Source organism: Xyrauchen texanus, chromosome 43, assembly GCF_025860055.1.
Source record: "Xyrauchen texanus isolate HMW12.3.18 chromosome 43, RBS_HiC_50CHRs, whole genome shotgun sequence".
Lineage (NCBI taxonomy): Eukaryota > Metazoa > Chordata > Actinopteri > Cypriniformes > Catostomidae > Xyrauchen > Xyrauchen texanus.
This window is the reverse complement of record NC_068318.1, coordinates 32,834,751-32,901,596: the sequence shown is the minus strand read 5'-3', so window position 1 is coordinate 32,901,596 and position 66,846 is coordinate 32,834,751. Positions and strand designations below refer to the sequence as shown.

General features: G+C 40.9%; 2 protein-coding genes and 1 pseudogene across 2 annotated transcripts; 1 reads left to right on the top strand and 2 right to left on the bottom strand.

Moving 5' to 3' along the window:
• Nucleotides 1-6,190: 6,190 nt before the first annotated feature.
• LOC127635580 (dapper homolog 3-like) lies at nt 6,191-23,044 on the bottom strand. The gene is made up of 4 exons (XM_052115713.1): nt 22,688-23,044; nt 13,089-13,203; nt 10,610-10,720; nt 6,191-9,299 (listed from the first exon to the last, which is right to left on the bottom strand). Exons 1-4 carry the CDS (start codon nt 22,877-22,879, stop codon nt 7,987-7,989), a joined length of 1,731 nt encoding a protein of 576 aa, XP_051971673.1. The 5' UTR covers nt 22,880-23,044; the 3' UTR covers nt 6,191-7,986.
• A 7,481-nt stretch (nt 23,045-30,525) lies between these two features.
• Nucleotides 30,526-48,772, bottom strand: LOC127635591 (protein FAM222A-like; annotated as a pseudogene).
• A 5,065-nt stretch (nt 48,773-53,837) lies between these two features.
• Nucleotides 53,838-64,597, top strand: LOC127635571 (ankyrin repeat and LEM domain-containing protein 2). Its single transcript, XM_052115696.1, has 14 exons — nt 53,838-54,079; nt 54,771-54,903; nt 55,453-55,815; nt 58,082-58,249; nt 58,352-58,521; nt 58,795-58,983; nt 59,067-59,189; nt 60,562-60,625; nt 60,711-60,892; nt 60,981-61,087; nt 61,162-61,319; nt 63,260-63,758; nt 63,877-64,008; nt 64,116-64,597. Exons 3-14 carry the CDS (start codon nt 55,464-55,466, stop codon nt 64,276-64,278), a joined length of 2,307 nt encoding a protein of 768 aa, XP_051971656.1. The 5' UTR covers nt 53,838-54,079; nt 54,771-54,903; nt 55,453-55,463; the 3' UTR covers nt 64,279-64,597.
• The last annotated feature ends 2,249 nt before the right edge of the window (nt 64,598-66,846 follow it).

Genomic DNA, 66,846 nt, shown 5'->3' with positions numbered 1-66,846 from the left:
GCACCATGTAAAGGGGGCGCCAGCGGCTCACTAAAGGTGGTGCAATCGGTCTCCTCGATCCCTCCAACATAATTTCTTAACTCAATTAACTCAACTTTTTATTGGGTTGTAAAAAATGATGAGGATGATGTGATGGGCTGACAGAGACCCCATAACAAAGTGGTCAAAAGCAGATTTACAGTGAACAGATACAACGTGATTCAGAACTCGTCTCACACGTGTGTGTCATTATAACATGCATGTAATGGAAGCATTTCATAAATTGCTCTTCTGGTCTGGTTTGTGCAGATATTAAGCTATTTTATGCTGCATCTGAAGCAGTATACTGTACCGCTGAAGGGAGCATTTGCCCAGATTGTTTATCATGTTTAAATGCATAAACATATTTACATCGTCATTACAGGAAGTTCCATTTTTGACTAAATGTCTTCTGTGTTGATTCTTGAGCACAGAGGACAGAAAACAAGACACATGCTTGATTGTCATGACAACAGCAAAGTGTTACAGAGCCACATTAACCCTTAAATGTGACCCGGGACCTCATTCCACCTCTGTACCTGATACATATTGAGGATTGTGTCTCCACCACTTGAGTACTCTTTAATCTGTCTCTTTTGAATAGTGTAGGAAAAAAGAACAATTGAAAAAGCCAAAACTGCAACTATTTGCTTTTTAAACACTTGCTTAACAAAAGTGTATAGCAGGGTCGTTAGTGACCCGAGATGTGCAATAGTGTCACAATATATATCGCCGCTTCCACAAATACTATTTTTATGATTATTTCAGATCACTATAAGTTTACAACCACAAGACAAATGATTACTTTTCATTTCCATTTCCTGTGATGGGGGATTATCAGTACGGCATGTGCGTGCACGTTTACACATGCTATTTCTTCCTCAAGGTGGCGCTGATGTTTCAGTGATTTACGTTTGATGAAGAACCAACATGGAAGTAAACTATAGCAAGTTTATTTACATTTATGCATTTGGCAGACGCTTTTATCCAAAGTGACTTACAGTGCACTTATTACAGGGACAATCCCCCCGGAGCAACCTGGAGTTAACAGTCTTACTCAAGGACACAATGGTGGTGACTGTGGGGATCGAACCAGCAACCTCCTGAGTACCAATGTATTATACAGAGCACTTATTACAGGGACAATCCCCCGGAGCAACCTGGAGTTAAGTGCCTTACTCAAGGACACAATGGTGGTGACTGTGGGGATCAAACCAGCGACCTTCTGATTACCAGTTATGTGCTTTAGCCCCACGCCACCACCATCCCATTCTATCATTTGTTGCGTCATCTCTTAAACAGAAGCGTGTTCTGTCTGGATTTAAATGTGGCACGTGTTGGGGCACAGCTAACCTCTTCTGGAAGCTGGTGCCAGCTGCGGGTGGCATAATAGCTAAACACGGTCTCACCTTGTTTTGAGTGTCAAAATAGCACTTGAGGACACTGTATAATCCACACACACGTTTTCACTCACCTGTGTACATCCAGATTTTCCTGGAGCCATCAGCGCAGGTGTCAGGTGAGCGGTTATCAGGCGGAGCGCCGCGGTTGAAGGAGCATCTATCGTCTATCGGCCCACAGGTCCAGCAGGGGCCCCACATCAAATTCTAAACTGGGGCCCAGAGCAATATACAGTAATAGGGCCCTGAATACTTTGCTACGGCCCGGTCTATAGTGGTGGAGCCGTCAGAGGAGAGCGGAGAGCTGAAGTGGCGTCTACAGACACAAAACTCTATCGATGAGGAGGAAGACCCTTTCCAAGAGCACCGTGACCCCAACAAGCAGGGTGACGTGGACAGGTGAGAATCGTGGTCTTTGCTTCATTCACACGGCACCCAATTCTGATTTGCATTTCATTTAATGATCTTTAGGAACCTTATAAACAAAATAAAGCATTGATTGATTATGTCAGTTTCTGCCTTTATCTCTTGTACAGCTCCTCTCTGCAAGCGTTCATCATCACCTGGCGCAGACTGACTCCTCCCCCTTCACTTACATCATCAAACGCAGCTCCGCCCCATTTCTGAAGCAGAATCACGAGTAACAGTGAAATGGTTCTGTGTCATTATATTGATCACATGTGTGGGCTGAAAACACTCATTGTGCATTGTGATATCAGGGAAACGGAAGATTTCATTGGATAAGTATTAATGGGTGTGACTATTTGAGAAAGTCTGTTGTGTGTCATATCCTGAATATTTTGAGTGTTGTTCCCATAAAGAGAAACATGACACGCTGCTGATCTCATTTGAACACATGCAGATGAAGTCACACAACCGTGACATTTATACAACATAATGTTTGATCTGTAGAAGTCCTTACTAGTCTGTAACTTTAGTGTTCATTATTACTTTATTGTAAAAGTTACATATGCTCTCCGTTTGTGTTTTGAATGTAACAGAGTGATTTCTTACATCTTTCCAACGCAGATGATTTTGCCCAATCAAGATTCATTTTACACACGACACCGATACATTTGTCATTTCACTTGTCAAACTATAAAAAAAAAAGTGACATTATGGAGACATTAACTACGTTTCCATGCAAGGATTATACAGTTATACAGGAAGTTGACGGAGTAAATTAGGTTTAATGCACTGCACAATTTGTAGTGGAGTTTGTTCATTTTGCTGTTAAAATTTAGATAATTTCATTGAATTTTGTCCATTAAAACACGGCTCGATTTTAAATCTCTCTCTGAGCTAATTCCTGTCAAGAAGAACTTTGAAACACACTGAACAGTGTGTGTGTGTGCATCAGAGAAAGAGGAACGCGAGTGTGAGTTAAACAGTCTGATGATGGTGTGTGATGATGTTCTGCTGGAGCTCTAGAGAATCTCATCAGTCTGAATGAGGTCATTCCTGCCGCCATTTCTTCTTTCTCATCTCCGTTGCATCCGTGCAATCACACTGCTCTGCTCTAATGGAAGTCAGATGTGATGCATGAGCAACTAATACACCTCTTTCTCTCTCTTAATTCCCTCGTCTTCCTCTTTCTTTCACAGGAAATGCTTGGGGTTCTTGGCCCTGAAGGTCTCATGCCTCTATAACCACCTCCAGATGGAGAGACACACAACTCTTTCTTTATTTCTCTCTGGATTTGTGAGTTTGGTCTCTGTCTGCACTTCTCGACCAATCCCTGATCTCCTCTCTCTTCCAAAAGCCCAACCTTTATTTCTTTCTCCCGATGAAAAGACTCAAACTAAGAGTTTTCATACCGGCTTTGGCTGGTTTACGCTAGCATTTCTATTGTAGAAAAAGCATGGTCAAACATGTCTGTACTGTGTTACTACAAATACCATAGTATTAAAATTTATGTTTTTACGGCAAATAAAAATAAATAGAATAACTAAATGGTTAAATGCTTACTACAGGTTTACTAGTATGAAACCATGGTTTTAACACAATAGTTTTGTCTGTATTAATACTGTTATCTTAATAAAACCATGGTAAACTTTGTGGTTACTAAGTTTTGCAACAAATAGCATCATTCAGCTACAGTCAGTATTAATGATGCGTTCATGTACTTTCCGAATTACCCAACATCCCACTTCTGAAGTCGTAATTACTAGCAGGTCACATTCAAGCGCTTTGTTTTCTGAAATATGGAGGATGCCAGGTTCATTCATAAAATTGTCTCCATCTTTCCACAGATGTGATTATTAAGTGATTTAATGACAGTAAAATCATGTTAACACACATATTGTTTATGTCTTCTGTTTATACTTTTGAAACAGTGAGTATTTTGCTGGAGTGGTTTAACTCCTATCTCTCAGAAAGGTCCTTCAAGGTAGCCTGGAGAGGGGAGGTATCCAAGCCACATCAGTTACTTACTGGGGTACCGCAGGGCTCAGTGCTTGGGCCACTTCTCTTCTATATACACAACATCACTGGGACCCGTCATTCACTCACATGGTTTCTCTTACCACTGCTACGCTGATGACACACAACTCTACATGTCTATCCAGCCCAACGACACCACAGTGATCACTCGAATCACTGCCTATCTGGCAGACATCTCGGCCTGGATGAAGGAACACCACCTGCAACTCAACCCAGCCAAGATCGAACTCCTCGTCTTTCCAGCCAACCCTGCAGCTCCGTGCAGCATGGTACAACTACAGTATCGCCTTCCAAAACAGTCAGAAATCTAGGAGTAACCATCAATAACAAATCTAATTTCACAGACCACATCTCAAAGACCGCAAGATCATGTAGATTTACACTCTACAACATCAGGAAGTTAAGACCTTTCCTCTCTGAACATGCCACACAACTGCTCGTTCAGTCCCTTGTCATCTCTAGACTGGACTACTGTAACGCTCTCATTGCAGAACTCGCTGCATGTGCTATTAGACCCAGAATGCAGCAGCACGTCTTTAATGAACCAAAGAGAGCACACGTTACACCCCTCCTTGTCTCTCTCCACTGGCTGCCGGTTGATGCACGTATTAATTCAAGGCTCTGATGCTGCACACAGAACAGTCACTGGGTCTGCTCCAGCATACCTAAAAACATTTCTGCAGATCTACACTCCTGCCAGAAGCCTGCGGTCGGCTAATGAGCGTCGCCTTGTTGTACCAACACAAAAGGCACCAAAACACTTTCCCAGAATCTCAGTTCCATCATCTCATGTTGGTGGAATGACCTTCCCAACTCCATCCGTGCAGCGGACTCACTTTCTGTCTTCAAAAAACAGCTAAAAACATATTTTCCATGAGCACTTAACCAGTCACTAAAAAAAATTTAAAACAATTCTTGTTGCACTTAAATCTGTTTTGAATGCTATTCTAATGCTAGTGAAACTTTGTAATACGGCACTTTTCGTACCGCTGTCTCCTTAAGATGATTCGTTCATGTTTTCCTCTTTTGTAAGTCTGCCAAATGAATAAATGTAAAATGCATTTAAATGTTTACAGATTAAACCCCATTGACTTGCATTGGAAGTGTCTCACTGGAACACACATTTGTGCTTTATTAAAGAAAAGGAGGAACGAGTAGAAATACAACACATGCTGCTGATTGAGCTGAACTCATATTGAACCCGGAATATTCCTTTAACATGGACTAACAATGAACAATTGTATGTTTATGAACTTTAACAAAGATTAATAAATGCTGTAAAATATAAATGGTTCATGTTTGTTCATGATACTGAATGCATTATGGAAATTTATTGTTATGTGTTACCATTTACTAATGGCAAAGGAACGCAAGTCGTTCGGTCCGATGGTGGAAAAGCACTTTTAGTGGATCAAATCAGTTCAAGTTTTTCAGGTTAGGCTTGTAAAAAAGCTTGGAAAACTCTTCCTCCATCCAATCTGAGGTCTACTATATGTCCTAAAGTGAGCTGGACAGACGTTTAAACTCTCATAATTCCTGCTATAGGTTACCAATGCACAGCACACAGATCTGTGAATGACTGTTCAACGTTCAGCTGTTGAAATACTTCCATTCTCTTTAGTCACATTCATAGAAACTGAAACGGGTTGATTGTTCAGGTCCAGCTGGAGCTCATTATTATTATTATTGTGTGTGTGTGTAATCTCTGCTGTGAGGCAGGACAGAGCTGAATGCGTTTATGAGCGTGTGCGTTCCTTTAGCTGCAGCTCCACTGCTGACGTGCCAAACAGGAAACGCACGAGTGTTCAGACGGGCAGAAATGCCCACCGCCGCATGACCAACCCTCACACCAACACTTTATTTAGAAATCTCTATACAGAGACTCGTGACTTTTCAAAGACACATGCCTGAAAGGGAGAGTACACACAAATAGAAATTGTCATCATTTACTCACCCTCATGTTGTTCCAAACCTGTAAGACTTTCTTCTGCAGAACACAAAAAGGAGATGTTAGGCAGAATGTTCATGCAGCTCTTTTTCAATATTGTGTTATATCCCGTCTTCTGAAGTCACAATAGTTTAGTGTGAGAAACAAAATATTTCAAGTATTCATTAAAAATGTCCCATGTGCCACAGATGTCATATCTCATTTTGCAACATCTTTTCATGTTCAAAAGAAAGCTTTTTCCATTTCGTGTGAACTATTCTACTTCAAATAATTTCTTTGCCATTGCTCCTTTAATTCAAACATTAACGTTGTCCTGCGTTTGAGCATGAAATCTGTTGACAGCAGACAGAAGCTGATCTCATCAGTGGTTTGCAGATGTGGTTTCAGGTCTTTATTTACAGTTCATAAATACAGACATTTACAGCGGTGACATCATCATACACGCACACAACAATGTTAACAGTGTGTCAGTACGAGTTTAGTGATCAGAGGAGCTGAGCTCAACTGGATGCAACCGGGAAAGTTTAAAGCTCTTGTTTTAGAGCAGTGTTTGATTGACAGGCAAGTGGGCGGTGCTACATTGCTGTGCGGGACACATCAGGACACAAGGCGTTTCTGACCCCTGAATGAAGTGGACAAAAATGATTCTTAAAATCCCAAGATCGACCTTGTACTTTTAAGTTTACTTCGTGATGATTATATGTTGAATAAATTAAGTTAGAGGCTTCCCTAATATTTTGATTATTAAAAGAATGAAATGACTATTCTGGCAATTAATGATTCGCTCTTAACTGACAAATCAGCTTGTGTCCTCAAGTTAAGAGGATGTATTAAATATTAGGGATGCACCTTTAACTTTTAACCCCTCACGCTTTTATTTTGACATTCTGAAGTCTCCGGGACGTCCCGTATGTGTCTGTTTGTGGGTTAGTTCACAGTAGTTTAATTCGCTTCTAATTCAAATTCTGGTCAAATGCTCCTCCAGTGCCGTTCTAAATGTATATTATAAGTGAACCGAACTATTGAGCATCTGAGATGTTGTTCGTGGAGTAGCGCTCAAATATTGCACACCACGTGAAGGCTAAAAATATCAGCGGTGTGTGTGTGTAAACAGAGCAGCGCTATTCACTGACGCTCTGGAGCTGCATTTTATATATTATTATTATTATTATTATTATTATTATTATTATTATTATTATTATTATAATACCGTGTTTTGTGATTCACAGAGCTAAAAATCGCACGTCTTCAAGTGGCTTTGAATAAAATGCACGAGTCATATGAACTCACTTAAATGTGTTTTTATGGTTCTTTCATGTCATTTTTGGAGCTTGACAGTAACGAACATGATTACACGGTATCGGATTTGGATCGGTGCATCCCTAATAAATATGGTCCTAAAAATAAAGAAAAGAGGATGAACGCATCTCTTAAAAATGCAACTAAATTAACTTCACTGAACTACAGGAAAAAACTACAAGTTTAATTTAGTAAAAAAATACACTGTTTTTGTCTTTTTTCCATTTTAAAATATCTAAAAATCCTTAAAACAAGACGAGAATCAACATACAGTATAAAATATTTAGACGTGTTTTCAGAGAATAGGTCTTGAAATTCCATAAATTCTTATAATACCTAAAAATTCTTAAAACGTTAAAACAATAATAATTATAATTGAGAGGCAAAGTGATAGAAAGATATTAAGTCTTTTAAGTAAATTTAGTGGGTTTATGCTTAAAATAAGAAAAAACTCTTTACCAATTAGGTCATAAAATTAATAGTTTTCCGTTTGAATCAAGTTTTCTTTTCTTAAATAATTTGCAACAATTGTAGTTTTTCTTGTTTTAAGCGTAAACGTAATATCTTGCAATTTGCTTCTCAAGTACATTCTTCTTGTTTTAAGAATATTTAGATATTTGTAGTAGATAACAAGAATACGCAGTAAGACAATGATTTTTGCAGCGTACCCAAACGAATCCAAATCAAATCAAGAAATCTGTATCGAGCCATAGTATACAGAGACACCTCTTAATACTAGATGTAAACGGGGTCACAGTGTCGCATGTTGTCTTTGCCCTGGACTGGAAAAAATTCAGTCAATGAATGTGTTTTCGTGATCGCTTTTACCCATCCTTATCGTTTATGTGTGTGTTCATGTGTCCCCTTAAACCCCGTCACTCACACGGTAGTCATGACTTTAAGTGAACCCGTTCGGAATCTCAGAATCTTCTTCTTGAGCGCATGCGAGGCTTTGATCTTGATGAAGGCTTTGGGCTGCAGCGTGCTTCCGGGCGGGTTGGGTGGAGAGGGCGGTGCCAGCTGTGGCGGGAGCTGCTGCGGCCACACTAACCCACCGCTCTCATCGGAGTCAATGGACAGCGAGCTCGAACCGTGCGACTCTGCCTCGCTCAGACTGGACTCGGATTCGCCTGGGACCAGGTGTGTGCAACCCTCCTCCGGCAGACACAGCGGGGCACGCAACGGGTACTCGGCACGGACATGAGGCTTTGAGAGGCAGGGAGGCGGGGCAGGGCGAGATTTACGGGAGCGTCTGATTGGTTGTTCAGCCAGTGGCTCCGCCTCATCTTGACTCAACTCCAATGTGGAGCGCCAGCGCCGGTGGCCCGAGCCGCCTTGCGCACAGCGCGCTCTGGGCTGTGCGTTTCGTCCCACGTTCCGCTCGACCGTGTAATATTTGCGTTCTGTGACTCCTCGCTGTCCCAGCAGGCTGTTTTCTGATTGGGCGCGGTAGGCTTTGCGGCCCGGTTTCTTTTGCACGATCTTCTCCTCCGTGAAGCGGCACTTCTTCGGCACGGCTCTTTGCTTTGTCGGGGCCCTCTCGGGTGAGTACGCGCCGTGGCCGTCTTTAAGGGTGGCGTGCGCCCGGTGCGCTTTTGCTCTGGCTTGAACGCAACAGGGCTGCGGCGGAATATACTGGGCGTTTACCAGCTCGTCAGAGGACGGCGAGTGGGCGTGTTGGTAGCCATGAAAATATTGCGCCAATTCCGCTTCACTGCTGCTGGGATCCAGAGTGCCACATGGAAAATCCAGAGAGGTGGAGAGAATCCCGGTCAGTGCAGACTTGGAATACTGCATGGAATGCTGCTCCTCGTCCAAGCTGTGGGAAGCCCACACGCGTCTCTCGAGACTGGGCGAGGTCTTGTGGCGTTCCGGGCTGTACGGAGGGTCTTTACGACACAGATTGCTCTGCCTGACTACACCTCTGCTCTCGGGTCCCAGACTTGTGCGTGGCTTATTGGGTCTTAGAGGTACTGAGCGCCGTTGGATCAATCCTATGATGTATGATTCCACACGCTGTGCCCATCTATTGTCCTCTGCTGTCCGTTCCTCCACTACACCTTCACTGGGCTGCCACGCCCACAGCTCGTCTTCACCCTCAAGTGGGGGGTATGGTGCAGAGAGAGAACGAGGAATTCCTGCGTGAACACGACCATTCTGGACCATCTCATGATTGCCAACAAATGCATCATCTAGAAATAAAGCCACAACAACGTTTAGATGCTTTCTAATAATGAAAAAAGCTTTATAATACAGTTACATTACACCATCATGACAACAAAGTTGTAATATTGGATTTATTGAATTTACACAGAAAAGGTTAGCAAGCGATTTTATCACACTAAAATACATTTTAACATGCGTAATGTATACGTCTTGTAAATCCATTCACTTCCATTACTTACTCAAACCGTGATTTTATTTTAAATAAACAAGGGATGAGTTGAAATACATTTTTTGTGGTAATCAACATTATGCCACAAATGTTACCAATTGAGCTTCCCAGAACACTTCTTTAAAAAGAGCAGCATCTAGTATGTTGTGTTTTCGGTCGTTGTTCCCTGTACGGGATAGCACTTTTTAACTAGCAACTTCAAACAGCTTTATCAGCTAAGTTTTGCTTAGAGCAGGTATGTCACACTGTCACAGACAGAGAACCCAAAACATTCCTTTAACTAGCTTAAGAAACAGTTCTGTCATTATTTTGATCAAGTTTGTCCTTGTGTTGTTCCGTGGAACACAAAAAAATGTTCACTTTCTTTGCATTATTATTTTCCATGCCATGCAAGTGAATGGAGACAGAGACAACATTCTGCCTAACATCTCCTTTTGTTTTCCACAGAAGAAAGTTATATGGGTTTGGAACAACACAAGGGTGAGTAAATATTGACAGAACCATCATTTTTGAGTGAACTATCCCTTTAAACAGCAAGCTTACCCAGCTTCAACAGAGCGACAGTGCTGGTCAAGCAGCTAGACCACTGACCAGCATATACTAGTCTGGAGCAGCACAGAAATTCATGCTGGTCTAAGTTGGTCTTTCCAGCAGGGAAGATACAACGTGCCCTTATTCATCTGTGTGTGTGTGTGTGTGTGTGTGTGTGTGTGTGTGCAGTTTGACACAGAGGCTCTTTCATTCCTGCAGTATCACAGACGCGTGTATTCACACTGAAGCTTCAAGGTCTCATGACTCCCTCAGAGTGTGCTGTATGTGTGTGTGTGTGTGTGTATGCATGCATGTGTGTGTGTGCAGGACCTACAGGAAAGCCTCTACTTTAACCATTTCACTGCCCTCTAAACCAAAAACACAAGAATACACACACCACACTTAGTTTTCTGTAAAGCTGCTTTGAAACACTGTGTACTGTGAAAAGTGCTATACAAGTACAAATGACTTGAAATATCACTTAACAGTTTCAGCTATTTTTGACTTTTTGAGCAAGTCGGGCAGTTTTACTGAGTTAACTAGACTAGAGTTGGAGCAGATGGGTGGTGTACTTACTAACAGACTTTGGTCTCTCAGTGAGCCGGAGGGTCCTGGGGGAGATCTCACTGAGACCAGAGGAGATGGACAGGCCAACAGGAGACAGACCCTCAGTCTGTTCATACAACCCTGACGACACACACACACACACACACACACACACACACACACACAGTTGAGATTATGTTATTATGAATGCCTGCACAAATATTTGAATGTATAATTGAGATTACAATTACTGCTTGTCAATTATAACGGTCCATGTACTGCAGGTTTGCTCATGTTACGTTAAAATATTCCATTTAATATTCTATTTAATGTATGTTATTGCAGTGACTGAGCATCGTAACCAATCACAGACAAGTCTGTTGTTCGCTGTGTATAATTTATTAAAATGTTGTTTTTTTATGCTTCAAAGAGCAAAATGTGAAGTTGACTATTTAATAATAGCGTTGCCGACAAAGAATACAGCATGAAGACACGAATGTCTATTCTATTAATCAAAATTAATTGCAATATCAATATCAAGTGAAACAATTGACAATCATGGGCGGTGTTAGGGCTGGACTTCTGGGGCTTAAACCCGAAATGTTTTCCGTAAAGCCCCGAATGTTTTTTATCATCTTGTAGTGATGTCAGAAGTACCAGTGGTTCAGTATCGAGTTGATACCAAAGCATTTTATTGTAATATTTTAACATATATACGGTCTTTCTACAGTATCGAGAACACCAAATACAGACTCAATTCAGCACACAGGTGCGGTCTTGTTGGCAGCTGCTTTCCAACTCTCATGTACGTGTGTGCATGCAAGAAGAGCGTTAGTGACCAGCGATCGCAGCTGTGTGTCTGGTCAATATTCCGGTCTTGAGGGAATGCCCAATTCCCAATGTGCTCTAAGTCCTTGGGGCAGTGGAGGATAAAACTCAGTTGCCTCCGCGTCCGAGAACGTCAATCCTTGCATCTTATCATGTGGCTTGTTGAGCACGTTGCCATGGACACATAGCGTGTGTGGAGGCTTCATGCCATCCAACGCGACATCCACGCTCAACTAACCGCGCGCCCCACCGAGAACAAACCATATAACAGCGACCACGAGGAGGTTACCCAATGTGACTCTACCCTCCCTAGCAACCGGCCAATTTGGTTACTTAGGAGACCTGACTGGAGTCACTCAGCACATTCTGAATTCGAACTAGTGAACTCCAGGGGTGGTAGCCAGCATCTTTACCACTGAGCTACCCCCAAATTCAAAACTGCATTTATTGCTTGAAGGACACTGCTGCAGGAAGGGATGCCACTCGAAAGCTCGTTCAAAACGAAAGTGAGAAAAATATATATTTTCTCTAAAGACCCTTCCACAAGATTGTTAGCAAAGGGTACATTCACACAGTAATGCCATGTTTCCTTCAGTGTACCCACTTCAAGGGCTCTGAGTATAGGGCATAGGGAGGATCAATTGCGATTGGCATCTGCCCCTGATCTGGTATAGCAGGCACCCTTAAAAGGCACATCCACTAATTTTCTTTAGTACACCCGTGATTTACAGAGAAATCTCATAATAACACATTATTACTGTTATTGTGAGATTATTACGAGATTTTAATTTTATTTAACTATTTAAATCTAATTATTAAAATGTATTCCGTTATCCTGTTTATTACAAGACTACCTGCCAAAGAAAGAAATAAAAGGACATGAAACATTAAACGGAGTTGAAATTATTTTATTAGCGTACTAATCGCACGCAGAGTAAAATGTTACAAGTAGAAAAGTTGACTCGCAACACCTGGATGACCAATGAAAAATCACTTTATCTCTGGATGTGAGGTCATTATCGAAAAACATTAGGCTGGCCAATCAGAACAGAGTATTCCAGAGCGCTGTGTATTAAAGGAATATTCCATGTTCAAGTTAAGTCGACAGCATTTGTGGCATATATTGATAACCACAAAAATATATTTTGGCTCGTTCCTCCTTTTCTTTAATAAAGCACAAATGTGTGTTCCAGTGAGACACTTCCAATGCAAGTCAATGGGGGCAATTTTTGGAGGATTTAAAAAGGCAGAAATCTGAAGCTTATAATTTAATAAAAGCACTTACATTAATTCTTCTGTTAAAACTTGTGGATTATTTCAGCTGTAAAGTAGTAAATTGTCTCTATCTTCACACAGGTGTGGTTATTAAGTGATTTAATGACAGTAAAATCGTGTTAACACACATATTGTTTATGTCTTGTGTCTATACTTGTGAAACAGTATTTTAATGTTTACAGATTAAACCCCATTGACTTGCATTGGAAGTGTCTCACTGGAACACACATTTGTGCTTTTATTAAAGAGTCCAAATGCATTGTTGTGCTGATCAACATCATGACTCAAACGCTGTCGATTCAGCTTAACTCGTATTGAACCCGGAATATTCCTTTAATGTTGGTAATATTTGGGGAAGGGCAGTGTGGTTGAGAAATAAAGGTTTCATTTGTACTTCATGCCATACCTGAGCTGGATGGAATGTCTGCCCCGTCTGTAGGGGGCACCACTGAGCTGTTTTCTGAATCCACCCTCAATTCTCCAACCTGATGACGTAAAATGTTCAGAGTCCACGAGGTGTCCTGCAAACACAGACATCAACACGTTTATAAAGACATGTTTATGTTCACAAATTATTGTTTAAGCAATTTTAAGCAAGTAAACATATGATTAGACACAAATGCAATATTAAGTTAACTTCAACCAAATAAACAACACTCATGCATGTGGAAAGCATACATCCCTCGAGCCGCCACAGTCCACGCTATGACTGATTTCATCATTAAAAATAGATTTATCAATTGCCAATCAAATGTGTGTGAATTGTGAGGTATCCATTTAGTTGAGTATTTACGGTAGTTCCCTGTATTGCTGAATCACAGCACAGTTAGAGAGGGAAATAAACATGACAAATGACTGAAATAAAAAACTACGAATGTAGCATATATCTCTTATTTATAATGCATCTCTGGTGGATAAGACGCTGAACCGTTACTAGTTGACACTACAAATCATCAATAAAATAATCATCATTACATTTACAGCTGTTGCAATTAAATAATCATGAAAAGAGTCAAATACAGCATTCACTTCAGTGTCACCTGCAATGCCGATTTTTCACACATGCAGTAAGAGGACTTAAGCATTTTCATACGTTTCAGTGTGGAACAGCAACATTTGGAAAATGCTTGAAAACGCCAGTGTGGATGGAAACGTCGTTTTCAATTGTTGTTAAATTCGTCTGCAGCCAAACAGAGTTTAACTCCCACATCAGAGAGAGACGATGTGAGCTTTATATTAACACTCACAGTAATGTCTGTCTGCTCAGTGTATTCTCATGCTTTCATTATTTAAAGGCATTTTGGGATGCTCGAGTCATGTGTTGATGTTCATATTAAAGAAGTGGACATTATGAGTGTGTAGAGAAATAATCTCTGCTTGTGTTTATAAAACTCCGTTGTGAATGTAGAATGAGTTTCTGGGAATCAGGAGAACTGAATGTCCCGCATGTAACGTCATATAACAATCTATAGTATGAAAATGCTCCAAAATGATATTTTACATTGATATTGGAAGTTAAAAACAAAAGTTTATTTTGTTTTCAGTGGCACTTCATTTTAATGGTCTGTCAGCACAAAAGTGACCCAGAGTTTGTTTCTCTGTGAGCACATGTGAACTTGAGAATTAACACACTGAACGTCTTTGCGATAAAATAATTACAACTAAACTATGCTTTTATATTATTGTTATTCATGGGCCGCGTGAGAGTGGCATTGGTAGACAGAATAGAGGCGGTTTATGAATGCTGGAACAATCAGTCATGCAAGAAAAATGCCAAGTACACACATGCGCACACATTTAGCGGTCTATATGAGAGCATGCCATAGACTTTGATTTTTATTTTTTTATATAAAGCTAATTATTATGTCTTCATATACCGGGTTCAATACAAGTTTATCTCAGTCGACAGCATTTGTGTCATGGTTCATTAGCATAAATATTTATTTCGATTCGTCCCACTTTTTCTTTAATAAAAGCACAAATGTGTGTTCCAGCGAGACACTTACAAAAACCCGCCAAAACTTTTACCCCATTGACTTGCATTGTAAGTGAACACACATTTGTGCTTTTATTAAAGAAAAGGAGGAACGAGTTGAAATACATTTTTGTGGTAATCAACATGACACAAATTCTGTCGACTGACTTTAACTTATTTTGAACACAGAATATAACTTTAATTTAACCCAAACCATAAAACCACTACAAGCCACTTGCAATTTTAGACAAAAAAACAAAAAAAAAAACAAAAAAAAACGTATTTGATGTACACACCACCAGTCAACAGCAGTTAATGTGTGAGTAATTAGACTTTCTATTGTGTTGTCTTGACTGGCTGCACACAAAAACAAATATACAGCGCTGACAGTGTACTCCGATTGACTCTTATGAACCAATTTTTTGAGTCAAAGACACATAAACATTCATTTTGAATTATTGTTATTAAATTAACATCTGACTTACTGATGACGTGTAAGTAATATACACTCGCAAAAGAGTTTTATTCTAATAAGTGCTATTATATAATGTTTAAATATATGTGCAATATGACATTATTCAAATGTGTTAAATTATATTTGGTTTAGGAACAATCATAAGGGGGTGTTTGGGTGCTTCACTGCTGTAAAAAGACAATTGTGTAGGAAACACTAGTGGGTGTGTGTTAGCTGATGAGCTCTTGAGGCTCCAAATAAAATCAAGCTCTAATCCTGTTAGTTTAACCTAATGAAGTACAAACTCATCGTCATGGAAACACAGTGATGGGCTCACGAGATTCAATCAATCGGTCAATATTATTGATATTTACAGCTTTACACAAGCACGCACACACACACGCACACACACTTATCTTGTGCAGCTGAATTTGTGCTCACATGCAAAATATCAGGAATGTCATTGTGCTGGCTGAGATACAGTAACTCGTCAAAATCAAAGAATGAGAGTTTATGAAACACTAAAGTGTTTGATGAAGATTCAACAGCTGTCATCAGTCCTAAAACCCTCTCAAAATTAAACTAATAACATGATTTTTCCTGGTATTTAAAGTAAACAATGTCATGTGGTGTAACTTTCTACAGACAGTAAAAAAAGTAATAAATGTTTGCATGAGTAGTGCAGAAAAATATTTTATTATATTAGGACTGTCGATTTAATGCGTTAATAACGTGTGATAAATTTTGCAAAAAAATAACGTGTTGAAAAAATTACGAAATTCTTGAGGAATGCAAGCTTGTAGTACCACCGGTTTACTCCAGGGGGCAGTCAGTGACACTTCAGCTGTGTGAGCAACACACAGTTACAGTGAACAAAACATTAACAACTCTTCAGCAGAACAACACAAACGTGTGTTACGTTCTTGCGTTCAAAACACTTGAAGGAGCGCAAATGCGATCGAAGGGATCTCAAGATGTGTTTAAAGATTGAGTGTTAAACTATATTTAACTCGACACAGTACAATCACAACCCAGCCCCGCCCTCCGCCCTGCCACATTGCAATTAATTCATCGGGACACCATGTAATTAATTAGATAAAAAAAAAGTAATCGATTGACAACCCTAATATATATATTTGAATCAAACATAATCAAAGAAATTAATAATATTTATTTAAAAAAAACAATTTGAGAAAACTTTTTTTTCTGTAAAGTATTCAATGTACTTGATGGTTACACCACATGACATTTTTTAAGTTATTAAAAAAAGAAAATAATTTAAAGTTGTATATAAAATAAAAAATGCATGAAACAAAATTAGACACAAAGATCACGATTCTAAGAATGTTATAAACTACATTTTTAAAAGATTTCTTATTTTTTAAATCTGGGATTGATTATCAATGACCCAAAACACAGTTTGCCTGAGCAATGTCAGACAAAAACATTATTGTTTTGATTTTCACTATCCTTTAATGTTGACATTGTTGTTCAACATTCCGCTCATTATCGAAAAATCAATCCCGACTATCGGACTGCAGATCACAATCACGTATTCCAGAGAGTCGTGAAATAAATATTGATAATGAAATTGTGGTTTGCTTCTGTTTTTCTACAGTTCAAATGTTCTTGATTGTGTCTTTATATTTCAGTACATAAAAGACTAATTTAGTGTAAAACACATTCAAATATGGCTTATCTACAGCCATATCACCCTGCAGCTCTTGCCTGGTTGCGCACTAAAGCCGAGCAGGGTTGAGGCTGGCCAGGACCTCCAGGGGAAATCCAAGGTTGCTGCTGGAAGTGGTATTAGGGAGGCCAGTAGGGGGTGCTCACCCCACAGTCTGTGTGGGTCCTAATGGCCCAGTATAGTGACGGGGACGTTAAACCGAGGTCCTGTCTCTTCTGTGGTCATTAAAAATCCCAGTGCACTTCTCGTAAAGAGTAGGGGTGTAACCACAGTGTCCTGACCAAATTACCCCCATTGGCCCCTATCTATCATGGCCTCCTAATAATCCCCATCCCTGAATTGGCTACATCACTCTACTCTCTCCTCTCCACCAATAGCTGGTGTGTGGTGGGCGTTCTGGAGCACTATGGCTGCCGTCGCATCATCCAGGTGGATTCTGCACACTGGTGGTGGTTGAGGAGATGTGAGTGCCTAGAAAAGTGCTATATAAAATATAAAGAATTATAATTATTATATTAAAAGGAAGACACAACGGCAAATCACAGAGTGAGCTTCAGGAAACTCTGTGAATAACTGACAAGAACAAAAGGTTAAATTGCACACACACTGTTTGAAAAGTGCAATTATTATTTCACCGATTCACTGGATCTGTTGGGCTGCAGGAGGAGAGAGAGCCTGTTATTACAGCAGCGTGAAGAACCGACCAATCAGAGCCCTCTGCTGCACCCCCCACTGAGAGACCACCATCACTACACACACATATACACTTGTGTTTACACAACACAAACAGCCGTCAAACAGACACACTCAATCTGTCTCTGACATACTCACAGCCCAATACCACACACACACACACACACACACGCACACACACACACACACACACACACACACACGCACGCACGCACACACGTGCGCTTTGATTATCATTTTCAATTATAATATTCATTACTGTAACGTAGTCATGTTTTTAAAAAGCAGAACCAAGGTTATACTATTATGTATACATTTTTTACATAATGAGAATATCTTATATTGATGGAAAGAATTATGATAAAGTAAAAGCACATATTTGTTCAAAAACTTGTGTAAACGGGTCTGTGTATCTCAGCGAGTATTAACGCTGACTATCACCGCTGGAGTCCTGAGTTTGAATCCAGGGTGTGCTGAGTGACTCCAGTCAGGTCTCCTTAGCAACCAAATTGGCCCGGTTGCTAGGGAGGGTAGAGTCACATGGGATAACCTCCTCGTGGTCGCTATAATGTGGTTCTCTCTCTCGGTGGGGCGTGTGGCGAGTTGTGCGTGGATGCCTCCACACGCGCTCTACGTCTCCACGGTAACGCATCCAACAAGTCACGTGACAAGATGTGTGGATTGACGGTCTCGGGTGCGGAGGCAGATTGGGGAGAAAAAGGGAAGACAAAAAAGCTTGTGTAACGACATGCTTTGGTTAATTTATGTTCATATTTTTGTTAAATAATTTCTTTCATTGTTACATCTGTTACATGTGCAGCCAAAAATAATGTTCACAACGGTACTGTGGATTGGTGATTTGAATATAGAAGTTTTAAAATTACTTTTGTCATTATATATATAGTCACATGACCTGCTCTTAAGGAGGCAATTCCCTCAACAATGATGATATGAGGGCAGTGTGTGTGAAGTATTGCACAGCTGTTGTGTTGTGTCAGATTGCTGTCAACACTGTGATGCCAGGAATAAACACTGACAGTGTTGTGCTAAGGCTAAACTAAAGCCCAGAGCTTTATTTTTTTTTAGTTTACTTTATTATTCATTTTTATTATTGAAGGAGAACAAACATATAAACATCTTTGAGATCGGTCATTTCTATGAAAGCTCATATATGTAATATAATGATTTGGCAATACAAAAATGTACTTTTGTCATGCCAATAAAGCAACTTTATGCATTCGAATTTGAGAGAGTGAGTGAGAGAGTGAGTGAGTGAGTGAGAGATAAAGTGAATGGGTGAGTGAGTGTGAGAGAGTGACTGAATGAGTGAGAGAGTGAGTGAGTGTGTGAGAGAGTGAGTGAATGAATGTGAATGAGTGCGAGTATGAGTGTGAGAGAGATAGAGTAAATGAGTGAGAGTGTGAGAGATAAAGTGAGTGTGTGAGGGATAGAGTGAGTGTGAGTGAGTGAGTGAGAGAGAGAGTGATTGAGTGAGTGATTGAGTGAGTGAGTGAGAGAGTGAGTGAGGGATAGTGTGAGTGAGTGAGTGAGTGAGAGAGAGAGTGAGTGAGTGAGAGCGTGAGTGTGAGAGAGTGAGTGAGTGTGTGAGAGAGTGAGTGAGTGTGTGAGAGAGTGAGTGAGTGTGTGAGTGAGTGTGAGTGTGTGAGAGAGTGAGTGAGTGTGTGAGAGAGTGAGTGAGTGTGTGAGAGAGTGAGTGAGTGTGTGAGAGAGTGAGTGAGTGTGTGAGAGAGTGAGTGAGTGTGTGAGTGAGTGAGTGACTGAGTGTGAGGGATAGTGTGAGTGTGTGAGAGAGTGAGTGAGTGAGTGATTGATTAAGTGAGAAGGGCTGGGTATCGGCAAAGAAAATTTGATAACGATACCTTGACTTCGATACCGGTTCCTAAACGATTTTTTTTTTTAGACTTTGGTCAAAATAAAATACAAAAAAAAAACTCGGTTGGATGCTAGGTGGTACTATGGGGTAATTTTCTGTAAACATGTTTAGGGTTAAGCTTACATAATAAAGAAAGACACCTTGATTTCAAACTTTTAACTTTCTTTTTTATTTATTTTAACTAAAAGTTCAAATGAAACTGGAAAAAAATAAAGTGCATTTCAAATGTGTCGTTCAACTGTTTTGTTTTACAACAGTTGTGAACGTCTCTCTGGCAAAGAAGCTTCATCCGTGCGTTCAGGTATTTCCTTACCCAGGAAAATATATGTGTGTGAATACATTCGTTTAGTTCCCTCCTTCACGAGATATATATATCCAATTACATCAGAAACCTCAGGACTGATGGATCAGTGAATATTCTCGCTTTAGTGATTTTACATTGAAAATTAAATAATTTATTTTAAAAAAGGAAAAACTTAAATCAAATACATTTCTAAATTCAAATTGCACTCCAAACGAAACGAAAAATCAAATAAATAATAAAGTGATACAATGATATATATCTATACACACGTATCCACCTTTCCATTTACCGTCAGACGAGAATCCGTCTAAACATGCAGGCGGAAAATTACTTACACAAATGAAGACATAAAATAAATAATAAATAATCATTATAATGATGATAATAATCACTGAAATATAAATCATGGTAGGAGGTGTTTTTGTATTATTGTACAGGCTGCAGAGTTGCGTTCACAATAAACTGTTCTGTGGAAATAAAGTGAACTCAAAGCAGCTCCTGAACTGAGAGGTCAGAGGTCATTTGCAGCACTCATAAATAATACAAATGGGAAGTCAGAAACAAAGTATGCGATCTTTAGTTGATGTTTTTAGCATGTTCCACGAGACTGCACGCCTCTGTACCAGCGCATCATACAGGCACATATATACGGCTTTTCTGTCATCTGAACTTAATAATATAATAAAGAGTGTTTCTTCAAACGCGTGTCTTTGAGTCTACGGGCAAATTATTTGTAATATTAATTTGATAATAATAATTTAATAAATTAATGGGAAAACGAGCATCATTGATCCAGAGATCATCGTCTGTCGGCTCAACCCGATTGTGTATTTCTCTCTATACATTAACACAATGTTCTGAAAGTCTCTTGATGTTTTTCCCGACACATTCAGAATCATTACTGCTTATCCCGGTTGCTGCGGCTCGCTTCGTGCGTGTGCTTGTATTATTTATATTTTAAAGTCTCATTATTACGGTTTAGTATTTCTCTGTACTTCTCGATTGTTTAGAGGCAATTCTGTCGATGCTTAAAATGTATTGAGCTCGATACCCAGCCCTAGGTGTGAGTGAGAACGAGAGAGTGTGTGAGTGAGGGAGAGTGAGAGAGATAGTGTGAGTGAGTGAGTGAGAGATAGTGTGAGTGAGTGAGGGAGAGTGAGTGAGTGAGAGATAGTGTGAGTGAGTGAGGGAGAGTGAGAGCGAGAGAGTGAGTGAGTGAGGGAGAGTGAGAGAGATAGTGTGAGTGAGTGAGTGAGTGAGGGAGAGTGAGTGAGTGAGAGTGAGAGAGTGTGTGAGTGAGGGAGAGTGAGATAGTGTGTGAGTGAGGGAGAGTGAGATAGTGTGAGTGAGTGAGTGAGAGATAGTGTGAGTGAGTGAGGGAGAGTGAGTGAGTGAGAGATAGTGTGAGTGAGTGAGAGATAGTGTGAGTGAGTGAGAGATAGTGTGAGTGAGTGAGTGAGAGATAGTGTGAGTGAGTGAGTGAGAGATAGTGTGAGTGAGCGAGTGAGAGATAGTGTGAGTGAGTGAGGGAGAGTGAGTGAGTGAGAGATAGTGTGAGTGAGTGAGGGAGAGTGAGAGCGAGAGAGTGTGTGAGTGAGGGAGAATGAGAGAGATAGTGTGAGTGAGTGAGTGAGAGAGATAGTGTGAGTGAGTGAGGGAGAGTGAGTGAGTGAGAGATAGTGTGAGTGAGTGAGGGAGAGTGAGTGATAATGAGTGAGTGAGAACATGAGTAAGTGAGGGAGAGCAAGTGTGTGAGTGAGAGAGTGTGTGAGATAGTGTGAGTGAGTGAGGGAGAGTGATAGTGTGAGTGAGGGAGTGTGAGTGATAATGAGTGAGTGAGAACAAAAGTAAGTGAGGGAGAGCAAGTGTGTGAGTGAGAGAGTGTGTGAGAGAGAGATAGTGTGAGTGAGTGACAGTGATAGTGTGAGTGAGGAGAGTGAGAGATAGTGTGAGTGAGTGAGATAGAGTGAGATAGTGTGAGTGAGGGAGAGTGAGATAGTGTGAGTGATTGAGGGAGAGTGAGTGACAGTAATAATGAGTGAGTGAGAACATGAGTAAGTGAGGGAGAGCAAGTGTGTGAGTGAGGGAGAGCGTGAGTGAGTGAGTGTGTGTGTGTGTGAAAGCATGAATGAGAGGACTTTTTATACAAAATTTGAAATACTTTGCCCTAACTTCATAAAATTAGACAAAAAAAAACACAATTTCAAAATTTTTTTAGGTGAAAAAAAAGAGATTGTATCATACTAGCAGCAAGATACATTGATGCTTGTCACAAAAAGAGTCCACGACTAATCAGTGATTTTCTCACTCACACACACACACACACACACACACACACACACACACACACACACACACACACACACACACACACACACACACACACACACACACACACACACACACACACACGACGGTCAGCTGACCATAAACCTTCTCTCTCTCTGTCGCACCACCACTGCAGTCGGCCTTTATCCCTCTCAGAGGCATAATTAGACTGATAAGGGACCAGGTGTGTAAAATCACGACCCGGCCCTCCACCCTGACACATTTAGCAATTTGTCTTTTAAGTTTGTTTTAGTGGTTAATTAGTGTATTCAATTAAATTGCACTCAATTACAAAAAATGTCAGTTGAGTCCAAAAGGCAGTTAGCTGACAGAAATAACATCCAGATCCTGACACCAAGGCCTAATATACTGATACAGAAATATTTACATATAATCGGAAAATTCCAAAATACCATATTAAAAATACCCAAAATCTAAAAGGTGTGCATTATTGCTGACACCTAGATTAACACTTTGGAGTTGGTTTTGTGACTGCAGGTGATATGCTTCTGATATGAATACTGTTGAATTTAGAAATGTATACAATGTCGTAACTTTAGAGACGGTCCCTAAATTTGCGACTATTTCTGAATATCGAACATCCAAAGTCAAACCAACTTTATGGCAGTCCGGCACAAAACGAGACAGATTATAGAAACTTTCTCACCGGGTTCGAGTCGTCCTGCGCAGTCTGGATCGGACCGTGTGGTTCTGGTTCGGGGGCGTGCAGCGTGAGCGCGCTTATGATCCGTGTCTCGTGCCGCTGCTTGAGCATCTCGAGCTCACAGATTCCCGCCACATGGAGCTCGAGCCGTTGCTTCTGTCTGCCGCGCTCCGCCACCGACAACAAACGGAACATTATTATTCACCGATCCTTTAACGCACACACCCCGAAAGAGGAAGAACTCCACCACACTTAACTCTAGACTTCATAGACAGTAGTTCTTAATAGTAAAATAAATGTGTAATCCATGATAAAGTCCAGTTAGTTTGAGAGACGCGGAGTTCACTGCTGCTCTCCTCTCGTCTCGTCCTCACGAGCTGCTACTGGACTCAGCTGTCAAGAGCTCATTAGCATATCCTGCCTTATCCGTTTTTCATTGGTTACAGGTTTCCTTTGTAAATTAATATTTATAATATACCCGCCCCTCGAGATGCAGATAAACCGGATTCAAAATATAAAGTTTCGTATAATTTATTTAATACTTTTATTTTTTATTTGGCTTTTTTTTCTCTTGACTGAAAATTTGCTTTGAAGAGAATAATGGCCAGAGATTGAAATCTCATATATCAAATGAACGAAGATTATGAAAGAATGTTCAAATGAAACCGGATTAAACTTTCTGTTGATCAAGGAAATGATCTTAGAGCGCCATCTAGTGACTTTTCATCCTTCTGCAGCATTTACGTCAGTTTATGTGATATTATATGATATGACTACATTATATTACATTATATGATTTTATAATATATTATATTTTTATTGCATTATATATAATATGATATTGTTATAGTATATTATTACGTTATATGATATGATATTACCTTGTATTATATTATATAATATTATTGTAATATTATATTATATTATGTATTATTATATTATATTAAATTATTATAAAAATATTATACATTATATTATTACATTATATTACTTGATATTATTATATTATATATAATATGATATTTTAGTATTATAGTTTTATATTATATATTATATTATTACCTTATATTATATGATATTATTATATGATATTTTATTATTATATTATTATAGTTTTATATTATATATTATATTATTACCTTATAATATATGATATTATTCTATTATTACATTATATGATATTAATATATGATATTACATTTCATTATATTATTATGTTATATCATTACATTATTTAATAATTCAATTATTATTATATGATATAATGTTTTGGGGCATTTGGATAAATATTATTCTAGCTGTATGTTAGTAATCATTACCTCAAAGTAGTTCACATTGGCACAGTGAGATGCAGAGTGACATTTAGTTTATAGCAATACATATTAATAAAGAAACATTTCCAAAGAAAATAATCCAGTCATGATGAATAAAACATATGCATTAAATTCACGGAACATTGCACATTGAATAAATAAAGTATCTTGAATGATTGCAATGAGGATGCAGCTCTTTAAATGAATCTTGTGCTTTGATTGTTCAGATGCATGTAGTGATTCACTTCACAAACACCAGAGGGAGCTCGTGCACAATAACACTTTCAGTTTAGACTGCTGATCATCTGCTATACATCTCCATACAGTCTTTATTACTCTAATTCAAGTTTTATTCTATTTGTGAGCAAGTACAATGTGACTGTAGGGTTTGTGGCACTATTCTTTGGGACAGTATGTGTTGTGAAAAGAGCTATACATATTAATATTAAATGCAACTTTATATTGCATAAAGTAATTGAAATAAACTGATTTAAACAGAGAGTGGATATTTAAGTGCATCAGATGCACAAACATTAAAGGAATATTCCGGGTTCAATGCGAGTTCAGCTCAATCGACAGTTGACAATTGGACTCGTTCCTCCTTTTCTTTAATAAAGCACAAATGTGTGTTCCAGTGAGACACTTCCAATGCAAGTCAATGGGGTTTAATCTGTAAACATTAAAATACTGTTTCACAAGTATAGACACAAGACATAAACAATATGTGTGTTAACATGATTTTACTGTCATTAAATCACTTAATAACCACATCTGTGTGAAGATAGAGACAATTTACTACTTTGTTGCCATGGCGACATAATGCCGTAAACCCTGTAATCGAGTAAAAAGTTTGTTTTATAGAAGAATTAATGTAAGTGCTTTTATTAAATTATAAGATTCACATTTCTGCCTTAAAACCTCCAAAAATTGCCCCCATTGACTTCCATTATAAGAGTCTCACTGGAACACACATTTGTGCTTTTATAAAGAAAAGGAGGAACGAGTCGAAAGTAATTTTGGTGCTAATCAACATTATGACACAAACGCTGTCGAAAGAGATTAACTTGAATTTAACCCAAAATGTTCCTTTAATTTCCCCACATATTTCCATAAATATCCATCTAATTAATCATCTATCCTCTAAGGAGTTTAAAAATAAAGTAATTTAAAAAGTGTGATTGGCTGTTTAAACCCACCATAAGAGACACAGAATGGCATTTTTTCAGAATTTGCATGTTGTTTCTTATTTTTCAGTTCAGTGGCATACTTTAGCCATTCAATGATTATATATATATATACACACACACACACTGTATAAATACTGATATATAAATATATCAACATGACTCAATAAATGATGCATGTTTGAAAGTTGATTTAAATGTTTAAAAGTCATATGTTTTGCTGAATCTCTTCCAGTTAAAGCTACTAAACCTGCATACCTTCACTGAATCATAAGAACGCTCGGTTTAAGTTTGTGGTGGCAGCGTAGTGGGCTAAAGCACATAACTGGTAATCAGAAGGTTGCTGGTTTGATCCCCACAGTCACCACCATTGTGTCCTTGAGTAAGACACTTAACTCCAGGTTGCTCTGGGGGGATTGTCCCTGTAATAAGTGCTCTGTATAATACATTGGTACTCAGAAGGTTGCTGGTTTGATCCCCACAGTCACCACCATTGTGTCCTTGAGTAAGACACTTAACTCCAGGTTGCTCCGGGGGGATTGTCCCTGTAATAAGTGCACTGTATAATACATTGGTACTCAGAAGGTTGCTGGTTTGATCCCCACAGTCACCACCATTGTGTCCTTGAGTAAGACACTTAACTCCAGGTTGCTCCGGGGGGATTGTCCCTGTAATAAGTGCTCTGTAAGTCACTTTGGATAAAATAATCTGCCAAATGCATTAATGTAAATATAAATGTATTACAATCTTTAGAGAAACTCTGAAGTTGCATTAATGCTGCTGGATTAGATTGAGTCGCACACAGGTGCTGTTGTACAGTGATGGTTGGTCTATTCCACAGTAACATACATTCAAATTATAATATTCCAACATGTCTAATAGGACTGTAAATATTTCCCACCCAACTCTGAAGGATCCTTGCATATTCCCATTTCCATATATATGAGTCGAAGACTCGTGCTATTACAGCATTTGATTGACTTGTATGTGAAAGTAAATAATAAACAGAAACACCCCGTCCCAATCTGAAAACAGTAACACGGCAGTGCTCTGTATGAGGCCTGCAGCAGGACACACTTATTGTGATTATAACTGCTGAACAAACAGGTAGAAAGCATGAATTTTTAAAGTCCTTCATGCACGGCCTCCAGAGAGACGGTTCAATCGGCAGAACTCTGTGTCTCTTTGAGTTTGCCCTTGCACAGCAGATAAGAGCGCTGAGAGGATGTGTGTGAGCTCAGGTCACACTGAAAGCTCATTATCTACGGCCCCGGGGCCAAAGGAGGAACAGATATACCACGACATCCTCACTGGGGTCACCCTACAGCCTACAACTCGCACACTGATAAGTGCACACTAGATGCCTTCATGGACTGGAAGAAAATTCCAGAAAGCCATCAGGAATTTGAAAAGCTAATGATGACTTCGGATTTAAAGAGACTCCACAACTGTTGGAAAGGCCCATCTGAGAATCAGATCTATTTATTTGGCTTTATTTTCATTATGCAAAATATACACGCTTTGTGAGATTCACCCATTTATTTATAGGACTTTGTGTCTTTTAAGGTTTCATTCTGTATTTTAAAATGCACATCTTCATGTGGTGTGTCAGTGAGGTCCCATTAATCACTTCAGAAATAAAATGACAAATGAGCAGAAATAGAAAACATTGCTGAATTATGTTTATTTGACAATCTTATTGGTGGAAATTCAGTCACACGTGGTAAATATTCATGAAGCTCATCTGGCCACATTATAATTGCACTTTAAAACGTTGAGCCCGTAGTGTGTCATTTCACTCATAAATGCTTCAATGTGTGACACTTTCTCAAATATATCATTAAAATAATGAAACCTCTTCATTTACAGATCTCAAATATCCAGCACAAGATCTGATATTGGATTCATTCAAATATCAATAAATACATACAAACAAAATGAATGAAATCTATAAAATCCTGAAATAGTGTTATATTGTGTCACGTCTGTTAATCAATAACATGTATTGATGGAGCGCACTGGATCTGTGCCATGAATCAAAGCATTAACACGACTCCATACACAAACCAGATCCGCTTCAGTACATAAAATCAAGTTAATCACAGTCAAAATTACAGAATTCATTATGATGTGGAGGCCAGAATTTGGATAAAACAAACAAACAAACAAACAAACAAACATTATGGTCACAAAAAGGAAAAAGTTTAGAATAAGGATTTTTTATAAATAATTTTCATCATTGCAGCAACAAACATAACAGTTAAATATTACTTGTTTTCCTTTTAAATTATTTGTTCCTAAAACCAAACATGCAAAAAAAAACTGGCTCGCACGCACGCACTCACACGCACTATCACGCACTCACACGCGCACACTCACGCGCACGCTCACACGCACTCACGCGCACACATATGAGGTGTGATTTGTGCACTTTTGCAAACTAAGCAATCATCGTGTCGATCGTCACGTACATTGCCGTGACCAATGACGTGTGATAACCTACGCGTGGATTAATACTTAGGCAAATATCTATTATCTTTACTATTGTAAATTTTTAATTTGGGATGTAATCATAACACACACGTTTTCATGTTTTTTTGTGGGTTGTACAACAGTGTAGACACTATTAGTAATCAGTATAATTAGTATATTTATATGTACGCAAGATTTATAGTAGAACTGCAAAAACTGTTATCTTAAGGCTGCCAGTTAGAAAAAGGTAAATCAATTAATTCAAATTTGCAGTTGATATTTGACAGATTTTACTGCAGCCTACAGCAATTTTATAAAACTATACATTTAGTAAGGCTAACACTTACCAAAATTGTTCTATTACTTCTTTTCAACTAAAAAATTTAAAAGTATACTTTCAGTCTACATTTTATATACTTCTCAAAAATATACTTTATGTACCTCTCAGAAATATACTTAAAATGACATTAGGTATAGGCCCTACTTGATTTATACTGAGAGAAAAGTCCAAGTATATTTGGCCTGCACTTGTACGCAATCTTTTGATCAAGATACTTAAAAGTAGTATTCAAAGCTTGGCTGGTAGTGGGTTAACTCTTTTGATCGAGTTGCCTATTTTATATATTTATATATGTTAACGAAAAACTATGTTAACAAAATTATATATATATATATAATTTTTTTTACATAGTTTTTCGTATACAGTCTTATAATTTCTATAATTATATATATTTTATAATTATAACTTATAACGTATGAAATATGATTAAAATATTGATATAAAACTGTCACAGTGTCTGGTTTGTGTTTCCCGGGTGTCCACTAGAGGTCTCTTCCCCATACTGTCACCATTCCCTCTGGAACTGCATTCCCCACAATCCTTGTCTGTACCAATCACTGTTCATTGCACTCAGCTGTTCCCCGTCATCTTTGTACCCAGCTGTTCCCTGTTATTCATTGTTAGTATCTGTGTATTTATACCCTGTCTGTTCAGTCATTGTCACGGAGTCCTTGTTATATGTCACACCACTTCTGAGTTCTGTTTCTAGCTTGTTTTAGTTCTTGTGTTTGGTTTGATTATTTGGATTTTGACCCCTGCCTGGAAGACTACGATTTTGGATTACCCCATTAAAAACTACTGCTATTGGATTACTGTTTCCTGTGTGTGTTATGTGACAAAAACACATAATTTTCTAATTCTGCGTTTCTGAATTTCTGTGTAGGCTAGTCCATTGCTAGTGTACATAGGAATTTACTTTAATTCTACTTTAATCTTTCCTGCCATTGACTAAATTTTCCAGACGTTTATCCACACGTACGTTATCCAGACGTTTATCCACACGTTTATCCACACGTACGTTATTCAGACGCAAAGTAAATACAATCCTTTTTCAGCTACGTCGCCGCCACGCCGCCGCGGACTTTGAGCGCAGCTCCAACACGTGACCGTGACGTGTGACGTCTCAAATCTTACGTCTGACGCCTGAATACTATTGGATTTTGGCCAGACGGCTCGCGAGCGTATACACGTTAGTTCACCTCTCAGTTTGCTTAGCGATCGCCAAAAAGTGCACAAATCACACCTCATACGCTCACGCGCACACGCACTCACACACGCACGCTCACACGCACTCACACGCACTCACACGCGCACGCTCACGCGCACTCTCACGCACTCACACACGCACGCTCACACGCACGCACTCTCACTCACGCGCACGCTCACATGCATGCACGCACTTTCACGCGCAGTCTCATTTACAGCAGTGCAACAGGGAAAAATCATAACTATTATGATTTATTGCCAATTAACGGAGTAATTTAAAATAACTAGTTTATATGAGTAAACAGAACAGACCTGATGGGCAGATTAATGTGACTTCCTGTGGGGTTTTTGGCAGATTCAGATTGGGGGGTTAACGGTGTTAAACTGAGCTGAAAGTCCTACACTCATACATGAAATTAGCATTTAAAATAACTAATACACAAGAGGGATGTGAAGAACTTGGCGAATGATGGATGTTGCAATGTGTAAATCTGCATATGTGCAGATTCTGTGTCTGTCGTGTACTCTGCCGTGATCTGGGGTTCAAAACATGAGCAAAAAGGTTTTAAGAGAGATTGAGAATGTAGCGAAGTCGCCTCATCACTGCATCTTTACAATGTCTGTGTTCCGACCATCTGCGGATGAGGAATTTTCTGACCCGATTTGAGCATCGCAGCTCTATTTGTGCCACTAGTCCGAATGCGCCTGGTCGACTGCAGGTTGTTCCATTCCAACTATGCAGTGCAAAATAAGAAATGCCAACTAATATTCTAAACACCTGCTCTACTATGGAAGATTGAACACTAAAGAATGCAGAAGTCATATTGATCATTTACACTGCAAATATATCACAAATGGAATTTGTATTTAAATGTAAATTAAATTGCTTAATAATATGGTTGCAAACCGAAGATAACACAAAAAAGTCTCAAGAGACTGTGTACTTGACATCATGATTCGGGAGTGCTTTAAAGTTCATCTCGACTGCAACTGGGGACAAAATATGACAGTCGTATCCAAAGTTTGGAGGCTTTAGAAAAGCACTTTAGAAAAGTTTCAAAATCACAACAGGACTCTGAATCTCTTCAAAGCATTACGGCCCATCTGACGATCCGCACAAGTCATAAAAACAGTGATGCTAGCTTTATGATAGTATGAACACGATACAGTAAAAGTTAACCAGCATATTATCTCTACAGATTAGGGTTACCCTTTAAGCTCTGGCCCACACAGCCCTTTACAACGTCTACTTGTGAGATCAATCGAACCTGTTTGCTGCAATCTCACACAGCACACTATTGACTCAAAACCATGCCAAACCTTGTCTTATCTCAGCACAGGCAGTTGAACGTGTGCGGACTGATGGTCGAAGACCTTTGGGAGGCCCACCACGTCGTAATCTCGGCCCAGCATGCGCTCTTTGATGCAGGGCGGGTGGATTTCACTGATCAGGCACTCGAGCGACTGCAGACTGCTACTCAGGAGCGACGGCTTGGTACGTGCTGTTACCGGGCAGCCCGCAGGACAGGCCGAGACTCAGCCTGCGGTCCATCGGGTACGGCTGAGGGTGTCCTGTGTGAGGACGGAGGTGAGGGTGACCCCGACCCACCTCTTGTGAACTGTAATCACCGCCCGGCGTCGCTAGCACGCCGTTCCAGGGTGGTGCAAAAAAACGTTTGAGCGAGAAGTCGACGTGCATGGCTGTGCAGTACAGTGGAGATGAAGTGGCTTTGTCTAGCATGCCATCTGTTAAACTGGTGGCAGTACTGAGGGTGTGGGATCTATGGGAGAGTTGGGTGCTTCCAATGGGAACGCAGACTTCAGGAGAGCCGCGGATGACCTCACCACTGCCGCTGTACATGCGTAGCGAGCCTTGCGGATAGTACTGCTTTGCTCGGCGTTGCTCATGTTGCCGGTAATCCAAACCGTCCACGTATCCCGCAGCTTTGGTCACGTCTGCGCTCTGAGTCGGCAGCACGGCTCTGGAATATCCAGATACAGCGAAACCAGATTCTGCATTGGACGCAGCGGTCGCTGCCAGGAACGATGGGTTGGAATGGGTCTCGCCGCACTGACCATTGGACGGATGTCTCGTTTGCTGAATGATTCTGTGGCTTGAGCAGTCGGACACGGCAAATGTTGCCATCACAACGCTAGGTACGTTGGGTGCTTCTGGGGCCTTGCAAAGTCCCATGTTATACGGCACCTGCTGATGTCTATTGGCGATGCAGTGGTTGATTGGCACCGCATAAGGTGCGACCGCCATTTGGATGGGCGACAGCTTGGTTCGTTTGCCGTCTGAGCTTTTGAGCACATTTTTGGTGGCAGTGGAAGTCCTGACAGTCGCCAACAAGCCCTGGTACCCGCCGGAGTATGGGTGTGAGAAGGGACTGAAGTGCTGCCCGCTGGTGTCCAGACCATTGACCGTTCGGTTGATCTGTTTGTGCTGAGGGACCCTGATGTTGGTCGGGAAGATCTTGATGGATAGCGGGCTGTCAGCCGTTCTCCGCGCATACGCATCCAACTCGGCCGTAGATGGGTACCGCAGGGACCGCATGGTGCTCGGATCACCTGCAGACAGAAAGGGTAAAAATGGATGAATAAATGTAGCAATGACTGCATTATTTTTCCAGCGACATAAAAATGTACTTTAATGAAATTCAAATCCATGTTTGAATGTTCAAACATTCAAATACCCTCAACGCTCAGCATGCATTATGACTAAACTCTCACTAAACTTGATATGCAAACTCTCACGAGAATATCTTAAAAAACAACAAAAAACAACACGCTTCCAATTTCAGCTTTTGCTGTCCAACAGAGTGCCGTGAGGAGCTTTGCAATAAATATAGAAGAGCGATGAATACTAGACGAGTAAAAATGATCAGACACGAGACAAGAAAAATTGTCCAATAAAGTTGAAGATATTGGAGCGTCTGTGTCGTTCTCTTCTCCTCCTCACCTCGTCTGGTTGTTCATCCTCACATCTGCATCTTTCTAAAAACTCATTTTGTGCGGCGAGACTCCTCGAGCGATGTTTGATCAGTGCATTATGAAATTAATTTGGTCTTTCTTCAGGACTAAATTGGATTACCCTGGGAAATCAAGAAAAAAAGATGAGGGGTGGAGGGGGATGGGGGCTCATTTTGTTTCAGTGGCTTGAGCGGAATTCATTTCATGCCATTTGGCTATGCGACCCGCTTCGGATACGGGCTGGGCCAATGAGGAGTTAAAAAACGACCTTGCTATCAAAACTCGCTGCTGGGTTTGACATTTTGATTGCTATACAGGCAGTAAATTGGGAGCACAGTTTTATTTACATCCACGCATGCGTTTATAATGCGCCGCTTGAGTGCATATGAGGACATCTTGAGCTGTAACATGAGCGTATTGACTATAACGAGGCCAGAATACTCTGGAGAAAAAGGTCTATTGCCATTATAATGAAAGCCAATATCATTATGTGGAGCATTCAGTTATTCTGAGGTATCTGCAATTCCAGTGCTGACAAAACGGCTGCATTTACTCTCACCGAAGACGGTTATGGCAGTGTGTACGCATAACCTGTGCCCCGGAGTCTCCAAATGAAAAATGGCTTTCTCTAGAGAGACCTGCAGCCAATGGAGAATAGGACAGCAGCAGGGACACACCAAGATTGGATTTAAACACCATTATTCAGGCAATTTCATGGCTATTTAGCTCCCACAACACAAGGGGGGGGGAACGTTCCATTTATGAGCAGTAAATCTAGCGGCAGAAAATATACAGTTCCACTGAATGACATCTTTATGGGATTTCTGACACGAGAAAGAAAAGGGCTGAAATTAATGCTGATTATTCAATAGCACACAGTGGCGGATGATTGAAGGACCCTTATGAAAGATAGATGAAAAAAAAACTATTTATTTCTGCTTCAGTGCCATCTAGCATTTTGAGCGTCTTGTCCATCACACATTTGCAAGTTCATGTTTTTCCCCATTCGGGATTGAGTCGGGAGTTTCATTTCATTCCAGCCACACAATGAGTCTCCAACTGTGATAATGATTCAATCTACAAGATTCATCTCATAAAGGAAACAAATTGAGTGTTTATAATGGCAGAGAAGCGAGCTGGAGAGACTCCTGAGCCCGGAACATTCAGACAGACGGAGAGAAATGTGCAACTTTACAGAAATCAATCAAAACTAGACGGTGGAAAGAAATAGGTCAGGAATATCAGCTTAAAGCAAAAGCTTCAAATGCTTTAGCTTGAACTACAGCAGTGCAGTGGTGGTGGTGTAGTGGGCTAAAGCACATAACTGGTAATCAGGAGGTTGCTGGTTTGATCCACACAGCCACCACCATTGTGTCCTTGAGTAAGACACTTAACTCCAGGTTGCTCCGGGAGGATTGTCCCTGTAATAAGTGCTCTGTATAATACATTGGTACTCAGAAGGTTGCTGGTTTGATCCCCACAGTCACCACCATTGTGTCCTTGAGTAAGACACTTAACTCCAGGTTGCTCCGGGGGGATTGTCCCTGTAATAAGTGCTCTGTAAGTCACTTTGGATAAAAGCATCTGCCAAATGCATAAATGTAAATGTACAGCAGCGAATCACAAACAAGCATGAGGAAAAATTTGGGCCTGAAGCTCCAACTGAGGCTGACAGCTAATTCCACCCATTAGTAACCGTAGTAACAGTGTCATCGTAAATTAAACTAACGGAGCGTAATCGGCGTATCTTATGGCAGTGGTTATATCGTGTTAGCGCATTAGCATCATGTTTGCAAAATGTAAACATTACAAATTACACATTATCTACTGCATATAAATTACTTTATAAAACAGTTTCTACTGATCTCGTGATTCTACTCATAGAATGAGGCGTGAAGTCATTGATAACACATTTTATTGTCACATTAGTTTATGTTTTACATGTCGCTTTGAGCGTGCTCATATTTAAATGCACCTCTAAACGGGTGTCTGAATGTTTACAAACAGTATGTCGTTGCAGGGTCTGGGTATCTCAGCGAGTTTTGACGCTGACTGTCACACCTGGAGTCGTGAGTTTGAATTCAGGGCGTGCTGAGTGACTCCAGTCAGGTCTCCATAGCAACCAAATTGGCCCGGTTGCTAGGGAGGGTAGAGTCAAATGGGGTAACCAAATTTGCCCGGTTGCTAAGGTGGGTAGAGTCACATGGGGTAACCTCCTCGTGGTCGCTATAATGTGGTTTTCGCTCTCGGTGGGGCGTGTGGTGAGTGAGCAACCAAAAGTCTCCTTAGCAACCAAATTGGCCCGGTTGCTAGGGAGGGCAGAATCACATGGGGTAACCTCCTCGTGGTCGCTATAATGTGGTTCTCGCTCTCGGTGGGGCGTGTGGTGAGTTGTGCATGGATGCTGCGGAGAATAGCGTGAAGCCTCCACATGCGCTACGTCTCCACGGTAACGCGCTCAACAAGCCACGTGATAAGATGCACGAGTTGACGTCTCAGATGCGGAGACAGCTGAGATTCGTCCTCCGCCACCCGGAATGCGGCGAGTCACTACACCACCACGAGGACTTAGAGCGCCATTGGGAATTCCAAACTTTAAAAGGAATATTTCGGGTTCAATATGAGTTAATCTCAATCAACAGCATGTGTCAATGTTGATTACTACAAAAATGTATTTCGACTCGTCCCTCCTTTTCTTTAATAAAGCACAAATGTGTGTTCCAGTGAGTCACTTCCAATGCAATATTCCTTTAAAGACCCCATGATGTGCAATTTTCACAGTTAACGATATTAAAGTTGATATATTGAATATAAATGTACACAAACAAGGTTAGTAAGTGATTTAACCTTACTAGAGTCACAAATAATATTTAATAACAGTATATTTAATAATATTTTTAAAAACGGTGAGGATTTCGACTTGCAATCACAATGTTTTGATGTTGGTGGTAAACTGGATCATTTCATAAATAAAGAAAAAGTAAATGACTAATATATATATATATATATATATATATATTGGGAGGGGATTCTGAAATCTCCATTAACTCTCCACTAATTAACCGCACACATTATCTGATACTGACTGAACTCTTGAAGTGGGTCATTGGTTAAGAGGGAGTTACAGATTCATCATTAACATTTAGTTCATTCTCTTTCAGTCTCAGGAAGCATAAAGAGAATATTAATGGAGAATAAAGAGTTGTATTTGTGTAAGCCATTTCCACAAACCTTCCACAGAAGCATTAAACTAATACAGCCGTAAAGTGAGTTCTGAGCACATGTATGTACCAGCGGGACACTCTCGATCACACCGGAGCTGCCGTTGTGATGTTGGAAGGGCCGTGTAGACATGGAAAAGCAATTGTTTTGCAACGTTTATAACATTTCAGTGCTTTATTTCAATCATGTTAATTTGTGACAGTCAACAAATGTTTTAAGCATATTAAAAAACAATCGTTCGATACCACACATTAATGCAACCTCTAGGGGTTATTACAAATCAACCTTCACAATTTCCTTGGCTTTTATTTGATTTTGTTCATACTTTTTCTGAAGATAAATGACTTTTAAATAAAGGAAGGTAGATATCTAGCGTCAACATCATTTGCACTTCAGACCAGGGCAAGAAAAACTAGCTTCATACCATGTGACCCACATTTGGTTTTCGACCTTTGCAAATGTGTAAAAGTTACAGATAGCACGTGGAGCTACGTTGAGAGCCCCATATCTCTGAGATTCAACCATGTAGGGCGTTAAAAATGAGTATACAGTCAGAAAAGTTTGTTCAGAAGCAGAATGTAAAAGGATATGAAGATATCTTTAATGCTTCTGGATTTATAGGCACTCCAACTTTGGAAAAACAACACAAAAAGTGTTTTTCCCATTCTTTGGACTCACACCATTAGCATATAATGCAACAAGAAGTGCTAACGTCAACTGATTTTAGAAATAGATCTACCCATCTCTGTGTACAAATAAAATAATGATGCTGACATCTTTCTAAGGGTATTCGTTTTACCTTTAGTTTTGCTCGTATCACAGGTGGAAAGTGTTAAATGGATTCTTCTCTACAAAATAACGGATTACTCCATAAATATTGATGGTATTTAATACTTTGGCTTTGATCATTATTTATGCATTTCTTTCTATGCAGGTGTACCAACTTATCCTTATTCATTGGTACAACAAATAAAGAGCTTTTTCTATCGTTCATTGTGTATTTGTTTAAGTTTGCCTTCTTCTGTATCTTGATTTTTTTATTCAATGTGTTTCATGTCATATTTATTAATGCCCAACTGAGATGTGGGAGATTCCCAAAAGGCAGCATTCTGACAGATACAAAACCAGAGATTTAAAAAACACTTAGAACTCCTTAACAACTACATAGCAACACCCTGGCAACCAAACACAACATCCTAGCATCATGGCGGCAAGTTTAGAATGAGCAAACACCACTCAGATCACTCTTTGATCTGTTTCTCACCCACACCTCTCATATCACTTCAGAAGACATGGATTAAACCACTGGAGTCTTATGGATTACTTTTATGCTGCCTTCATGTGCTTTATGGAGCTTCAAAGTTCTGGTCACCATTCACTTGCATTGTATGGACCTACAGAGTTGAAATATTCTTCTAAAAAAATCTTCATTTGTGTTCTGCAGAAAGAAAGTCACACATCTGGGATGGCATGAGGGAGAATAAATGATGAGAATTTTCATTTTTGGGTGAACTGTCTCTTTAAGACTTGTTTTTAAAGAAATCCAACAAAGCTTAGTGAGGCCAATGGGGTCAGAAAATTAAACTAGATTTCTTTTTGAATTAAAAATATTTTTCTTGTTTAAAGCATAAACCTCAATGCATTTTAGATGTTGCAGTGCAGCACCCAAAACAGAATACTTGCTGGTCAGCTATAGACTACTAGACTATATTTCGCAGGTTCCTCTCGTGTTATTAATATTAAAAGCCATTAATACAAAGTGATCTGAATTTCAGGAGTGTGCAGAACTCCAGATCTACATGTACTCTCCAAACCCTGATGTTAATCTCCCCACAAACACTTGCATTCATCTCATCCGTCTGTTCTATCATTCTCAGTTCAATGTGTGACTCTCCAGGAACTAATAAACCTGCAGTGTTCCTGTGTATTCAGCAGCTGTAGTTTCACATTTGACTCGGAGGTCTCCAGTACGCCAGAAGTGTGAGAGAACATCCCTGAAACTGTGTCTTCAACAGAGAGATTCTGTTACTCGAAGCGCCACGCCGCCCCTTTCACAAAGAATCTCACCTCAGAGTTCCTTTAAAGGTTATATCATTATCATACCTTATCTGCTGTGCCTTTAAGATTTATATGTAAATGAAGTGTGTTATGATTGGCTAACCTCTTCACATAATTAGCAGCGCTTGAAATGTGCAGCTCTAATTGTTCGGATCAGAGATCTTGTTGAAAATAAACTATTGTTGTGATTCTTCAGAAGGATCTGCAGAACGGCAGGTGCCTTACACACACACACACACACACACACACACACACACACACACACACACACACACACACACACACACACACACACACACACACACACACACACACACACACACACACACACACACACACACACAGAGACAGAGAGACACACACACACAGAGAGAGACACACAGAGAGACACAGAGACAGACACACACAGAGACAGACAGACACAGAGAGAGACAGACACAGAGACAGACACACACAGAGACAGACACACACAGAGACAGACACACACAGAGACAGAGAGACACAGACAGACAGAGAGAGACAGACAGACAGAGAGAGACAGACAGACAGAGAGAGACAGACACACAGATACTAGTTCTTTTACTGTTTGGGATTTCCTGCCACTGACAGACATCTGCACTTCAGGCAAAATCAGCGCAGTGAAACACACGCATCGGTTGCATCTCAAAGAACAGAATATTTGATCACAGTGTCAGCTAGAGATGAGATGCCAACAAACCAAACACACTGGACAAATCCTCCAGGTAACACTTGTAGCTCAGATATGGCTGATGCAGACATGTGGCCAATGTGCTCCTGCATATCCACATTTCCAGCAATGACACGCGGCCGCAGGCGCTGCAGCTCGCGGGACTCATCAGCTGAAATTTCAGTGCGAGTTTAAACCTCCAGAGATCAAACGGAAAGTTCATCGCATCTGGAATATGTTCAGAATGTGGGTGATGATGGGTGGGAGCCCTGCAGGTACACCGGTGTGAACGCCCCTCGGGAGAGCTCAACCCTTCTGTTGCAGCATTTAGCAGACAAGCACAGCTCAGATGCCACATTAAAGTGTAACATCTCAGAAGTGAAGGGCACAGGAGGAAAGACTGCTGTAAGACTTATTCTCCAGCAGAGGAAGCCCATCGTTCCCGTCATATTCAGCGTAATCATGTCTAAAATCATCGCCATACTGAGACCTACATGCAAATATCGGGTCCCCCAGAGACTGTAAAGGATGGAAATATTACAGATGAATGAACCCAAATCATAATAACAATGTCGTATACTGGGTACAGAAGTTGAACATGCCATTCCTAATAAACGACAGGGTGAGATTCATGTTTTCTGTCATTCAATCAAGCGGTTTAGCGGATAATAGCACAGTTAAATTAATAAATATATTCAGATAATAATGATCAATGCCCATTAATAATGACTGTAATGTGTGTTGACATGAATTATTATTTCCACCATGTTTGGAGCATCGCAGAACAGAAAACACAAGAGAGAGATTTAGACATTCAGGTCACAGTAAATGTTTCCAGATAAACATCTCATAAATAATGGATTCATGAAAACTGATCTTAATATCAGGATTTTTAAATATTTATATATGAACCTCCTGAGATGCCCATGTGACTGCTGTGTGCATTATCAATTTCCCTTTTTGATTTGTAACTAGTAGCACCTTATAAATAAGCAAATTGTTTCCCAAAAAATGTTGCTCCCGGGACGATTTATCTTCCCAGTCCTGCCTGAGCTCCGGTATTTACGCTGCCAGTCATGTTGGTTCTGATTGGTTGTTGCTATAGTAACCGAAGCACGAGCAGTAAAGGCACAGCCCATTTCCGGTAAGGGGGCGGGGAGCAGCAGCAGCTCATTTGCATTTAAAGAGACACACACACACGAAATCGACGTGTTTTTGATTCCACCCAAAAAGAGGCGTTTATAACATGATATAATAAATGACCCGTGGTTTATTATGAGCTGAAACTTCAGACACATTCTGGGGACATCTGAGACTTATATTACATACTGTAAAAAGGGGCATAATCGGTCTCCTTTAAATCAGCATATATTGAAAACAGTACAAACGTACCATAGTGCATTAATACTCTATAAATTAAATTATATAACATTATTATTGGGCTTAATTGGAAAATAATGTCAATGCAAAAAAAAATATTAACTGAATATAGTTAATAATAAAGTATAACTTTCTAAAATTCTACATCTTTTATTTCAGATTTTATGGTGAAACATGTGAACGCAGCTGCTGGTTGAATCTGCCCTTGAACAGAAGCTTCATGAACGTTCGTTCAGTGTCGCAGCTGATCAATGCGCACATGAATTCAATTAAAGACCTTGTGATGGATGTGTTTGATAAGAGCCGTACGGAGGATCCTGCAGATCTGTGCAGGTGATATGAACCTGAAGTCAAGGTCAACGGCTCCTGCTGCGCTCTTATCGCACCGTTGAGTTGTCTGGATCTTGTATTTTCTTTATGTAAAGTGCTTTAAATGACCATTATCTATGAAATGTGCAATATCAATGAACTTGCCTTGAGGGTCATGAAGAAACAGGAGACTGAACACATGAAGAGAGGGGTAAAGAACAAGTTTAACAAGAGCCTGAATGAAAACTAATCCACCTCTCTGGCTCCCTTCATGGATGAAAAGAAACCCATGAGCCGCTCAATAAAGGTTAAAGCCATGAAAATCAAAGGTTACCCCTGAAAATTCAATTTGCTGCGGGAGTTTTTCCCCCCACCCAATTCTTCCATCTCCAATAAACCTTTTTAATCTCACTCGTTTCTGCCCTTTTAGGCATTTGTTCCTTGATGTTTCTTTCTTTTCTCATTTCCCTTATCCTTTCTTTATTTCACTTTCATCTACATCTCATTTACTCTCTCTCTCTCCTCTCTCTCTCTCTCTCTCTCTCTCTCTCTCTCTTACTAGAAAGTGTATAAAACTCTCAATAAAACGCTAACCGAGAGAGATTTACCCACCGTCATGCTGTTCCAAACCGGTTTGATTTTCTGCCAGGAAACACAAAATGAGACGTTTCGCAGAATGTCCGAGCTTCTACTTACCATACAACTAAAATGACATATGACTTATATGGTCAAGCTCCAAAAATATAATAAATGTAGTCCAAACGACTCCTGTGCATTATATGACCATGACCCCGTTTACGCCAGATATCTCGAGTGATCCGATCACATGTAGTCTGGCGTGACGCTGTTTTCATCTGGGTAATCGGCTGGCCAAACGCCACTGAATGTTGGCCCAGAGAAAGCCTGAAGGATGGCCAACGGGTATAAACTGGGTCAATGATATCAAACCTGGTGTGATGCATCCAGGGCCGCATGAATGCATGCGCTTACCTAGGCTTAAGCCCCGGGGCCCGCAGTAGCATCCCGTCGACATTCTCATGCTAAACACAGAGAAGGTGCACAATTACTAAACCTGTCCGTGTAGTGCATGAGCCCCCCGCCCCGATGACTGACAGGGTCCCCGTGAAAAGATAAGCCCAGGGGCACAGGACCACCTTGATGCGGCCCTGGGTGCCATCTCTTAATTGAACAAAAGTGTGAATAACATTTGATGCATATGGGAGAATTATCAGTGTCAAAACAACCTACATCTGTGTGTATTCCTCAAACACATGGACTACTTGAATAATATTTTTATGGCACTTCTGCCCAACAGAAGAAAGTCATGTGAGTAGAATAAGATGTAGATTTATGTGTGACCAGAATCACCTGCGACACTCACTCGTGTGATTGACGGCCGTGTGGAGGATCTTTGCGGCACACGTCAGGTGTCGTGGCGGTTCATTCTGTGGCTGCAGACACGCCAGCATGATGCCAGATTGAGCTGAACGGGTCACTGCCGCCTTCACAAACCTGCAAACAATGAGCAAACGAGTTTTTAGTCCTCTTAGACGAGACATCAGGAAGCCGGTGACATCATGATTCATAGATATTAATCTGTAACCCCACTGCAGCACAAGAGCATGAGGATATTACATCTAAAGTGAAGTAACAGATCATACAGCAGAAACACCTGCATGTTTGAGATGTGCGTGTTGCACGTGGAGCAGATGGTAATCTCTCACCGGTGTTATCTGATCAGAAGACGGCATGACATTACAAACACTCATTAAGTGCTGGGGGTTACGTTGTGTAAAGACAAGACTGTTCATAATAGTTTTTAAAAACGACAAACATAACCTCAGTCTGCCATTGGTCAATGAACAGATAGCCCGCCCCAATCTAACGCCATTGGTCAATGAAGAGATAGCCCGCCCCAATCCAACACCATTGGTCAATGAAGAGATAGCCCGCCCCCAATCCAACACCATTGGTCAATGAACAGATAGCCCGCCCCCAATCCAACACCACTGGTCAATGAACAGATAGCCCGCCCCCAATCCAACACCACTGGTCAATGAACAGATAGCCCGCCCCAATCCAACACCACTGGTCAATGAACAGATAGCCCCGCCCCAATCCAACACCATTGGTCAATGAACAGATAGCCCCGCCCCCAATACAACACCATTGGTCAATGAACAGATAGCCCCGCCCCCAATACAACACCATTGGTCAATGAACAGATAGCCCCGCCCCCAATCCAACACCATTGGTCAATGAACAGATAGCCCTGTCCCAATCTAACACCATTGGTCAATGAACAGATAGCCCCGCCCCAATCCAACACCATTGGTCAATGAACAGACAGCCCCACCCCCATTCTAACACCATTGGTCAATGAACAGATAACCCGCCCCAATCTAACACCATTGGTCAATGAACAGATAGCCCCGCCCCAATCTAACGCCATTGGTCAATGAACAGATAGCCCCGCCCCAATCCAACACCATTGGTCAATGAACAGATAGCCCCGCCCCAATCTAACGCCATTGGTCAATGAACAGATAGCCCCGCACCCAATCCAACGCCATTGGTCAATGAACAGATAGCCCCGCCTTAATCTAACACCATTGGTCAATGAACAGATAGCCCCGCCCCAATCTAATGCCATTGGTCAATGAACAGATAGCCCCGCCCCCAATCCAACGCCATTGGTCAATGAACCGATAGCCCCGCCCCAATCTAACACCATTGGTCAATGAACAGATAGCCCCGCCCCAACCTAACACCATTGGTCAATGTTGCTGTATACAAAGTTTCAGCCAATGGGTGCCGGGGTGTTTCAGAAGGGGAGGAGTCTCCACAGTTTGGTTCTAATTCACTATGGCACGCCAATCCAATCAAAGACCGATGGATAAAATCAAGTCCAGCCCTACAGTTTATTATTTGTTGAATATCCTGTTTCATAAAAATGTCTCTTCCAGTTTCAACTTTTCTTCATTTTTTCTATCTGGGCTGGTAAGTTGGGAGCATTTCTAACTCAATACAGCAGTGCAGTCCATTTCCAAATAGTAAAATTGCCACCTAGCCTCATAGAATGAACGTTACTATAACCACTGGACATTTCACTCTGAAACATGTAATGAAGCACGTAAATTTGTTTTGCAAAAATGTTGCAACGGTCACTTAATGTTCATGAGATCAGGCAGTAAAATTGTACGAGTGCTGAACATTGATGAAACGGTTCATAAACCCCTCCGTAGCTAATAAATCTTTTGATTTATTTCCCATCTATCGTATTGCTCTCATTTGACCTGCAGGTCCAGAGGGCAGCAAACTGAGTGAGGGAGCGTTCACAAGTCATCCGTGTAAACCCAATTACACCTGCAGCACAAGAGATAAAAGCAAGATCCTGGAGAAACTCTACAACTCTTCCTCGCAGAAACCACGAGGCCATCGCAAACGCCCGGCAGAGAAGAGAGAAGAGAGCACCGGTCGAACAACGAGAACATCATTATGGCACATTCTTCAAAAGAAGATGCACGTTTGCATGGGGAGAAAATCAGGATCTCCCGGGAAATCTGGCATAGTTTTATCAACAGACAATGAGACGAGTGTAAGAGAAGCGTCCATTACTGTGCTGTAGCTCACGGGGAAAATGCATTAAAGACACATTCACTCAGTGACGGCAGAGAAGAAAGCTTTGTCTGGGAGAAAAATGTACAAAGCAGAAAGTGAAAAAGAGAGACAGATGAGACGACATATAAAGGACGGCTCAAACACAACAACATCCCATTGACACGCTCGTACCGTTGGCTCCACTCAAGCTTGTTTGAGTCAAACTCAAGGACGGTCAATCCTTGCCACTTTCTCGTGACATCAGCGGCGCCGATAAGAATATTATCAGCTGCGATGAGGCCTGGCGAGGGGCTGCGGCGAGATAAGAGTCCCGCACACCGACTCTGATCTTTTGTCTCCAAGGATTTACGATAAGACAGCGCTGGCGGACAAATTGTCCCTCTATTCTGGCGTTATCCTCCCTTAAACTCATCTCTCACAGAGTGTCTAATTGTGCACGCCGTCATCAATATGGAGCGAGAAGTGTCGGGTGTTTGGGGAGATAAAGGTCACATGGTAAAGGGGAAACACAAGATACGTGGAGGGGTAAAAACGGAGGGTTTTCTTTCATGCTCACAATGGATGTTACTGAATGTCTTATTGACATATGAGATATACTTCTGTACATGTATTGCTTACTATAGATTGTACATGTCTCCCGATGTAAACACACACATTAGACGTCTGGGTCTGTATGTGCGCGATCAGGGCCGAACGGTGATTAAATGGAGGCTTGTTAAACGGTTACCCGAATGACGACTATCCGTTTACAGCTCTACGTTCAACAACACTTCCAGCTTCAGCCACTAGGGGCAGCACTTTGAGTTTCAGCAAGTACAGACGGATTTCAGCGGCAGAACTTTCGATCAACTGCCGCCACTGTGAAGTGACTCAGATTTGCACGCACACCTCTTAAAACTCAAACCTCCGTTCTTAGACTCCACACTTTATAATTAGATGATAATGAAAAATGTTTGAGCCGAGCACATTTTCACGCTTGGGTTTGACAGGATTAGTGTGTGGGAGACGTGCTAATTTCCTCTCTTTGCCCTCTGTGTTATCCAGGATTTGACTTCAATCAGTTTAAACTAGTCGTTGACCGATATGGGTTGCTCAATGGCCCGTGCCAATAACTGGAGATGTAGGTGTTTGATGATCTATCCAATGCTGATATAGATATGATATAGGCCAATACAACAGTTTATAGCAATTGAGATGTGCACCTGTAGTACACACCGAAATTAAATAAACTGTTTTACTCTGCAAACGCAGCAAAGGTCTGGATGCCAGCGTGACGATTTATCAACTTTCCATTGTCGCTGTACAGGCGTCTGTGAGGTTCAGAATGTGAACGGTGATTTTTAAAGAATGACGGCGGTGAAGAGAAAGGTGATGCTGGAGATCAGGGCCGGGGTTAGTCGAAACATCAAAGCCGCATTCAGAAGCTCTTCAAGCTCCGTTCAATCAATCAATCAATCAATCAATCTCTCGACTCTCTCGCACTCTCTCGCTCTCTCTCAGCACTCTCTCTCTCAGCGCTCTCTCTCTCTCTCTCTCTCTCTCTCTCTCTCTCTCTCTCTCTCTCTCTCTCTCTCTCTCTCTCTCTCTCTCTCTCTCTCTCTCTCTCTCTCTCTCTCTCTCTCTCTGCGGGTCTTTTCCTGCAGCTGTGGCTGGCAGTGCCCACAGGAGTGCGGCGTGACATGCAACACTGCCCGATTCATCCGTAAAGCTGCTCATGCATTTTTAATGGAATCTATTACTGCAGGATTATCCGATAAGAGACGCTCCCGTTTAAATGTTCGGCATAATTGCTATCAGAGGCGAGACGGAGAGACAGAGATGCTTCTTTGAGCGAAACTGTGCCAAATAATCTTGGAAACTGCTCAAGCGGATAGGAAACATGCAATCATTTACATCCAAGCATTTACAAAAGGGGTTCTTCATTCGTGCCCGTCTTCACAATCAAATGTAAATGTTGTCTATAAAGCTCCAGTAGATTATTATATTCATATCTACAGATCATAATGGCTGTGAACACAGAGATTACATTGGACATCAAGTGGCGACCCAAAAAAGTAACAAAATTGTTTCATACAAAACATTGATTGATTGATTGACTATTGGTTTCTAAAGGTCTCTCAGCAGCCAATCAGAGCCATGTAGCAATTAGTATTTTTATAATGGATTTAAATAGTTTAAATCTGACTTTTTCTGTGTTCAAATACGTCGATCCGGGACAGCCGGTGAGTCAAGTTTCTTTTTCCACTGTGATGAGTGACAGATCCGTCTTTAGGCGACGCTGTTATCGGAGCAAGTGCAGCGCACTCTGGAGTCCCCACGTGCTAGAGCCATTCTACCAGCACAGTTGAGAACGGTCGAGTACGGTTAGCTAACCGTTTATAATATTGCCGTGCCGAACCGTGCTCAGTGGAAATGCTACGGTCACCGAACCGTCCGGCCCGATGGTGGAAAAGCGGCTAATGTGTCTGTGTGGCTTTGTAAAAATGTCAAATATAATCATTTTGTGCGACCCACTTAGTACCGCCCCAAAAAGGTTACTCAACCAATGGCATGAGCTGGGGGCGGGACCATCTCTTTGTTTGACGAACAGCAGTCGAAGGCGTATTCAGAAAGTATATTTTTGCAATTTAGTTTGGTGGTTCTCGTGTCTGGTCCCGGGACAAGGCTAAAACAGTCACATCTATACATAACAGACATATTAAACAGAAGTGGTTAAGGCCTGATAAACAGTCTCCAAGTCATTTTAATTACGCACACACACTCACAGACTCACACACGCGCAGACGGCTTTCAGGGCAATTCACTATGCGGTTACAGGTCACTGAATCCACTGAAGTCATTAAAAATGTTAATAAAACAGGGAACTCATGAAAAGATCAGCCAAATGTTTCCTGCGGGTATTAACACAGCACTAGAACTTCTGTTCCATGCTTAATGAGCGTGATGGCGCAGAGGAACCAAAGTGTTTCAGGAGAAAATGGGCTTTTCTCTGCGAGGGTTAATCCGAAATGACCTCCACCTGCGGTCCACTCATCAACACAAGCGGCGAAGTACACTTAAGAGAGAGCTTCTTAAAATCTGCTGGTTTGTTTCGTTCACGGGGGAGGAGGGGCAATAGAAATCACTTAAGCAATCACCTTTAAAGCCCTTGTAAAGCCCCCCCCGTCCCCTTTCCCCTAATATCTTTATCCTATAAAAATAAAACGACCAATTAGGCAGATTTCAGACGACATCAGCCAGCCCATAATTACACGCGACATCCTCAGCAGATAAAAGGGGATTACCATGGATGCAGGGAGAAAATTGCTTAGCAACCAGAAGATTGACATTATCCCTGTGAGCTCAGTGACCAGCCGCCAATCACCTCACCGTCCCAGAACTACATCACTGATATCAGAAATATAAATATCATCATAATAATAATAATAATAATAATAATAATAATAATAATGTGTTTTTCACTGTAATATGTAACAATAGTTTACCGTAATGATTTGCATTATTAATAATCATTGATTTTATCGATTAGTTGTTGTAGGCCTAAAAGCAATCACAGAGGATAAAAGATCTGTCCTGAACTGAATATATGTCCCGTAAGCTGGTCACATGGTGTCACGTCGAAGTCATTCCAGATCGTTAAAGTAACATTTAAAATATATATATATATATATAACCAAAAAATGATACATTTCTGGGAACTGAACCCAAAACTCTGTTTCTATCTTCATGCTGCAGGAAAATCATTAGCAATTGTACAAAAGCTGTTACGATCATCTCGAATTGGTCAAATATCGTCATTATATCGGTCGGTTATTCATTTTAAAACGTGCATTGACAATTGAGAGAACAAATATCAAAACTACTAACCCAGAACACTCATGTGATCCTTTATTACTGCTTTAAAAAGTCTCTTTCAGTTGAGACAGGATGAAGACAGACACTAAACACTCCATCTGTTATTCTGTTCACGAAAGACAAAAACCTGAAAGACTTTCACACCTGCAGCTGACAGACAAATAACTAGTGTGTGTGTGTGTGTGTGTATATGTGTGTGTGTGCACACGTGTGTGTCTGTATGTGTGTATGTGTGTGTGTGTGTATATATATGTGTGCGTGTATGCGTGTCTGTATGCGTGTATACGCGTGTGTATGTGTGTGTGTGTCTGTATGTGTGTCTGTATGTGTGTATATATGTGTGCGTCTGTGTGTGTATATATATATATATATATGTGTGTGTGTCTGTATGTGTGTGAGTGTCTACTACATTGTGGGGCCCAGCAAGCAGTCCCCATGAGGGAAATGGCTTGTTAAACATACTAAAAGATGTTTTTTTTTTTTTTTTTTTTTTTTAAATGTAAAAAGGTTTCTGTGAGGTTAGGAGATAGAAATTGATGTTAAATCTGTATAAAATCCATAAAATGCATGAAAGTCTACGGAGAGTCCTCACAATGATATAAAAACAAGTGTGTGTGTGTGTGTGTGTGTGAGTGAGTGTGTGTGTGTGTGTGTGTGTGAGTGTCTGTGAGTGAGTGAGTGTGTGTGTGTGTGTGAGAGTGTGTGTGAGTGAGTGTGAGTGAGTGAGTGTGTGTGTGAGTGTGAGTGTGAGTGTGTGTGTGTGTGGTCTCCTGTTCGATTAAAAGGTCACATCAATCACTCATATCAAAGGCACCGCGCACTTCCGACAACAGGCGTCCAATTCACACAAAAATAAATAAATAAATAAATAAATAAAAACAGCTTTTACTGTAGTACAGGAGATGTAAAGGCAATGAAACTTAAAATATTTTAACAGCCGGTTGGGAAAAAAAAAAAAAAAAAATTGATTTTCAGAATACATGAGATTATTATTACAGATCCAATTATCATGAGTCTGAACTCTTTATGATAAACTTCCAAATTCAGGTTTTCTACAGAACACATGACAAGATATATAGGCTAATAATAATAATAATAATAATAATAATTACCAGATTAGCTCCGGGCGGACTGTCTCCACATCGGTCCGGTGTGTTTTAAATCGATTTGCTCCCTGAAGGATCCATCCACGCCGCACGAGACTCCAGCAATGACATTGATTGTGTTTGATCAGTGATCAGGAATCCATCAGTGTGATCAGCAGTTTAAATCTCATGTATCGATCCCTGAAGCTCCTCAGTCTGATGTGACATATGACGTATGTTATGATAAAAGTTGCACGTTATAAACTGCATATTTACGCCATATTCCGCTGAATCCACTGATCCAGGACCAGTGACGGAGAGATCGCACGCAGAATGGCTTCTTTCCTGAAATGCACCTGCTGGTCGGAGTATATGAGCGAAATAAATCCATTAAACAGCGACACAAACCCAATAAAATACTGCAGCACTGAATGACACGAATAAAGACACCGCTTTTAAAATGACATCCAAACTGTGCCTTGATCTTGTTTTATAACGATCATTAATCAATAGCTGAATGTAAACAGCCCAGAAAGACAAAGTTTCCTGTCATTATTAAAATCAGTTTAATAAAGAATGACGCGACGAGACTCTCTTCATCTCTTTAACGACGCTACACTGTATCATTACACTTAAAGAACACTGAAACAATCAAGCTACAGCAGCTGTTTAAATGAGCCTCCGCTTCAGCCAATCACTAGCGACAGGGGGCGGGGTCACGTCAATGTATAACGGTCCATGCAGTCAATTCGCGTAATATCTTAAAGGTGCAGTGCACTCATTTGAGGATTGGTGAGAAGAGAACAAGTATTATTTGTTTATTTATTTATTTATGTATATTTAGTCTTTTGAAAAGCATCTAAATAATTTCAGATTTGTAAAAAAAAAAAAAAATTCCCCAAAAGTTACTAATCATAGTATTTCTCATTTTATATAATTGCACAATGTTTATAAGGGGACTGGGGCAAGTTGTCACAGAGTAGTTGTCTCTATTTTCACTGAGCTGAAACGCCTGTAATAATCTGATTAATGACAGGTTATCATTGTGAAAACCCAATATAGAATAGTCATTTGTGTGTTAAAATAAATGTTTTTTTTTTTATGCTTTTTAGAGAAGCTGACGTTGCTTCTGTATAATTAATGAAAGCATACACAAGCCTTCTTATAAGCATTATAAAATTATCATGATTAAATTAGTTATTCTGTAATAAATCTATATACATAGAAACTGTAATTAATGCAATGTAGTTATTCTAATTATAGTATTTCTCATTTTATCAGGATCATTTTACAATGCCTGCACGGGAAACCGGAGATAATTATCACAATATATCAGTAACTGTACGGTTTTGAGTCAAAAGTGTGTGTTTTCTCTCTTGCAGAGTTGTTGTTGTTGTTGTTTCAGACGCCTCGTTCAAAGCTGTTAAAAATGTGACATTTGTTTTGTGAATTTCATCCTCCACAGTAAAATTCCATGAATCCCATTGTGACATCATGTCCTGCTTATTGAGTGTCAACACTTGATCGATGAATTGTAAAAAAAATTCCTGGGTAGTAAGAGTGAAAACATTGATTTTTATTTGTATTTTTCAGTTAAGACTTTAAAGTTTGTGCATACACAGAAAACTTTACAAAAGTAGTAAAAATAGGCGGTCTGTGTATCTCAGCGAGTATTGACGCTGACTATCACACCTGGAGTCGTGAGTTTGAATCCAGGAGGTGCTGAGTGACTCCAGCCAGGTCTCCTTAGCAACCAAATTGGCTCGGTTGCTAGGGAGGGTAGAGTCACATGGGGTAACCTCCTTGTGGTCGCTATAATGTGGTTTTCGCCTCGGTGGGGCGTGTGCTGAGTGACGCCAGTCAGGTCTCCATAGCAACCAAATTGGGCCGGTTGCTAGGGAGGGTAGAGTCACATGGGGTAACCTCCTTGTGGTCGCTATAATGTGGTTCTCGCTCTCGGTGGGGCGTGTGCTGAGTGACGCCAGTCAGGTCTCCATAGCAACCAAATTGGGCCGGTTGCTAGGGAGGGTAGAGTCACATGGGGTAACCTCCTTGTGGTCGCTATAATGTGGTTCTCGCTCTCGGTGGGGCGTGTGCTGAGTGACGCCAGTCAGGTCTCCATAGCAACCAAATTGTCACAGTTGCTAGGAAGGGTAGAGTCACATGGGGTAACCTCCTTGTGGTCGCTATAATGTGGTTCTCGCTCTCGGTGGGGCGTGTGGTGAGTGACGCCAGTCAGGTCTCCATAGCAACCAAATTGGGCCAGTTGCTAGGGAGGGTAGAGTCACATGGGGTAACCTCCTCGTGGTGGTGATTAGTGGTTCTCTCAATGGGGCGTGTGGTGAGTTGTGTGTGGATCGTGGAGAGTAGCATGAGCCTCCGCGGTGTCATGCACAACGAGTCACGTGATCAGATGCACGGATTGACGGTCTCAGAAGTGGCGGCAACTGAGACTTGTCTTCCGCCACCCGGATTGAGGCTGAGTCACCGCACCACCACGAGGACCTACTAAGTAGTTGGGAATTGGGCATTCCAAATTAGGAGAAAAATAAAAAGTATTAAAAATTGTAGGTCTGCAGTATATCCATGGTCACCCCAGAAACGATGTTGGGTCTGGTCAGTTCTAAGCGTGCAGTTTTCCTCCACAGCGACGCTTTTTGAGGAACGGTTTTGAGAAGAGTGTCTTCTTTGAATATTTGAGGTCAGACAGACTTTGACTAAACTGATCTCACAGAGAAAACATCTAAGCTTTAATTAAACGTGACAGTAAAAAGCTGAATCATGCAGATTAACCGTGAGCGCAGAATCCCTTTTATTATTACAGGATCATCTGAAATTCTATCCAGGACCAATCCTGAAGAGTGAAATTATAATCACATGATTTCTTCCTTATGTTCCATCTGAAATAACAGAACGTGGATTTGCACAAGAAATTAATTAGTTTTCATGGTCTTGTCCCTTCGTTTGATGTTTTATTAGACAATGACTCCATGAAGAATGACTTTGATATTGCAATTACCAAAAACCAGCAAAGGATGAAAACATCAATGGGCAGTTTAAACTCAAAATCAGTCGTTCATATCAAAACATTTCACCGTTTTCATTTAAAAGAAATTTGCATTTTTAAACAGGCTCACTAAGACATTGATTCACATTTTTCTGACACACATGCTACCTAATTATCCATATATATATATATATATATATATATATATATATATATATATATATATATATATATATACATTTTATTAATTATACAGGAAAATCATACTTTTTACATCTACATTTTTTTAATTTTTTAAAAATGTATTGTAAAATTGACTGTATTGTCTTTTAAAATATATTAAACATTTTTACTGTATATTTTATAGTTAATACTCATTAATAAATCATTTTTACAGTCTTTTACCGTTAAAATTACAGACATTATTTTTAGTGTAGAAGCTCTTTATATAAGAAAAGGAAATAAAGCAAAATATTCTAGTCTAAACATCAAGGGAGTAGCCAAAATGGTTATTCTAAATGGTATTCAAATGGTTCCTTCACGCTATCATAAAGCAGAATGTATGCATTTTAACTATTTTTTAAATATATATTTGATAAATCAAAAAATAATCTCTAATATTCTGGGTGCCTAGCCTGGGTCTAATTTGGTGGGCCCATCTTTGAATACGTGGCCGATGTTAGCTGTAACATCGAAATACCGATTTAGACACGCCCCTTCTTCCCAAAACCCCGCCCTCCAAATATCCCGTTGAGACCATCAGCAACAAGAGATCAGCGGTGCGTCTCAGGACGAGTAAACCCGGCTTGAATAGCTAATGCGCATGCGCCTTCTAGATTTGATTGACAGGCGCTGTCTGTATCTTAAAGGCAATTGGCTCTTTTAACTGTAAGGCGGGACTTCCTTTCTACATCCGTTGACCGTTGGGCGCTTAGAGCTTCTTGGTTGGGCGTTCCAATTAACTCACATTAATTTGAATAGAAGTGGCCCGACTCTGCCAAACAATCTCTGGGAGGAATGAACACTTTCTGCATACAATCCCATAAATAAAAAAATAACTTTCAGCATCATCATGACTATTGAAACAAAATTGGCTTTTGCTCTCAGTTGGCTCTCTGATTCAATAATTGCACACAGGCATTTGTGTGAGAAGATAAATCTTCATCATTGAGACAGCCGGTGAAATATGTGACTGCAGGTGTAAATGATGCCACCAGCAGCGCAGGGCGAGCAGACGCGGGTCACGCCACTCGACTCGCCCATAAATCACATGATGGAGCTGCTGGAGAGAGCAAGCGGTCAGCGGTCAGCAGCTGGTGCTCTCAATCACCCCCGACACCTGGCAGACATCAGGGCAGAGGAGCATCAGGAACGGGGTGAGGGGTCAGACGAGGGGATAATGAAAACTTTAATAAGTTGACTCTACTCAATTGAATCGAGTAATGGCGTCTGCAAAACGTGTGTAATTAAGTTAACTTAACATGGTGTTCATATAGAATGAACTGAACTATTTAAGTTAAGTTTCAACCCATATGTTCCCAAACATATTTGACCAAGAAAACATACTTAAGTAATTAATGCACAAGGCATTGTGGGTATTCTTCATCGTTTTGTTAAGTCTATGGATTTTTAAGAAAAAAAAAACAGTTAAATTATCTTAGATATTTGAGTTATAATATAAATTGAAATGACTAAAATTACTTTTAAAAATGTTGTTAAACATTACAAGGAATTTTGTTATGAATTTACGTTCAAGTTTATGAATGATTATGAAAGTTTTGGCAGCTCAAGCGGTGAGCGAAATCTCTGTGCTTTGTCGCCCTCTTCAGGTCAAACACATACAGCAGTTATGTGTGATAAACAGAGATTATTTAGCTGAGTCGGGCCACTTCTATTCAAATGAACGGGAGAAACTGGAACGCTCAACAAAGAAGCTGTTGCACCCAACGGTCAACGGATGTAGAAAGGAAGTCCAGCCTTGCAGTTAAAAGAGCCAATCACCTTTAAGATACAGACATCACCTGTAAATCATCTCGCTAGCACGCATGCGTATTAGCTACACGCCGGGAAACAAATCGTGTTTTATCATTATGCGAAGTGAAGGATCACAATTTATGATTCCAGTATTGTCAGATTGTATTTCTGATTTAAAATATGCTCTTTGATCGTAATCTGGACCAACCGTTTTGGAGATTTCGATCTTTCCCCATTCAAATAGATAGAAGCTGCAGTGTCATGACTATAAATAACCTCCCGAAAGCGTTCCAAAGATGCCCAACAGTGGACTGACTCGCTAGAAAACTTTGGCTTTATATAAATCTCTGTGCATTGTCGCCCTCTGCAGGTCAAACTCATATGCAGCAGTTATGATTGATAAGATCGGATCTCCTCCCACCAGCGGTCTGTTTGCTCTTTACTTCTGCTAACATGGTGCCACGATCTTTATTCACTATTGATATGTATTCATATCGGTTTCATTTGAGCTTCTGAAGGGTTTGTGATCGTGTAGTTACGTTTTTAATATTGTATTCAATTCAGTGCACATATGGATATATTGAATTCCGGTGGGAAGCACATTACGCGACGGCATTTCTATTCTGTGTTAGATTAATATCTGGATTGATGTCAATCATCATCAAACACTGATTGACAATATCGAACATTGAAACATCCCAGTGACTGGTAAGAGCGTGTTGCTTACTGTATGACACATACGACACCAGCGGTCAAAAGTTAGTTTGTGTGTGTGTGTGCGCGCGTTTAATGAAGTTAATTAATGGGAGTTTGTTTTATTTGGTGAATTTGTCTCTTTTCGCGATGCTTGGTGTCAATACAACCCTTTAAATTTAACGATTAAACATGTGAAATCAGAAGTGATTCACTGACGAGGAATGTTTATTCACTTATTAATCGAGTGTCACGTGTTTGTGGTTTGTTTTAAGACATTCTGAAAGTTAAATTCTCATTTTAGACATTGTTTATTGGGATTTGCTGAATATCATTCCCATAAACTCCATTCTCAACAGTAAAAAGGTTCATGTTTAATGTAACACGTGTGGAGCCAGAGTTAATTTAGCAGAGACGGGCCACTTCTATTAAAATTAAGGAGCTCTAGCGCCCAACGGCAACGGATGTAGAAAGGAATTCCCGCCTTACAGTTAAAAGAGCCAATCACCTTTTAGATACAGACATTGCGTGTCATGCGACTCTAGAACGCGCATGCGCATTAGCTATACAAGCCGGTAAAATTGAGTTTTTAGCATAAAATGAGTTTAAGAAGCACAATGTATGATTCCAGTATTGTCCGATTTTATTGCTGATTTGAAATTTGTTCTTTGATCTTAATCTTGACCAACCGTTTTTGGGATTTCAGCGTTTATCAATTCAACTAGAGATGAGCTGCATTTGCATGACTGGAAATAACCGGCAGAGAGCGTTCCAAAGATGACCGACAGTGGACTGACTCGCTAGAATCACTTTGGTTGAGGCCATTAGCGGTACATGAGGTACGTTGTCACTATAGCATCCTGCTCTTATAAAGCATTTTGAGCTTTTGAGCGAAATTTGAAAGATGATGTAATTTCTGCGCCACCAAACGGAAGTGCACAAATAAACTTTGTTTTCAAAACAGCTTTCTGAACACGCCCCCGTCTGCTGTTGGCCAAAACAAAGAGATAGTCCCACCCCCAACCCACGCCATTGGTTGAGTGACGTTGTTGGGGCGTGTCTAAGCGGGTCGCTCAAAACAAACAGCATTTTTCAAAGCCACACAGTGTTTACAGATTTTGAGAAAATTAATCAATGAATTGGTTATTTATTGTTGTCTCTGCATATTAAGCTGGGATATAAGTATTTAAACACTTAAAGAGTTACTTCATCTTTAACAACAAGTTAAACAATTATGAAACAAAACAGTACAAATGTAAAGGGAAACACAACAATATAAAAACATTATTTTGGACAACAGATATTGGCATTAATAAATAGTAGGCCTATAAATTAAATTGCCTATTATTGTTCTGCAGAGTCCTATACTTCTGTTTATCTCCTCACAGCTGGTGATATAATGGAGTTGGTTCTCAAGAGGCTGCAGTCACTGACTCCAGATCAGTTGAGGGACGAGATCACAGGCGCTGGACTCAAATGTGGCCCAATAACAGCCACCACCAGGAGCCTCTTTGAGAAGAAACTGGCTCGAGTTCTGCTGGAGAATCACACAGATGGCAGTGATGTGCCACAGATGCATTCTGGGAGCTCGGAGAGTTCATGCCAAGAGCTTCATCAGCCAATCAATGAACAGAACAGAGAGGAAATGAATAATGACACCGAAACTGCAGAGAGTCCAGAGACATTCTCCGACAATCCCTCCGTTTATTACGGAGTTTATCCTCAGCCAGACGACCCCTCCGTTGAAGATGGTACGTGTCTCATAGGGAAGTTTAATCTACAACCTGGGAATATCAGGGAAGTTGAACATTTAGATTTTTCTAGCTTGGAAACGTCAATGTACCATCAAAGTAGTCATGATTCGTGCACTATATTATGAATTAACCATTTAAAAATTGTGGAAAACCTGAAAACTAAAGGGTGACTGATTGTGGACTTTCCGGGACCGATTACTAAGGTGTTGGAAACGCCAATAACTGTTTATTCGGCCGATAGTTTTTAAATGTCGTGTACAGACATAGAGGCTACAAGAGTCCAAAATGAGTAAAATGACAGATGCTGTTAATTTTTTAACCAAAATCCCAATTATAAACAGAAAAAAAAATATTAAAACGCAGGACTTTTAACTATAAACATGCCCAAAACACACTGGGGACTTTTATTTTGAAATGACGGAGGCTTTGTTACAATGGGGACTTTTATTTTGAAATGACGGAGGCTTTGTTACAATGCTCTGTATTTAAGTATTTATATAAATCATAAGGGACCAAATCTGCATAAATGTAATCTTCCTTACACTACCGTGTAAAGGTTTAGGTGTTGTTTAATACGCTAAAGGCATATGGTTTGCTGGAGTAAGTATACATTATCAGGAAAGTTTTTACAAAGTTAAAAAAGATTTTCACTAAACCGCTAGTTCCAAAAAGCAACTATTGGAATTGATTAGTCGGTAAAACCGACATCTCGATCTGCCGCTACTGAAAATATCAGGACATTTCTAGGCCTGGAAGTTAATTATATTTCAGTATATTAAAACTCTTGGAAATGTTCTAGTTTTATCTAGTATTTCTCTGCTATAAAGGTATTGTTCTTTGGGAGTGTTTGTGTAAAACTTGGCCACAAACCAGTGTGAAATATCAGTCTATCATTTCAGGGAAGTGATTCGATTTTATCCCCTTTTCTCAAAATGTTGGAACGCCCAATTCCCACTACTTAGTAGGTCCTCGTGGTGGCACGGTTACTCACCTCAATCCGGGTGGTGGAGGACGAATCTCAGTTGCTTCCACGTTCTTCCTCAATCCACGCATCTGATCACGTGACTCGTTGTGCATGACACCGCGGAGACTCGCAGCATGTGGAGACTCATGCTACTCTCCACGATCCACACACAACTCACCACACGCCCCATTGAGAGCGAGAACCACTAATCACCACCACGAGGAGGTTACCCCATGTGACTCTACCCTCCCTAGCAACCGGGCCAATTTGGTTACCCCATGTGACTCTGACCTCCCTAGCAACCGGGCCAATTTGGTTACCCCATGTGACTCTACCCTCCCTAGCAACCGGGCCAATTTGGTTACCCCATGTGACTCTACCCTCCCTAGCAACCGGGCCAATTTGGTTACCCCATGTGACTCTGACCTCCCTAGCAACCGGGCCAATTTGGTTACCCCATGTGACTCTGACCTCCCTAGCAACTGGGCCAATTTGGTTACCCTATGTGACTCTACCCTCCCTAGCAACTGGCCAATTTGGTCACCCCATGTGACTCTACCCTCCCTAGCAACCGGCCAATTTGGTTACCCCATGTGACTCTACCCTCCCTAGCAACCGGCCAATTTGGTCACCCCATGTGACTCTACCCTCCCTAGCAACCGGCCAATTTGGTTACCCCATGTGACTCTACCCTCCCTAGCAACCGGCCAATTTGGTTACCCCATGTGACTCTACCCTCCCTAGCAACTGGGCCAATTTGGTTACCCTATGTGACTCTACCCTCCCTAGCAACCGGCCAATTTGGTCACCCCATGTGACTCTACCCTCCCTAGCAACCAACCAATTTGGTCACCCCATGTGACTCTACCCTCCCTAGCAACCGGGCCAATTTGGTTACCCCATGTGACTCTAACCTCCCTAGCAACCGGGCCAATTTGGTTACCCCATGTGACTCTAACCTCCCTAGCAACTGGGCCAATTTGGTTACCCTATGTGACTCTACCCTCCCTAGCAACCGGGCCAATTTGGTTACCCTATGTGATTCTACCCTCCCTAGCAACCAGCCAATTTGGTTACCCTATGTGACTCTACCCTCCCTAGCAACCGGGCCAATTTGGTCACCCCATGTGACTCTACCCTCCCTAGCAACCGGGCCAATTTGGTTGCTTAGGAGACCTGACTGGAGCCACTCAGCACACCCTGGATCCTGAGATACACAGAACCCCCCCCAGAAAGTGATTCTTAATTGGGACATTTCACCATAACAAATGTTTAATGTATAATGTGTGGTTATTCCAGGTACAGTGCACGTGTTTGCTAATAAGACAAAAGCACTGAAGGCCGTGATGAGAATGAAGGGCGCTCGATTCAAAGCTTTCGTGAGCAAAGAAGACGCTGAGAACTTTGCTAAAGGTGCATGTGAAGACAAATCGTCACCAGAGAAACCAAACGCTGCGTCAGTCACCGGTGAGCCTGATCGTTTGCACATGTCATATATGTGCTGTCGCTCATTGAAGAAGAACGAGAACTGGTGAGAGTCCATCGTTTGTTTTTGTTTTGTGAGTTTAGATGCCATGAATGTGGAGAAGGCCAACGAATTCAGAAGTCCGCGCACACAAGACATGACAGCAAAACTGCGGAAAGCTGTCGAGAAAGGAGACGAGGAGACCTTTAAAGAGCTCGTCTGGGAAAATCCAAGATATCTCATCGGATCTGGTGACAATCCAACTATTGTGCAGGTGTACTTTTGCACATGTCCACAGTACATATTCACGTTGTTTTTAGTATGATACACAGCTTTGCATTTAAAGTCGGCATGAAATTACAATGTGATGCATTTCTGAGTGAAACTGGATATTCAAGGAGAAAAATGTAAGCGGGACTTGATTGGATGGTTTATAGGTACTCAATAGCAGTTTCGGGATTTGGGACTTTTACATAGTTGTTACTAAAAGTAATCTGTGACTCTGATCTAATAATCCATACTGTACTTTATGACGTTGTTGGTCCAGGAGGGATGCAGGTATAATGTCCTGCATGTCGCAGCAAAAGAGAACCAGCCAGGAATCGCTCGTCTGATCTTGGAGACGCTGGAGAACCCAAAGTTCATGCGTCTGATGTACCCTAAAGATCAGGAGGTCATGCTGTGGCAGCGCATCAGATATATACTTGATCTGTATCTTAACACTCCTGACAAAGCAGTGAGTACTATCATCTAATCATCTCAGACACGTTGAAGTAGTGATCTGCATACTGCAACTTGTGTTACTTCTGTTCCTCGCAGAGTAACGAGACGCCGCTGCACTTCGCCTGTAAGTTTGGTTGTCCAGACGTGGTGAATGTTTTGTGTTCGCATCCATACGTCGATAAAAACTGCAGGAATAAATACGACCAGAAACCTGCAAGTGTAAGTCACCATTTACATCTTAAACGGACAGTTCACCCAAAAATGAACATTTCTGCCATCATTTACTCATCCTCATGTTGTTCCAAACCCACATGACTGAAGTGGCTTCCCGTTGACTCGGGACGTCAACACTCTGCCCAAGTTTTTTTTGGCGCTTTGCCCTCCACATGATGAGCATTGCAGAAAGGGCGACATAGGGGTGAATGTAAATTACCTGGTAATCATTCGCTGGCGCTTTGGAAGTTCAGTGGTATTGGGGTCAAAGTTCAAATTGGTGACGGATGCAGGGCTGACGCGTCACTGCATAGGATTTAATGTATTCGGCAATGCTGACATTGAGTCGTGCGGAAGCACGGAATTTTATACTCAAGTTAAAAAATTTGTTAGGAAATTAGAAAGAAGGTTACGGAGACGAGTCCAGGGCCATATTTCTCATTTTGTATTTTTTATTTATTTTTATCTCCCCAATCTTTAACGCCCAATTCCCAATGCTCTCGAAGTCCTCTTGGTGGCATAGTGACTCGCCTCAATCCGGGTGGCGGAGGACGAGTCTCAGTTGCCTCGCGCCTGAGACCATCAATCCGCGCATCTTATCACGTCACTTGTGTTGAGCGCGTTACCGTGGAGATGTAGCGCGTGTGGAGGCTTCACGCTATTCTCCGCGGCATCCACGCACAACCAGGGCTGGACTGGTTATCTGGCATACCGGGCATTTTCCCGGTGAGCCGACGCACTTTGGGGCTGATCGGGGTGGACTGGCCATCGGGAGAACCGAGCAGGCCAGTGGGTCGGTCGCAAAACGGGCCCAAATGGGCTGCGATAAGCAAAAATGTGCTGCAGCATAATGCAGAACGGACACAAGACGGCGCCGCGATATGCAGAAAAGGACAGCGAAACCACCCCGCTGATTTCTCTTCCAAGTCCAGCCCTGTGCACAACACGCCACACGCCCCACCGAGAACGAGAACCACATTATAGTGACCACGAGGAGGTTACCCCGTCTGACTCTACCCTCCCTAGCAACCGGGCTAATTTGGTTGCCTAGGAGACCTGGCTGGAGTCACTAACCACACGCGCCATTTAGAGCGAGAACCACATTATAGTGAACACGAGGAGGTTACCCCATGTGACTCTACCCTCCCTAGCAACCGGGACAATTTGGTTGCTTAGGCTCATTTCATAATTTTTTAATTAAATTGATCATTTTAATTTTGAAATTAAATGAATAATGTCAAAGCAAGTCGTTTTTCCCGAAATTACAATCTTAAATGAACGTGAAGAGAACGAATGTTACACTGATTGTGAATAAATGATGACAGAAATGTAATTTATAGCTGTGCAGAGGAACTAACTGCTCATATTTATTTATCAGATGATTTGTGAGCGGAAAAACAAAAGTAAAGAAGTGAAGCAGAAGATCATGGAATATTTGGAGGGTACATTACCATCACGACACTATAGTTTCACCGGTGTATTAAACTAGTATGCAGCATCACGTGTGTATTGTGTGTTTGGTCACAGACAGATTTTATGTGCCGTTATTGAGGGCCGCTGACAACACGCTTCATCCAGTGATCGGCGCCCCCTGGTGTCCTGGATCATTAGAGTCATGTGACCAGTTACACACACCTGTGATTGTGGACAGTCCCAAAAACCCAGAAATGACGATCAAGGCGTTTGCTGGCCCTTTAAATTCATCAAAAGTACTTCACGTCTCTTTGTATGTAATATTTTATTAGGATGAATTCTTGATATTTGCCACCAGAAATACAGTGATGTTTTGTCATTCAGGCGGAGGAGTTTCACCGATTGTGGAAAACGCCGCCACGAGATCGGGCCAAATATTTCCATGACATTTTGAAATCGGATTCGGATCATGGCGCAGAGAGAGTGGGCAGGTGAGCTGACCGTTAATGTCTGATTAATGCAAATAAAATTCCTCAAATAATCCGTTTCACTCTTGTGTTGACAGAGAGTTGGCTCATGAGATGGGCGTCCCCTGGGCAGAATATTGGGACTTTCTGAACTGCTTTATCGATTTGTTGACTGCGGATGGTTTGAACATGTTGGAAGAGTATTTGAACAGAGAAAATAGCCTGACAAATGCTAGCTGTTCCACTCCATCTACCGGTTAGTCCCGTTAAACTGTGTCCCGCTTGCTACTCCTCAAACCAGTGGTTTTTAAAAGAATATTCCGGGTTCAGAACAAGTTAAGCACAATCGGCAGCATTTGAAGCATAATGTTGATTACTAGAAATATATTTAGATTTTAATAATTAATTTGAAAGCACTTTCTGTTCTTTACAGTCAGTTGACAAAGAGAAGCATGAATTATAATCACAATAAAGAAACCGCGTGCGTCCTCGTTAATATACACTCATAGCTGCTATTCTTAAAGAGACAGTACCGTTTTAGCTCTTGTTCTACATGTATAAATATAAATGGTACAAATTGTAAATGTTAACAATAAACATGTAATAAAACACATGTGCAATTTCCAGACATCATATTAATTGATGAAATACATGGAATTTGTAAATGTAAAAAAAAAGCTATAATGTGACCAAGATTATGAAAAACTAATAAAATAAAATCTGTAAATTGATCAAACGCAGATAGTGCAAACACTCTCGCCCACTTATGCTTTGGCTAGCACGAAACGTGCGCTTGGAATTAGCGCTCTCGTGTAAATTGTTTGAGACGTAATTGTGATGGGCTTTCCGGCTCTTTTGGCTCCCAAACAGCTCTTTAAAACAAACATGTTTTGTATTTTTTCAAGTCAAACAGTTTGCGATAGTTTGACTATAATTATTGTTAAAACAATTCTAGTTTAATTATTAAATTAAATCATTCTCTACTTTACAATGTATTTAAAAATGCATTGCTTTATGAAAAAGAATGCTATAAAATATTTGCATTTAAATGTAATTAATTATAACTTTATTATAGCGTTATAACTTTTTATTGTATATAAACAAAGTGCATATAAATCTAACCATTCAAAACGAATACAGTCTGAACAGCATAACAGACGGGGCTGCCGCTGGCCAAAATTATTTCTATGCAGAGTTCCAGGTGGACGGGTTTCGCGTGATATGAGCTCAAAGCAATCGTCTGTGTTCTGCAACTGCTTTCGGGTCCTTGAATAACGTATAATGTGTGAGTAAGGGCAGCTGGTGGATGTTCTGGTGCCCTCCTAGGGTAAGATGGTGCCCCTTTAGGGAGTTGGTGCCCTACGCAGACTGTGTAGGGAGCGTGTAGGGAGCGGCGGCACTGATAATAAAATATTACAACATATAAAAGTTTTAAAAAAATAACGATTTGCAAAACTGCAGCATCCCACAAATTGAAATAAATGTAAAAAAGGAGGATGCTATTTCATACGTGCATTTAAAGTATAACTTTTTTTAATGTATATAAAGAAAGTGCGTATAAATGTAACAATTCTAAGCTAATACAATCTGAACAACATAATAAATTGGCTCCGCCCTCCCTCACGCATCTTTAGTTCGTTGATTGACAACGCGTGTGTGATTGACAGGAACAACACGTGAGGCTGTTAGTCTGAGTAGACAGTCAGAACGAATGTGTGTGCGCTTGAGCATTCGGACCTTTTATTATTTTATTTATTTTTACGTTCTTTGAATTAGTTAATTCTATTCATTTAAATCTTTTGATTATTCATATCTTAATTTAAATATTTTTATAAATTGATTTGGCACTTCTGATATGCGAGTCGGCTCCCAACGTTCACCTACAAGACCTGGTTCTTCGAGCCGACTCGTTTGTGAACGACCCCTCACTAAGACGTAACGCGCGGTCATTGCGCTTTAGCGCTGCGCCCAAGTGTGGTCACGAAAATAGAGCCAGACTAATCAGAATTCAGTCAATCAAATTAGGAAATCGGGGTGTTGGTAGATCAAACCAATACTGATTGATCAATAATAACCAATATTTGGTGTCGATGAAGAGGTACTTCCGTCTAACTGAAGGTCAAACGCCGGTTTAAGCATTGTTTGGCTGTAGACGAGGTGTTTACAGAAACGTGTTGATGCTATCTTCTGTTAAAGGTGGACCTGATCGAACATCCGCTTCTGTCTGTACATCATTTCACAATGAGCATCTGAACAGTTCCTTTAAAACCCCACGTGAGAATTCAACAGGAGGAGGAGATCCTAGTGACGTCGGACGGTTCCCGGTCCGTGACCTGATGCAGGAGTTTGAGAAGGTTTCAGTCTCCGCTGAACACACACTTCACACATGTGACTCTGGTTTGGGCTGCCAGACTCTGTCCAGCTCTGATGATGAATGGAGAACGCATCAGACGGAAGATGATGAAAGCAGCTGTGGTTCAGAGGAGTATTTCACAGCGGATGAAGACTCCGGTGACCTGCAGGATTGTTATGGAGGTAATGGGGGCATCCTCTCTCACTCCACACCCTGGAGCAGAGGACACGTCTCGCTGGACCACTCGGGTTCCTCAGACTCTTCATTTCAATCAACAAACAGCATGACTGACCACGTCGTTGACCCTGTTGACCTCGATAGACGAGAGGTGTTTATAGTAGGGTAAGCCTTAAGTGTTGCACTACTATCGGATTACACTCAACACTGGTGAAATATCTCCGGTTACATTATAGAAATCATAAATGCATCGCTGTAATGCCTTTGTTATTATTTTACCTAGTAATTCCCCAACAAAGCTTGACAATGACGTGCTTCTAGCGTTGGATAATGTGGAAATTGAGCAAAACTTATATCCCTGTGTCGTCAAATGGCAGAGCCAGATTTTATCCTATCCTTCATCACAAAGACAAAGGTAGCACAGTAGCTTAAGTAAAATATTCTACATTTTTGACTTGACGTGTGCTGCTTTTGGTGTCATGATGCAATGAAATGTGGTTTAACATGTTTGTTCATTTTCAGCTGGCCGGCAGCTTCATTGACGATCCGAGACAGTGCGAGCCGGAGCTCACCGGCCGATAGACTTGACTGGTTTACGGTCTCAACCAATTTGAGAAGCCCGGGCCACTTTAACCCCGAGCAGTTTGTGTTCAGCCCTCCGAGCAGGTCATACAGACACGTGTAACCAGAATGTCCCGTCTGTTGAATCGGAGATGCTCTTGTACGTTGGTTGATTCGTTTAACAAGCACTAAAAAGTTCAGTCACTTTACAATTCTAAATGTGTCTTTTTTACTTCCTATTAAAGTTGTAAAGCTATTTTATTTTGTACTGCTGTTGTGTTGCTTTTAATAATTGCACTATTGTTTTGTTTGTGGTAAGAAAGTGTTGCATGAAAAGATTGAAATATTTTCTCAGTCTTATATAAGCTGTTCTTCCAAGTCAGGTGATTGAGTGAGTGAGTGAGTGCGTGAGTGAGTGAGTGAGTGAGTGAGTGAGTGAGTGAGTGCGTGAGTGAGTGAGTGCGTGAGTGAGTGCGTGAGTGTGTGTGTGTGTGTGTAATGTTGAGTGTTTCTATGAACTAAACTGTTTGATGCCATTTCAGACCCTAGTATGATCTGTGGTGTTTATATTGTTTAATTGCACCCGATTACTATATTAATGGTCTTGTTAAAAAGACTGTTTATAATATTACACACTGCTGAAGGCCTAAAAGCCCAATTTTAAATAATTAGAATCATTTTCAATTATTACACTGGTGTCATCTCCGAGCTGCACGTCAATCATCTTTGATCAAAAGAAGTGCTTAATCGTTGCATTAAAATTTTTTAAATAGGGGGTCTGGGTATCTCTGCGAGTATTGACACTGACTATCACACCTGGAGTCGCGAGTTCGACTCCAGGGCATGCTGAGTGACTCCAGTCAGGTCTCCTTAGCAACCAAATTGTCCCGGTTGCTAGGGAGGGTAGAGTCACATGGGGTAACCTCCTCGTGGTCACTATAATGTGGTTCTCGCTCTCGGTGGGGCGTGTGGTGAGTTGTGATTAGCGTGATGCCTCCACTTGCGTTACATATCCATGGTAACATGCTCAAGTCACGTGATGAGATGCGCGGATTGACGGTCTTACCGTACGTTCACACATGAGGCGGCGAGAGCGTCAAATCGACCGGAAGTCATTCATTTTCAATGACAGCCAGCGTCTCTCGAGAGAAGCGGCACGGCGAGTCTTGGGCGGTGTGGGCGTCAGATGGAAGATCAAGTGCAGTCAACATTATGGTAATGAGCTGTGACGCGGTTCAGCGGCAACCTATTGGAATATAGAAGTGCTCCGCTGTAGCGAAGTCTAGAGAACACAACCGTGTAAACTTTGGTTCCCACCAAACATTCGTTCTGAAGATAAAATGGAGGAGAAATGAATTATTGCCGTGACGGGTTTCCCTGTAATATATGACCAAGACCACAGTTATTACTACAAATGTAGCCTATTTTATTTTTTATAACAAACAACTATAATTTTAATTACTTACTGCCATCGATCGATTTCTTATTTTCACATTTTAAAGAGTTCATGAGGATATACGCTACTTGTGATCGGTCGGCAAAAAGTAAATGGTCGACATGTCTGGATGTTTAAATTGCGGCCCCTTTAAATATAGTTCACAAAACAAAGCATTCTGAACAAACGTTGCCGCCTATTTCAACTACGTCAGAGCGTCCTCGAGCGTCGAAGGGCAGCCAGAGCGAATTTTGACGCTCTCGCCGCTTCTGGTGTGAACGCACAGTTAGACGCGGAGGCAACTGAGATTCGTCCTCCGCCGCCCGGATTGAGACGAGTCACTACGCCAACACGAGGACCTACTAAGTAGTGGGAATTGGGCGTTACACATTGGGGAGAAAAGAGATACAAATTATGTATGTAATAGAGGAGGTGACATCAGCTATTCGCAATAATTATTTTGAGTCATTTGAAGTGCGCAACTCTTTTGTTTTTGTTTTTCTTGATTCTGTGATGTTCTCCACAGAAATGCATAGACACCTACAGTATACACAGATCACAACAACAACAACAACATAAAGTGTCACAACAACTTTACAATGTTGAAACAAATTCAGCAGTGCTGGAGTGGACACGTTTCGCGCACGTCGGACGAGCGATTACTAAAGCGCATCTTCTATGGAGAACTGGAGAATGGAGCTCGATCACGCTGCGGGCAAAAGAGACGCTGAAGGCAACACTCAAGGATTTCGGGATTGACCCCAACATCTGGGAAGTAAACATGCAGGATCGCAACGTCTGGAGGACTGCTGTAAAATCAGGAGCCACCAACTTCGAAGCCAGTCGGATTGCTGCAACCAAAGAAAAACGACAAAAAAGAAAAGGAGGAACCCGAATCCCAATCGTCACTGCTGCTGCACCACTTCCGGTTTGCCCCCACTGCAACCGGATATTCAGAGCACGCATGTGTGAGACTGTGTGTGTGTGTGTGTGTGTGTGTGTGTGTGTGTGTATAATATATATATGTGAGAGTGTGAGTGTGTGTGTGAGTGTGTGTGTAAGTGTGTGAGTGTGTGTGTGAGACTGTGTGTGTGTGTGTGTGTATAATATATATATGTGAGAGTGTGAGTGTGAGACTATTTAAAGACAAGCGTTTCTATGTTAATGGACAACCTGGAAATATCAAGGAATTTTATTTTTATTTTTTGGAAAATACTTATTAGATTTAAGATGAGGGACAAAAATATATCCAGCCAC

Excerpts from the sequence above, each read along its gene's own strand:
- LOC127635580 (XM_052115713.1), bottom strand. The coding sequence starts at position 22,879 with ATGTTCCGTTTGTTGTCGGTGGCGGAGCGCGGCAGACAGAAGCAACGG. Across the intron at positions 10,721-13,088 it reads AGACATTCCATCCAGCTCAG|GGTTGTATGAACAGACTGAG; the intron begins GTATGGCATGAA and ends GTGTGTCGTCAG. Across the intron at positions 9,300-10,609 it reads TGAGAGACCAAAGTCTGTTA|ATGATGCATTTGTTGGCAAT; the intron begins GTAAGTACACCA and ends CTTTATTTCTAG.
- LOC127635571 (XM_052115696.1), top strand. The coding sequence starts at position 55,464 with ATGGAGTTGGTTCTCAAGAGGCTGCAGTCACTGACTCCAGATCAGTTG. Across the intron at positions 58,984-59,066 it reads TTAACACTCCTGACAAAGCA|AGTAACGAGACGCCGCTGCA; the intron begins GTGAGTACTATC and ends TGTTCCTCGCAG. Across the intron at positions 63,759-63,876 it reads CGAGAGGTGTTTATAGTAGG|TAATTCCCCAACAAAGCTTG; the intron begins GTAAGCCTTAAG and ends TATTTTACCTAG.